Raw genomic sequence first — 72,089 nt, forward strand, 5'->3', positions numbered from 1 at the left:
CAGTGTCAGTTTGGCCGGCGGTCATAGGTTCTATCCAATAACATGATGCGAGACTGGAGTAAAATACATCCACTTTATTAAAGAAGGAGCATGACAACACCACAAACACTAACCTCAACTAAACAAAATGGCTTCCTTTTATACTCTACCTTTTCAGGTGAGCATTCGGGAATAGCCCAAGTGTGGGGGTTAAACTAATCAAAATGAAAACATAACCCTCCACACACACAAACATACAATAACATTTAAGCACATCACAAACATATACATATTTCCAACACTTACTATAAACAAACCAATTATATAAGCTACTCCCATTACTATATAAATTAAAACCCACTTTAACCATACTCCCTAACCTGGCACACTGGTTTGCTCCAAGAGCTCTTAAACAGGTGATTGAGCCACTTCAATCTTTTGCTCCACATCCTGCACGAAGCGACCAGGACAGGTGAGTACCTTTATAAGTTCTCATTTCACACACCTTTAGGTTATTGACAAATGATTAACTGCAAGCAGCTCTAACTTTGGCTCTTCTTTGACACAGGTAGGATGGCCAGTCCCACTGTCTCTTCACCGTTACAAGCTGTCAACTTAATTGTATGTCAAAACCTAATAAAAGAATTCATAAGAACTAATGAGTTTTTCTTTATTATACTAATTTAAATTCCCAATCCATCGATTAAATACTAACAATGTAAACAAGGTAATGGAACCTCTGGTCTCCATTACATTTCCTCCCCTTCTCCTTAAACTACTGTACTTCAATCTTCATACATACGTGAAAGACAGTCTGCAACACAGTTAGATTTCCTGGACGATACTGCACTGTGAAATCATAAGGTTGCAATGACAGATACCATCTTGCAACACGCATGTTGGTCTCCTTCATCTTGTGCAGCCACTGAAGGGCACGGTGGTCTGTCTCCAGGGTGAAATGTCTGCCTAGAAGATAGTACCTCAGTGACTCCACTGCCCACTTCATAGCAAGACACTCCTTTTCCACAGTGGAGTATCTAGACTCTCTGTCCTGAAGCTTTCTGCTGAGGAAAACCACTGGGCGCCTCACTCCCTCCACCTCCTGCAGCAGCACGGCTCCTATGCCTACTCCAGAAGCATCTGCCTGCAGTGTGAAAGGCTGAGTGAAATCCGGGCTGTGTAGAACAGAATCACTTGTGATGGCTGACTTAAGGTCAATGAAAGCTCTGTCACAGTCTTTTGTCCACTTGACCTTATTCGGTGCCGACGCTTTTGTCAAATCCGTGAGAGGTGCTGCCCTCTCTGCAAAGTGGGGATGAATTTACTGTACCAGCCCACTAAGCCTATAAAGGCCCGCACTTTCTTCTTTGTTGTAGGGACTGGATATGCATGGATTGCCTCCATTTTCCCCACCTGAGGCTTCACCTGTCCATGTCCAACCACATATCCAAGGTACTCCACCTGCGGCTGTGCGATCTTACACTTGTGAGGATTGATAGTAAGACCAGCAGATTTGATTAGCTTTAGAACACGTTGCAGGTGAGCCACATGCTGCTCCCAGGTCTGACTAAATATCACAACATCATCTAGGTATGCTGCAGCAAAGTCCGACACATCCCTCAAGACTTGGTCCATCAGCCGCTGAAATGTTGCTGGTGCCCCTTGGAGACCAAACGGCATCACCCTGAACTGAAACAACCCAAACGGGGTTTTGAAGGCCGTCAGTTCCTTTGCTTCTGGAGCTAGGGCCACCTGCCAGTAGCCCTTGCTCAGGTCAAGAGTGGTAATGAACTTACTTCTCCCACCCTTTCCAAGAGCTCATCAATGCGAGGCATTGGATAGGGGTCAAACTTTGAGACAGAGTTGAGATATCTCAAGTCAATGCAAAACCTCAATGTTCCATCCTTTTTCGGGACCAGAACAATTGGGCTGCACCATTCACTCGCTGATGTTTCAATTATCCCAAGTGACAACATTAGGTCGATTTCTTTCTTCAGCTGTGGCACCAGGCGTTCAGGAATCCTATAGAATTTTCTACGGGGTGGAGCATTATCCCTCAGGTGGACTTTATGTTGTACCAGTTTTGTAAAACCAGGTTTTTCCTGGAACAAATTTGGATCCAGAAGAGCCCTTAAATCTCCCTGCTGGGAGGGCTTAAGATGGGTCAGTGACACTAAACTTGGCCCTGATTTGCCTGTGGGAAAAAACTGTTCTCCCTCCTCTTCATCCTTGACTGCCCGAACAAGACAGTGCTGTTTTACCTGCTCCATGGACTGCATTGGCTGCTGCTGCTGCTGCTGCGTGGTGGGCTGCTGCTGCTGCTGCTGCGTGGTGGGCTGCTGCTGCTGCGTGGTGGGCTGCTGCGTGGTGGGCTGCTGCTGCTGCATGAATTCCTTTAACAGGTTAATATGGAAGACCTGATGTTTCTTCCTCCTGTCAGGCATGTACAGCTCATAGTTAACATTGCTGAGACGTTTTGTAATTTTGTAAGGGCCTTGCCACCTGGTTAGCAGTTTACTGTCTGTCGTAGGAAGCAACAGCAACACCTGCTGTCCTGGTTGAAACGTCCTTTCCCTGGCCTTCTTATCATACCAGGTTTTCTGCTTGTTTTGAGCCATTTTCATGTTTTGCTGTGCCAGCATTGACATTTGTTCTAGTCTCTCTCTCATTTTCAGCACATAAGCTATTACATTATCTCCATCAGGCTCTGGATTCTCCCATTGTTCTTTCAGCAGGTCGAGTGGACCTCTCACCTGACGGCCATAAAGCAGTTCAAATGGTGAAAATCCTGTAGAGGCCTGTGGCACTTCGCGATAGGCAAACAACAAATAAGGCAGCCACTGATCCCAATCTGAGCCAGTCTCTGTTACAAATTTGCGCAGCATGTTCTTTAGTGTCTGGTTAAAACGCTCCACCAGTCCATCTGACTGGGGGTGGTAAGGGGTGGTTTTAATACCTTTTATGCCAAGTAATCTATATACCTGCTGTAGAAATTTAGACTGGAAATTTGTGCCACAGTCTGTCAGAACCTCTTTAGCTATACCAACTCTAGAAAACAACTGTAGGAGACAATTGGCAACCTGTCTCGCTTTCACTGATCTTAGGGGAAAAGCTTCAGGATAACGAGTGGCATAATCACAAATGACCAAGATGTAACGATTACCTGATGAACTTCTCTCAAGGGGCCCCACTACATCCATTCCTATTCTCTCAAAAGGTGTTTCTATGACAGGCAATGGCTGAAGATGGGCACGGGCCACTCCTTTATTTAGGGTGAGCTGACATATCTGACACGACTTACAAAACTGCTGTAGTTCAGTGTATGCCAGGCCACACAAAACGGCTTGCAATCCTATGTAGAGATTTGTGAAAACCAAGATGTCCTGCCCATGGTACAGAATGACCAAGTTCCATGACTTTGTGTCTTAGTGCCTGTGGTAATGCTATGGCTTCAGTCTTGCCTTTACACTCATAAAGGACACCATTTCTCAGCACATAGGTTGCATCTGCCAACACATCTACTTTCCCTTGCACCTGTCCATCAACCTCAGACACCTTATGAAACCAGGATTTTAATGATGGATCTGCCTGCTGAAGTGAAGAGATATCTGGTGGGATATCAAGTTCCAGAGGAAGGCTGGGGCTTTGATCTACACCCTCTAACCTGGATGAACCCCTAAATTTGTCTCTTCGTCTTTGCGCTCGAGATTTAGATGGTTTCGCTGGGCTTACTTCTAATTCTTCATCATAGAAAGGTAGCTCTTTCAACGGGTCATTTGCACTCTGAGCTCTTGTGATGATCAAACTGGGGATTGCACTTTCTGGCTGGGCCTGCAGGATAATGTCTTGCTTCTGTAAGTTGTGGTCCTGATCTACATGAACTGTATGCAAATGTCCCGAACTTCATTAGACACCAAATCTAGCAGTGTAGGTATATCTAAGCCCAATATCACTGCATATGGTAGTCTGGGTGCTAAAGCCACTGGCAGGAGAAATGTTTGGCCACCTACAGTCAAATACACCTCAGCCATGGGATAATCCTTCTCATCACCATGCACACAGCTTATTTTAGTCTTTGTGTCACTCCATAGCTCTCTTGGTACTAGACTAGCCAGAACCACTGACTGAAAGCTCCCTGTATCTAAGAGTGCTTCTTCACGCTGACCATTAACAAGCACAGGTGCTGTTCTTACTGCTTCATGATCCGGACCTGGCAATGTGGGTCTGGGGCTGAACACAAAAGGGATGGCCTACTTTCTGTTGTTGCTGGGCAGGTATACTGAGTGTGGCCTATCTGGTTACAGTGATAACATCTAACATCTGATTTTGAACCTGAATGTGACTTTTTAGTGTTACTTTTACCAGAAACAAAATGTCTACTTGCAGGATAACTTCTACTCTGGCCTATACCACCACCTTACACCCCATCAGACTTACTTTGTCCAGTCACGAAGCTGTCCCGGCCAAAGGTGATTCCTCTCGATCCTGTTCTGGCAGAGATGAAGATTTCCGCTAGCTGTGAAGCCTCCTCTGCAGATTTGGGGCACGTTCCTGATCCACACCTCCAGATCTGGGTGGACCATCCTCAGAAACTGCTCCAAGATCATCAATTCAGAAATGTCTTTCACTGTAGATTTTTCAGGTTTCGCCCCATTTGTAAACGTGTCTTTTAATCGCACATAAAGTTCTCTTGGAGTTTCACCGGGTGAATATCCAGGGCTCGAAACCTTCTGTATGTGTCAGCAGTTATTTCATATTTAGCAAGAATGGCATCTTTTACTTTATCATAGACTTCCGAATCACCAATGTCCATTAGCACATAAGCACTCGTGCTTTACCTGTGAGCAGAGGTACAAGTCGAACAGCCCATTCTTCTCGAGGCCAACGGCAGACTTGAGCCATTCTCTCAAAAGTAGTGAGAAAATGCTCAATATCATCATCTGGAGTAAGTGGCAACAACTTGGGATCCCTCTGGTGAAATGGTTCCTGTCTTGGCAGAGACCACATCTGCTGACCAGTCAGACTAGGCTCCTCATCAGGTTCACCTCCTCCTCGATTTGGTTGTCCTCTTGTTCCTGCTGCTGTTCTGTCATTTCTTTCACTTGAACTTGAATTTGCTGAAACTGGTGTTGCATACTTTTCCATCTTTGTTCTTGTCGGGCTGATTCTTTGTCCATTCTCTGGTCTCTTGTTGCTTGAGACTGCATCAATGATTTCACCAGAGCTGTCAGTTCATCCAGTCTATCGCCAGGTTTAGCTCCTGCTTTAGCCACTGGATCGGCTGTAGCACCTTCACCATCCTCTGCCATTTCATTACAGTCGTTCTTCTTTCCACTTCTCGTCATCATATTTACCTCATTCATTAGAGGCAGCACTCCTGACACCACTTGTCAGTTTGGCCGGCGGTCATAGGTTCTATCCAATAACATGATGCGAGACTGGAGTAAAATACATCCACTTTATTAAAGAAGGAGCATGACAACACCACAAACACTAACCTCAACTAAACAAAATGGCTTCCTTTTATACTCTACCTTTTCAGGTGAGCATTCGGGAATAGCCCAAGTGTGGGGTTAAACTAATCAAAATGAAAACATAACCCTCCACACACACAAACATACAATAACATTTAAGCACATCACAAACATATACATATTTCCAACACTTACTATAAACAAACCAATTATATAAGCTACTCCCATTACTATATAAATTAAAACCCACTTTAACCATACTCCCTAACCTGGCACACTGGTTTGCTCCAAGAGCTCTTAAACAGGTGATTGAGCCACTTCAATCTTTTGCTCCACATCCTGCACGAAGCGACCAGGACAGGTGAGTACCTTTATAAGTTCTCATTTCACACACCTTTAGGTTATTGACAAATGATTAACTGCAAGCAGCTCTAACTTTGGCTCTTCTTTGACACAGGTAGGATGGCCAGTCCCACTGTCTCTTCACCGTTACAAGCTGTCAACTTAATTGTATGTCAAAACCTAATAAAAGAATTCATAAGAACTAATGAGTTTTTCTTTATTATACTAATTTAAATTCCCAATCCATCGATTAAATACTAACAATGCAAACAAGGTAATGGAACCTCTGGTCTCCATTACAGACAGAATCACTGAGTGCATATAAAAGACAGACTTGGCCATTGGTTTGTGAATTAGACATCCCAAGTGTGAAACCAAGGGACACTCATATGTATGTGGTACCTAACTGTCAATCACAAGGAACGTGCACTGCTTAACACATCCTGTTTCAGCATCCTTATAGATACTAAGGGAAACTCAAGTCCACAGGATAAAAACAATGTTATAACCAATAGGATTTGAAACTAGAATTTAATGCCAGAAATGTATTTCATACCGAAATCATACATACAGAAATTTAACATTGCAGCATGGACAACAGGTGACATGAATTTCTCGATGAACTTATACTTTTGTAATCACAGGAGTGTCCCATAGAAAGGATGTAAGTTTAAGGCACATTCTTATTTCTTCATTTTTCAACTCAGAAGGTGTGGCCATTTGTTTTATGCAGTCTCTCGTCTAAACACATCTCTTTATAGGCACACACTCTATAACTGACTGGGAAATGATCTACAAATATTTCCTTTATGCCAGCTCTCTGTTTATTTTAGTAATGGATATTGGCATTAAGACTTACACTCCACCTTTGTTTTTGGTACCACAGATCCTGAAGCCAGAATGGAGACCTTTATGTTGACATAATAAAATGCCTTAATAAAACAATTTAAGAGCTGATAACTGAGAAACAGCTGAGCATTGTTATTATCTTGGTTATGTTTTATGACTTTACAGCTTCAGTTCAGTCACTCCTTGACAGACTGTACCTGACACAGCAAGCAGCTGTTTTAGCAAAATGACCCTAATAACCACTGAGGAAAAAAAGCTATTAGAAAAGGTGGTGAGCATAGTGGATCATTTTTCACCTTAAGAGGAAGATATTTCTTTGTTTCATAGCTGGAGAGCAGAGCACATAGAGTGAAAAGTGGAGTTGTACTTGGTGGGTGGTTACTAACGCAAGTACAAATTAAGAGCTGCTCTTTGTCTGTTAACTTTGTAAAGCACCTTAAGAAAGTAAAGCTCTATTTTTACTTTACAGTCATTCATTGTGATTCAGACCAGTGTGAGGGTTTTACCTTTCAGATATTTTTCTTTACTGTGGCTGTGATGATTTGTTAAAATCTTCACATCGAGTATTTAATCCTGGTATCACAATTTGGTTCTTCTGGCTCGTAGAATCACATAAAAACACCTCTGTGGAGGTCAGTGTAGTTGCTTACAGGTTGCTGAGTCAGTTCCAAACAGATGGGTCATAAAGTAAATCCTGTTCTCTGGTTAGTCTGTGCAGCTGTTCACTGGGGTGAACTAGTGTCACCCGGTAGGAGAGATAAGAGTTTTGCAACATATTCTCACTGAAATGCATGTAATGCCCACAGCCTTTTAATACATGAAATGAACAATACACAGGTGTAGACAATCAGGCAGACACAGGAAGCAATAAAGAGAAAAACACACTGCAGTGGCATTCTGTCAGGGCAAGCAAAGCAGCACTGAAATCTAGAAAAAGGCATCAATTCGAATGTACAAAAGGGAAAGTGCATTGAGGCAACTGTTATTGTATTTTGGCAATACATATATATTAAAATTCAATCGAAAGTGACCGTTCTCCTTTTATCTCTAACAGCATTCAGACACTTCTCTCCTGCCCATTTGCATCCAAGCTTTACATTGCTGCCATTTTTGGCTGCAGTGGGCTTTTGTGTCTGGAAGCAGGATTAACTGAACCTAATTACAATCATTCTGAAAGTCTATGTGAGGCCAGTGTGAAATCTTGTCTGTGTCATATTAAAATTGGCCTGAGCTTATTATGCTCAGAACTGTTTCTGTTTATTTTTAGCCAGGCTACTGTTAGCCTCTGTGCTATAACTGAGACTTGGCCAGAAAAATGTCCATTTGGTTATAAGTGTCTTCATTCAAGCTGCGGTGGTCCTCATTGGTTCAGCTACCACTGCATAGGCATGTGTCTGCTGTTTGGACGTAAGATTTCACTTAAAAGATGAGCACATTGCCAATTCCGAGTCAGTTGAGATGCTTGCAAACACTCATGTTGATACAAGGTGTGGCCGGCGCTGTGTAAATGATACACAAATGTCAAACATCACTTAGGAAATGCAGGACAATGATGGAGTTGAAAATTGATGCACCTGCTTTCCAGTATCAAAGAAAAGCAGAGAAAAAATTAAAGAACGAATTATTCCAAAAGTGCTAAAAACATAATTTAGTCCAAATCAAAAGAGAGTTTAATTCTTCATGGAAGATAATGTAAATGCACTGTCAGTACAAGTAAACCTGAGCTACTGGTCACACTCCCAGAGGTAGAAATGTTGGATGATGGTGGCCTTCAGCTGGTGGTGCTGAGCCCTGTGGCTTCCAAGAGCCCCTGGAGCTTCAGGGAGGAGAAATGAAAGTATTTTTTTTCTATTACAGAATATGCATAGAATATTTGAAAAAAACACTTTTTTAATGTACTTAATAGGGATGGGTATCGTTTAGGTTTTATCCGATACCGGTGCCAAACCGGTACTTTTGAAACGGTGCTGGTGCTTAAACGGTGGTCAAACCGGTGCTTAAAGAATGGAGAACACAAAATTGGTCCAAAAACCTCTCATGTTTAGCTGTTTTTTTGTAAAAAGATAACAATGTTTGCCTTTTCTGCAGCTATAGGGCATATATGGTATCACTCTTGGCTGGAAGCAGTGCTTAAATAATGGAAAAAACACAAACTTTGTCCAAAAACCTCTCATGTTTAACTGTTTCCCACTTTTTCTTTGGTCATTTTAGCCTTTTTGGCCAGGGTAAAGGGAGTATCTGCCATCAAACAAGAAGACAGCCGCATGTAACTACGACGGTGTTTGCTAGTTCACCTTACATGCATTAATGTAATAATGTGGTTAGCGTACTCAACGTTAATTACACACGAACAACATGAAGCTACTCACGCAGAGAAGAACGGCTGCTGCTGCCATCATCATCCGTCATCATTTCTGCTACGCTGACAGGGCTAGGGGCCAGGACTCTACTCTTCGGGTTTTTGGGAGATGTTGCTAACTCCGGGTCCGATAACAGGCACTACACCCGCAGTAGATGTGCACGGTGTGAGGTCTCGCAGCAAGCTATCAAACACGGCGCATTTCTCGGCTTTAAAAAAAACGCTATGCATTGCCAGGTGTTTCATCACACTTGAGGTGTTACCTCCTTTGACAGTATCACAGTATCAGCTTAAAGCACTTGTTGCAGGCTGCTGAGTTTGCATCTTTTGCTGTGAAGTACAGCCAGACTTTTGACCGCTTTGCCTTGGGCATTTTTAATCTGTAGCTCTGCTCTAAAAGAACGTACGTACCTGGCCCCGCCTACTATCCTCGGAAACGTAAAATGATTGGCTAGAATTGGCTCAGGAAAAAAAAAGCACCGAAATAAAGCACCGAAATGTGCGCTGCTTTTCGGTTTGGTTACTACCGGACACCGGTACCCATCCCTAGTACTTAAAGAGTATCCTGTCATGATCTGGGTGGGTACCTGCAGGCCTCCAACGGCGGCTCCTCCTCCTTTAGGCGGAGATCGGTTGCTCCTCCCTGGCTGACCACCTGTGGGCAATTATTCCGGCAGCATATTAGACCTGCGCTCTCAACCGTTCATCGCCTGAGTATCTGCTATCCCATGTTAGTCTAGTGGAGAGTGATTGCTTGTCCTAAACCCGTGTGACGACTTACCTGTTTTTCTTGTTCTCAGAGGTAGCTTCTGGAGTGGAGGTCTCGCCTCCCTCATTCCCGCTTTCCTGGACCTGGGCCACCAGCTGCTGAAACGACGTTGCCAACTGGTCCACTACTCGCTTGCCTGCCTCCCCACGTCACGACCGCATCTGGGCCTTATGTTTACTTGTGGGTGGAAATAAATCCTTTGTTCACTTACCGTCTCGCTTCCGGTTTGGTTTCTGCACTTGTGTCCATCTCAGTTACTTAGTGCCGCTGGGCCGTGACAGTATACTCAGGCCAGTTTATGGACACAGCAGACCCAACCCGTGTAGCGATAAGTAAGCAGGGGGCTATCATCGGTAGTCACGAACAGACGCTGCAGTATCTATTAGCCCAAGTACACACGCTCACAGACGAGCAGGTTAAGATGCAGTCCGACATTCAATCCCTTCAACCCTCAGCGGAGTCAGACTCCGCCGCCGGTAGCTCGGCTCAGCCCGCGCCGATGGTGCCCGCGCCTCAGCCTGTGGCAGATTCCGAGCCCCAGCGAGCACACCTGTTCCGCGACGCAGCCTCCCCGGAGCCGGAGGCGTACGCAGGTGACCCGGGGTCCTGTAGCGGTTTTCTTCTGCAGTGCGAGCTGGCGTTCGGGCGTTCACCCCGCTCTTTCGTTTCTGACACGGTTCGGGTTTCGTATATAATAGGTAAACTGCACGATCGAGCCCTGAATTGGGCCGAGGCCTATCTGAGCGCACACCCGTTGCCGTCTTGTAGCTATGATGCCTTTCTTGGCGAGTTCAAGAGGACCTTCGCTCATCCCATCTCGGTGGGCAGTGCGGTTTGGTGGCTGTTAAATCTCCGTCAGGGCCGCCGTAGCATCGCGGATTATTTGATTGACTTCCGCACTGCCGCAGCGGCAGTCGGCTGGCCTGATAAGGCCCTTCAGGGAGTCTATTTGCAGTCGTTGAACGAGGACATGAAGGATCAGCTAGCGTCCCGAGATGAACTGGTCACTTTCGAGGAGTTAGCCTCGCTCACGCTTCGCGTTGACAACAGACTGCGGGAGCGGGAGCGTGAGAGGAACTCCATTACCCGTCGGCCAGTGCGGCGTGCGTCCCCGGTTTTCATTCCCCCGTCACCGCTTCCGGTTCTGCCGTCGGCCACAGTCGCTGTGGAGAGGGCTGAATCGGAACCAGAAACCATGCAGCTCGGGCGATCCCGGTTGTCCCCGCAAGAGAGGGAGAGGCGTCATCGCTCATGCTCGTGTTTCTATTGTGGCTCTGCTGAGCATTTTATTTCCACCTGTCCCGAGAAGGGAAAAGGGGACGCCCGCCAGTAGGTCCGGGGATACGGGTGGGCGGTACCAATATTGATTCCAAGCCCTGTTTTTTGTTGCCGGTTACGCTCTTGCTCGGTACCGCGACCCACACGTCACAGGCATTAGTCGATTCGGGCGCTGAGCAGAGCCTCATCGATAAGGAGTTAGCCAAGCAGCTGAATATTCCCCTTTTTGAGTTGGAGTCTAGCATCCCAGTTAAAGCACTAGATAACCAAGTTTTCTCTCACATCACTCACCGCACCGCACCCATTACTATAGTCACCTCAGGTAACCATAGGGAGAGACTCCCCTTCTCGACATTCCAATCCCCCAGCGCCCCCATTATCCTTGGTTTCACCTGGCTAAAACTACATAACCCTCATCTGGACTGGGCAGGGCAGAAAATTATGAGTTGGAGCCCATTTTGCCATGCCAATTGTCTTGTCTCAGCCCCGCAGTCTGCCATTATCGAGCCCGCACGTTACGAAAGCACCAACATAGACCTTTCTGTTGTGCCTTTGGCATACCACGACTTAAGGGAGGTTTTTAACAAAGACAAAGCTCAATCACTACCCCCGCACAGACCCTACGACTGTGCCATAGACTTGTTACCGGGCTCCACCCTGCCCTCAAGCCGCCTCTACAACCTGACACGCCCTGAGAAGACAGCCATGGAAAAGTACATAAGGGATTCTCTGGCTGCGGGCATCGTCAGACCCTCCTCTTCTCCTGTGGGGGCCGGATTTTTCTTTGTCGGTAAGAAGGACGGCTCACTTCGTCCCTGTATTGATTTTAGGAGGCTAAATGACATAACAATAAAGAACAAATACCCCTTACCGCTGATTAGTTCCGCCTCTGAGCCGCTCCATGGCGCCACCATTTTCACGAAATTAGATCTCAGGAATGCATACCACCTCGTCAGAATCAGGGAGGGCGATGAGTGGAAGACCGCTTTCAACACTCACTTGGGGCACTTTGAATATCTAGTGATGCCCTTCGGTCTCACAAACGCTCCAGCGGTTTTCCAAAATCTAGTGAATGATGTTCTGCGAGATTTCCTAGACCGTTTTATCTTCGTTTATCTCGACAACATCCTGATTTTCTCCAAAGACCTGGAGGAACACCAAACGCATGTCCGGGCTGTGTTGCAGCGGTTGCTGGAGAATAAACTGTACGTCAAAGCGGAGAAATGCAAATTCCACTCCCCTTCCGTCTCATTCCTGGGCTACATCCTCGAGGGGGGGCAGGTAAAGACAGACCCGGCAAAAATAAAGGCAGTCGTGCAATGGCCCATTCCAACGTCCCAGAAGCTCCTGCAGCGCTTCTTGGGCTTCGCAAACTTTTACCGCCGCTTCGTCAGAAACTATAGCCAAATAGCAGCACCGCTGACCCGACTAACGTCCCCAAAGCTCCCTTTCGTTTGGAGCCAGGAAGCCGGAGCTGCTTTTACCAAGTTAAAGATGCTGTTTACCTCGGCGCCGGTTTTAATCCACCCCGACCCCGAGAAGCCGTTTGTGGTTGAGGTGGATGCGTCTGACGTCGGGGTAGGGGCGGTGTTGTCACAGCGCTCTGGCACGGCGTCCAAACTTCACCCGTGCGCCTTTTTTTCCCGTCGCTTATCGCCCACTGAGAGGAATTATGACGTGGGGGATAGGGAACTGCTGGCCGTGAAACTGGCCTTAGAGGAGTGGCGGCACTATCTCAAGGGGGCGGAGCACCCGTTCATAGTGTGGACTGATCACAAAAACTTGATTTACCTTCGCACGGCCAAAAGACTGAATTCACGCCAAGCTCGCTGGTCCATGTTTTTCAGTTGGTTTAACTTCTCGATCTCTTACCGCCCAGGGTCCCGCAACGTGAAACCGGACGCCCTTTCCCGGCAATTTGACACCGCAGGGGAGTCGCCCGACACACCCACCATCCTCCCTGCCGGCGTCAAGGTGGGGTCCCTCACGTGGGAGGTGGAGGAGGACATCCGCCGGGTACTGGAAACCGAGCCGGACCCCGGCACGGGGCCTCCAAACCGTCGCTTTGTCCCAAGAGCAGCCCGCTCCAAAGTGATCGACTGGGTCCACAAGGGGCGGTTTTCCTGCCATCCAGGAGGCGCGCGGACGAGTGCGCTCATCAAAAGGTATTTCTGGTGGGGGTCAATTGATAAAGATGTCAAAGAGTATGTGGCCGCCTGCTCCATTTGTGCTAGGAGTAAATCCAACACACAGCGCCCGGCTGGGTGGTTGCAGCCTCTCTGTGTTCCACGGCGCCCCTGGTCGCATATCTCTTTGGATTTTGTTACTGGTCTACCGGTTTCTTCTGGCAAGACCACCATCCTCACTGTGATCGACAGGTTTTCCAAGGCAGCTCACTTCATTGCTCTTGATAAACTCCCCACATCCACTGAGACTGCTAATCTGCTAGTTGAACATGTTTTTAGGTTGCATGGGATACCCACGGAGATCGTCTCTGACAGAGGACCGCAGTTCACATCGCAGGTCTGGAGGGCGTTCTGTACAGCCTTGGGAGCAAAACCGTGTTTGAGCTCAGGACACCATCCGCAGACTAACGGTCAAACAGAACGTCTCAACCAGGAATTGGAGGCCACTCTCCGCTGCGTCACTGCCTCCAACCCAGCTTCCTGGTCTTCGTTATTGCCATGGGCGGAGTACGCTCACAATTCCCTCACTTCGTCAGGGACAGGTCTCTCGCCCTTTGAGGCCTCACTCGGCTACCAGCCACCCCTTTTTCCAGAGCGGGAGACTGAGCTTGAGGTGCCCTCCATCCAGCATCATCTCCAACGCTGCCGACGGGTGTGGACGCGCACCTGCCGGGCCTTGTGCCAGTCTGCCGCCCGCCAGCGCCACTACGCGGACTGCCGTCGCAGGGCAGCCCCTACGTACGTCCAGGGACAGAAGGTGTGGCTTTCGGCGAGGGACGTTCCCCTCAGGACGGACTCCCGCAAGCTGGCCCCGTGTTACATCGGTCCTTTTGAAGTGGAACGAATGATTGGCCGCTCCGCAGTCAGGCTGAGGTTGCCCTCCTCGTTACGGATCCACCCAACCTTCCACGTCTCCCAAGTCAAGCCGGTTGTTGTGAGTCCACTGTGCCCGGCCGCCGGGACCCCACCGCCCGCCCGGCTCATCGACGGGCATCCCGCCTTCACGGTCCGCCGCCTCCTGGACGTTTGCCGGCGGGGGAGGGGCAGGCAGTTCCTGGTCGACTGGGAGGGGTATGGGCCGGAGGAGCGGTCCTGGGTTCCCCGGTCCCAGATTCTTGACCCCGCCTTGCTTTCGGACTTCTACAGGGGCCGGCGCGGGCTTGGGAGGGGCCGGTCGCTGGGTGGCGACCCTTGAGGGGGGGGGGTGGTGTCATGATCTGGGTGGGTACCTGCAGGCCTCCAACGGCGGCTCCTCCTCCTTTAGGCGGAGATCGGTTGCTCCTCCCTGGCTGACCACCTGTGGGCAATTATTCCGGCAGCATATTAGACCTGCGCTCTCAACCGTTCATCGCCTGAGTATCTGCTATCCCATGTTAGTCTAGTGGAGAGTGATTGCTTGTCCTAAACCCATGTGACGACTTACCTGTTTTTCTTGTTCTCAGAGGTAGCTTCTGGAGTGGAGGTCTCGCCTCCCTCATTCCCGCTTTCCTGGACCTGGGCCACCAGCTGCTGAAACGACGTTGCCAACTGGTCCACTACTTGCTTGCCTGCCTCCCCACGTCACGACCGCATCTGGGCCTTCCGCCCTATCCGACCCCTCCACCTGTAACCAATGCCCCGGCCACTTCCAAGTCCAGTTTCCACCTCCCCACTGCCTCTGTAATTCAGCTACATCCTAGGGTTGTCTAGGTCACTCTTAGTTACCTTAGGTTTTTTCTGCGCGCCACTAGTGTGGTGGCGTCGTTTTGCTTTCGCTTATGTTTACTTGTGGGTGGAAATAAATCCTTTGTTCACTTACCGTCTCGCTTCCGGTTTGGTTTCTGCACTTGTGTCCATCTCAGTTACTTAGTGCCGCTGGGCCGTGACATATCCTCTGTGATCATTTAATGTTAAATAGACTGATTTGTAAAATAGCGCTTCTCTACTCTCCAGGAACACTCAAAGCACTTCACACAAGCACTTCCTTCTATGTTTTTAATTGCTCACTAACTACCATTCACACACATTCAAATGCCAATGGATGCATCGGAGAGCAACTGGGGGTTAGTATCTTGCCCAAGTATACTGGGCATGCAGACTGGGGGAGTCAGGGATCGAACCACTAACCGTCCAATCAGTAGAATACGTGTTCTACCTCCTGAGTGACAGCCACCCCAGTAATGCAGTTTTTCTTCTGGAATGACATTGTTTGACCGCTGGTTGAAGGGTCCGCTTTGCTAGGGGCTGGTGGCATCTCCATGAGCATCCAGACAGACTGTGTGCTGCAGATTTCATCTACATCAGCCAGATGCACACAGACCAACTCAGGCAAGCTCTGCCGTTATTTTTGTTTTAGTTATTCTTCTTGCGTTGTTGCTTTCATTGGACAGTGGCGATGGACAGGAAAGCAGGAAGACACACTGCAAAGAGCCGCAGGTCAGACTTGAACCCAGGCCGCTGCTTTTGGGGCATGCTCACTCACTGAGCTAAACCTGCACCCTTCTGCCATTGTTATTAAATATGAGTGAGTAATTGGCTGAGGGTGAGGGGTTCAAATGTAAGTGCCTTAAAGCAACTGTTGTGCACTACAGAAAAATTAAGAACCCTATTAGAAAAATTGTGAATGACACCACAGGATATGTAATGACTGAAAAATGATAAGAATAGACCCGGTCTGTTCTGTATCAAACAGTTTGCTTAATAAAGGAATAATAACCTAAAATACTGTAAAATATGTTATGACAACAACATATAATAAAATCCACCAGAGGTGGATGCTGTCAACCTCAATTTTAACTGTAGTAGTATTATTCTGAGGGAAAATATCAAAACTTGTATTTTTTAGTTAGTAATGACAACACTGATGTTTCACTGGTCATAAAATCAAATGAAGAGCTTTGTAAATTTACTGATAACTAATGTTGGGAAGGATACTTTTAAAATGCTTTTACTTTTTTTACTTTTACTTTTAAAATGTATTCCACTACAGATTACAGAACACATGCCCCAAAATGTAGTTTGTAATGTATTCCCTTAAGTTGCTCAATGTGAGTAATGTATTCTGAATACTTTGGATTACTTAATATATTGTCATGCTTTTTACAACTACATGAATGTAGCAATTACATCCTACAAATTCTTGTTGGTTTTTCTCAACCAATTGGCTGTTAAGCCCAAATCTCCCTGAATATACGATATATTTACTGTAGAGGAGCAAAGACCTATGTTAACACATGATAAGATATTAGCTTGGTGGCGAGAAGACTTCAGTAATAGTAATAAATTACACAGCAATAGTACATCAAAGATACTGAAGGGGCACATAACCCAGGTAGTTAACACAACTAAAGGTAGTTGATTGATTGATTGATTGATTGATTGATCATACTTTATTCATCCCAAGGGAATTTGGATTAAGGCTGCCAGCCGTGCCAGCGTCGTCTTACCCTTCCGACCATACATAACACAAACATCACATGGGGAAGACAGGTCAGAGAGGTATAACATGGAAAAGCACAACATGAGGAAAGATAAGGAGAAAAAATAACTCCCCCAGACTGAGCTCCAACAGGAGATCAGTTTGAGAACAGAAAAAAACACCTCTGCACATAGCACATGAAAAAAACTCTAATACACCAAAGAAACACATGACAAGCAACAGGGGTGGGTAAAGGGTGAGAGACAGCCAATGTAGACAGTACATCCGGGCCTGCAGCATAAGCGCTGGTCTCCATGATCCACCGTCAGCATCGGAAGGGAATAAGCGTCGAAGGCGCTTGGAGGGGGAGGGGGGATGAGTGTACATCTGCATGTGTATATGCAGTAGGCTAACATTAGCTTTTAAAAAAGAAATTACTTCCAGATGTTTCTTTAGGCTGAGTCTTTTGATGCTGAGAGCAGCTTGGATGCTGGCAAACGGAGTTTGCATTGCATGCTCAGGATTTGCCCATCCCTTTTTCTTTATATATGAAGTGGTGTTTGAATTTCCAAGTAAGAAATGTCTGTGAATGTCCTCAGTCATCCAAGTGATCGTAGTCTAAGGAGCTTGGAAAGAAAAGCATCTGGACTTTTTAAGTTTGATTGATTGATTGATTGAATCTTTATTTTGAACATGTTGAAAAAGTACAACAACACAGAATTAAAAAGAGAAAAATAAACAAAGCAAAACAAAAGGAAAATGAGTAACCACAACTACAAATAACTTTTATGTTCAAAAAGGAGCAGGAAGAAGCATAAGCTTATTTAATCCCACCCCTTTTCCACTATCTATAACAGCGCCTTCAGGTCCGGAAACAGGGAAAGCTACAACAGGGCTAGAGCTAACCTGAAAAAAGGCATAAGGAAGGCCAAGGCGGACTATAGGAAGAAGATCGAGAACCACCTGGAGAGTAAGAACAGCAGGTTGGTGTGGCAGGGTGTCCAGCAGCTGACAAACTACAAGTCCAAATCAGGTGCGGCTGCAGGCGACCCAGCATTGGCAGAGGAGCTGAACATCTTCTTCACACGCTTTGAGGTCACTGCACCCTATGCCTTAGAGGAACAGCCACACCACACAGCCCACAGTAGCAGTACCATCATCACTCTGGGAGAGCATGAAGTGAGGCGCACCCTGCGGGCCGTTAACCCGAGGAAATCAGCCGGCCCAGATGGCATACCAGGACGTGTGCTGAGAGACTGTGCAGATCAGCTTGCCTATATTCTCACCAGGATCTTCAACCAATCCCTTGAACAGTCAAATGTCCCACCTTGCCTTAAGACCTCCACCATAATACCTTTGCCTAAGAAACCTCATATCTCTAGCCTAAATGACTATAGACCAGTGGCACTAACCCCGGTGGTGATGAAGTGTTTTGAGAAACTCGTGCGCCATCACATCATAACAGCCCTACCTTGCAACCTTGACACACACCAGTTTGCCTACAGAGCAAACCGATCGACAGAGGACGCCATAGCAACAGCACTCAATGCAGCTTTAACACATCTGGAGAAGCAAGGAAACTATGTGCGTATGCTCTTTGTGGATTATAGTTCTGCATTTAACACCATTCTCCCATACAAACTGGATGCTAAGCTAAAAGACTTGGGGCTTCCCCACAGCACCTGTAAGTGGATTAATAGCTTCCTCACCGACCGCAGACAGAGAGTGAGAGTGGGATGTCACACATCTCCAGCCCTAAATTTAAGCACTGGGTCGCCACAGGGCTGCGTGCTTAGTCCACTGCTCTACTCGCTTTACACACATGACTGTATCCCCGCCCACCAGAACAACACCATCGTAAAGTTCGCAGATGACACTACTGTGGTGGGGCTTATATCTGGGGGAGATGAGTCTGCCTACAGAGATGAGGTGGAGCGGCTGTCTTCATGGTGTAAGGATAATAACCTTCTCTTAAACACGAAAAAGACTAAAGAACTCATAATCGACTACAGAAGACGTAAGACAGAAATCCAACCATTAATCATCAACGACGACTGTGTGGAGAGGGTGGCAGACTTCCGCTTCTTGGGAGTCAGCATAGAGGGAAACTTATCATGGAGTGTGAACACCTCTGAGCTACTGAAAAAGACACAACAGAGACTGTACTTTCTGAGAGTACTCAGAAAGAACAACATCACACAGAGACTGTTGGTGTCTTTTTACAGAGCCTCCATTGAAAGCATACTAACGTACTGCATAGGCATCTGGTACGCTAGCTGCACAGTGGCTCAGAAGAAAGCACTACAGGGAGTAATCAACGCTGCCCAAAGAACAATCGGCTGCCCTCTCCTCAAACTGGAAGATCTACACAGTTCTCGCTGCCTCAAAAGAGCTCATAACATTATAAAAGACATTTCACACCCTGGACACTCCATGTTCAAACTGTTGCCTTCGGGTAAACGGTATAGAACAATATACACAAGGACTAACAGACTCAAACACAGTTTCTACCCAATTGCAATATCCTGTCTCAATGCTACCAAGAGTAGATGACGTTCACTGCCCCTGCTGTCATTTATTTATGCCCTGCTGTTGGAATGTTTGATTGTTGAGTGATATATCAACTAGGACGTATGTCGAGTGACTGTATGTGGCATTAGGCCTGGATTGCTTGGGTGCATTTACCGTATGAGAAGATTGTATTTTATTTTATTCTCTATAGTATTTACAACATAGTTTTTAAGTATTTATTTTTGTGAATGTTGCACTGATCAGAGACATCTCTCAATTTCATTGTACTTGTGACAATGACAATAAAGAATATTCTATTCTATTCTATCTAGTAATCTAGTGTATTTTTTTTTTATTTATTTATTAATTTTATATATATATAATGTTAAGGTTCAAAAGTTGGAGAAAAGGAGTACGGAGGGCTCACCAGCAAATAACAACTCTGGTCCAGAAGATGTGATCAAAGCAAAGATTTATTGATTACACGCGTGGAGTCCGACGCTGGGCAAAGTCAGCGATCGAACTGAACTTACAATAATTAGACAAAGGTTTTATATGGGTAAGACAACAAAGCCCCCTCTTTTGCAAAACAGACAAAGTACAGCTTACGTCAACCTAAACCACAAAATGTTCCGTTAACTTTTACCATAGTTTTAAGAACATTACGTCTCATCTCCATCCCGGTGTCGCACCATGAACGCATTCTTATCTCCCAGAACATCAGGTGCACTTCCTGTAACCATCTGACAATATGCCGGCACAATTTGCAATTGCAGCAAAAACACATCTTAACTTCTTACCTACTAAAGTGAATCTACTATGGTGTGTACGTGTGTGTGTGAGTGTGTGGGTGTCTGCTGTGTATGCCATGTATGTGTCACGACCTCTCCTGCATCCTGGCTCACCTCACACCTCTCGTCCTAGCCAGACATAAGGCCTGCGCTCATACACAGCTGAACTATGTGTGACTTCTAGACTAAATGTCACACTCAAATGATGATACTCAAACCATGAAGGAAACTTACTTACAATGAACATAAATGAAACTTAAAACTTACTTCAAAGGATATAAGTGATAAATGATACAAACTTAAATCTTAGCTCTAAAGGATATAAGTAATAAGAGATTGCCAAGAGTTTCTGACCCTCACTTGACCAGGAGCCACAGCTCTTTAATAAGCTCAAATGCAATCATGTATAAAAGATTAAAATCATTTTCATAACAAAGGTTCTTTCTTCTCAGATCTGCCAATATGTTTGCTCGTCTCCATTACAGTTTAATCATTGAAAATTACACTGATCAGCATACTATGTGGAAGTTACAGATTACATAATGGCAAAAGCATTCTGTCAGACCCCTCATTCCCCCTTTTGACCTCTGGCTGACCAGAGGTCACCATACTTTCAGGTGCGTCACTCCTCGTCCCACACAGTGACTTCCATATCCATCAAAGGCATCATGGGCATGTGAGCTTCTGTTCCCGAGTCCACCGCCTTCGTAATCACCTTTTCTAACAGAGCTCGGGCACAAGGAATGAGACAACAGCCACAGGTCACCAAAATGCCCACCAACACAGCTAATGAAAGCATAATTGACAGTACAAACCCTTTCCACTGTCCGAATACCGAGGTCATCCAGCCCTCCAGCGGATTCTCAATTCCCGAATGTTCGTGCATGGTCTTAGAGAGCGTTTTCAGCCCCTCTAAGGCTCGGGTGACTAACCCATCTGGAGCCGTGTTATTTGGAATAAAAGTACAGCACTGATTACCGAACATAGCACATACACCGCCTTGTTCTGCTAACAGCATGTCTAGAGCCATTCTATTCTGCACCCCCATCAACGATGTCGGACCCAATTGCTCCACTAGCCCTTCCATCCCATCTCGGGTAAGGTTAGAGAGTCCCAGCAGATTATAGTGAACATAATTAATTCTATCCACATTCTTGTTTGGGGTCACTGGAAAGAGAGCAGCGATTATTGGAATATTTTCAAACCCGGCTGCTATTTGATCCGCAAGCTTATACTCATTTGGAACTCCCCTGGGCACTCCTATTGAGTCTATCCAGGTCGGCGAGTCCATCCTAGGATCATAAGCATGTGTTCCCTCAGCCCCTCTCCTTACCAGAACGTGTCTCTTGCGCCTAGCTGTCAGTGTGCGTGTGTCGTGCTTTGGGAATGCCTTCACCCGGTTTCCTATTAGCATAAGTGGCGCACCTAGCCTCACCATTGCGCACGTCCCCACGCTTCCCAGAGGAACACGAGCCAAAAGAGTTTTGTGTCCGCAGTAATAATAAAGCCCACTTCTAGCCCAGGTCCCAATTAACGTGTTTGCATCACTTACATTGTTAGTGGTCCTCCCCGTTTTGGTAACCGAACACCAACTTGGGTCAATTTCTCCCACCTTATATTTCACGTGATCTGTGGAGAACTTAAAACATGTATAATTATCTTTTTTCAGCATAAATGGTCCTGCCTTCGTCTGTTTATCGGTCGGGGGAAATAAACTGGACAAAACCGTGCAGTTTCCAGTGCTCACCGCTTCTCTAGTCAGTTGCAGCATACAGTCATAGCCCCACTGATCCTCTGGATGTAGTGGTGCAGGTTCTGTGAACAAACGTGGTCTAGCCGACACACAAGCCACACAATTTGACACTTGCTGTTCCTCAGCATTTAATGCCATCCAGTCCAGCCACAGGTTGCTGTCACTGAACCCGGTGGCACGTTCTATCAAATCCTTCGGTTTTAACCTCGTATAATCTACCATCAGGACTCGCCTGGCTTTTGGTTCCCGTTCCTCTGGTGCTGCGGTGGACAACTCGTTTCCTACTAGCTTGGGTTTTGGGTCGACAAGGTTTATTCTAATTACCCCTGTTGGATCTGTTCCCAACATATCTACCCCGATTACCAGGTAAAACACACCTCCCAGACTTTCTGACCTAGGGAGAGCGTTCCAGGGACCCAGGGAAAGGGTGATGGGGTTCTGAGAAGTGGAAAAATCCCTCTGAATTGCTATCCCTTTTAACCCCTCAGGCACTTGCGGCTGCCACCCCACTCCGGTCCATCCTACCACATTCCCCCAACCAGGAATACACCACTGCCCTGCGGTATAAGACCCCAGCACAGCGTGACTTCCCCGTCCGGAGTGAGGGCTCCCTCCCCGCGTGCATATGTCAGGGTGACTACAAATCCACACATCATATCCCCTCCAGCTGCTGTTTACCCCTTCGCAATCTATCACTTCACATAAGTCAAACGTATACGCACTTGTGGACCCTTTAAAGTAGTCCAACTCTAGCCCCTTATATCTGCTGAGACACCCATCCTTTGTAACCGAGATTTCATGCTTTGTTCTCACCCTCGGCCCCATTTTGGTGAACGATCCCTCTTGTGGTGCTGGAGTGGGCTGGCCTCCGGGTCCGGACAGTTCGCTTGGGTTTTTCTGCAAAGTATAAACGAGCAAACATACGGCCATAATTAATATCATCACAGACATCAAACTCACTATAACAAGTAATATTTTAATTTGTGCCCTCTCTTCATGAGGGTCTGATTCATGGCGTGGCATTTTCAACGTGTATTTAATGATTAAAATAAAAGAATGCCAAGCGTGATTTTCCTGTGTCTCTTTGCTGCTTGCTTTTTCTCGTTTTCAGCTACCCTTCTCCAGCCACTCAGTTTGTGGTTGCTCCTTTCTGCAGGCGCGGCGACCTCCTCCTCAGCGGTTCTTCTTTCTTTGGCCTTTCGGGTAGACTTCCGATCGGCCCGCTGCACGGGGGAGAGGATTTATTTTGCCTCTTAGATTCATTGCCCCCCGTGTCCGGCGGAGCCGGGTCCTCGTCCACTAGGCTCTCGTCTGCTGCCGCACACTGCGTCCAATGGAACCAGGTGTCGCCTTTTCCTTTCAGCTGGACCGCTGTAGCCGTCCGGGCTGTCACCTCGTATGGACCGGTCCACCGGGGTTCCTTCCACTTGCGTTTGATGACCTTTAGCCACACCACCTTGGCGTCAGGGACCTCTCCTTTCTCTCTGGGGTTCTCACACGTCACCTGTTTTGTGAAACTGGACACAAGGGCTTTCAACTCGTTAAAATATTCAGCATGAGACCTGTTCCTTTTCTGGGGCTGCTCCGCCGAGACCACTGTCCAAGGGGCTGGAAACTGTCTCCCGGTCAGCAGCTCATACGGGGTAAAGCCTGTTGACTGATTCACAGAACATCGTATGGTCATCAAAGCAATGGGGAGTGCAGCTACCCAATTTAACCCTGTTTGTGCGCATATTTTAGCTATCTTATTTTTTAAGTTCAGATTCATTCTTTCTACTTTTCCTTGAGACTGGGGATGATACACTGTCCCAAATTTATGCTGCACTCCCAACATTCTCTCTACTTCTTGCAGATCCTGGTTTTTAAAGTGTGTGCCATTATCTGATCTAATCCTTCGGGGAAACCCGTGTCGCGGAATGTAATGGTTAATCAAACACTTTATTACACTCTTCGCATCTTCCTTCCGGGTTGGCCAAGCCTCTGGCCAGCTGGTCAAGGCATCAACACACACCAACAAATACCTCACACCACCGGGGCCTGTCTCAATCATGTCAGTGAAATCAATAACAATCTCCTCTCCCGGTCTCTCAGGCATCAGAAACTTACCCGGGTCTGGTTTCACTGCTGGTTTGGGATTGTGTGCTCCACAGATTAGACATGTTCTGGCCTTCTCCTGTACCATGTTCCTTAACTCCGGGTGCCACCACCGACACAAGTTTTTCTCCATTTGTTTTATACCCACGTGGCCCAGTCCGTGAGCTTCACTTACCTTTTGCTTTGCCATTTTGGTCGTTAGGACTGGACGCCCGTCCGGGCTCCTCCACAGACCTTCCTCCTGCCAGGCTCCTTTAGCCTGCCACACCCCCTTTTCCTCTGGGGCTGCTTCCTTCTGAGCCTGTCTGACCTCCTCCAAGGTGTTGGTGCTCACCTCCTCTTCTGCCGTTACCTGCACCATTTGTCTCTGTCCTTTGTAACCTGCGGCCTTTTTTGCAGCTTCATCAGCTGTCTGGTTTCCTCTTGCCACCGGGTTATCTCCCTGTGAATGTCCTTTGCATTTTACAATACTCACCTCATCTGGATCCTCTAGGGCCTTCTCCAGTTCCTCCATCTCCTTTTTGTGGCAGATCGGTGCGTTGGTCGCGGTTCTGTATCCAGCTCTCTTCCACTGAGCTAGTTCCACCTGTGCGGCTCCAAACGCATATGCTGAGTCCGTGTAAATGTTCACTTTCAGGTTCTTGGCCAACCGCAGAGCTCGGATCAGGGCTATCACTTCAGCTCTCTGGGCTGACTGCTGTCCCTCAATCCTTCCTGCCTCTATTACCTGGTACTCCTGTCCTACTCTGCGAACTACAGCATACCCTGCTTTAAGTCCTTCTTCATCTCTGTGGCAGCATCCATCTGTGAACCACTCCTCTGCTCCTGCTATGGGTTCCGCTTTTAGATCCTCTCTGACTTTCTCTTCAACCTGGGCTCTCTTCACACAATCATGTGGTTCCCCTGACCCCATTAAATCTGCCATGTTAATCCCTTCATGTGTGAATGTCAGATTAGGTGCATCTAGAACTTTGCTCAACCTCTGTTGTTTCAGTAGGGTCATTGTGAACGCCTGTGAGTTCACATAAGCCACTACACTGTGTGTGGTGAGCACTTTCAGTGGGTGTTCCCTTACTATGTGTGCTGTTTTCTGGATGATTTTTGCGACCCCTGCTGCGTGTCGTGTGCATGTTGGGTGTCTTGCTTCTATTGGGCCCAGTTTTATGCTGACATACATGAGCACATCTCTACTCCCCCCTTTTTTCTGAAACAATACACCATTTACAATGTCATTTGTTTCAGAAACATCCAGGTAGAATGGTTCATCGTAATTTGGTGTGGCCAAGTCAGTGGCTCTCGACAAATCCTGCTTCAACGAAATGAACGCGGACTCTGTGGCCGGCGTCCAAGACAACTCAGCCTTCAGGTTTCGAGCGCCGACTTTCTTAATCAGGTCCCTTAAAGGGGCGGTTTTACCTGCGTAGTTCGGAATGAACTGTCTGCTGTAACCTGTCAAACCTAGAAAAGAAAGCAATTCTTTCACAGTTCGCGGTTTGGGATGTGTGAGAATTTGGTCTCTGTGTGTGTTCATTAACCCCACGGATTTGTGTGCAATCACCCGGCCCAGAAAAGTTACCTCCGGTCGGACCAGCTGCAGTTTTTCCTTACTGACCTTGAAGCCGCATTCTGCCAGTCGGTTCAACACTGCGAGCGAGGCTGCCGTACAAGCCGCCATGGAAGGAGCTGCAATTAGGAGGTCATCAACATACTGGATTAGTGTGCAGCCCTCAGGCAGTTGACATGGTGACAGGGCTTCTTTCAGCATCTGATTGAAAATGCCTGGTGACAGTGCAAAGCCCTGTGGCAACCGTGTGTATCTGAACTGTCTGCCTCTGTATGTAAATGAAAAAATGTCTCTGAGTGACTCGTGCAGTGGAAGACAAAAGAAGGCATTAGCCAAATCAATGCACGTGAACCATTTCTGGTCCCATGTAATTGCAGTAAGAGCTGTGTATGGGTTAGGCACAGGTACAGTTTCAGTGCGTAGTATGGCATTAATAGCTCTCAAATCATGTGCCATTCTGTATTTCCCCGTGCCCTGCTTCTCAACTGGTAAAATAGGTGTGTTCCAGTATGAGTGTGATGGTTCTAACACCCCTACCTGCAACAGCCCTTCAATGGTTTCTGCAATACCTGCGTCAGCCTCCGGTTTGTGCCTGTACTGTGGTTTATTGATGGGTGCATCCGATTTCAGCTCAAAAAGAACAGGCGAACAGGAAGCCAAACCCACATCCGTTGGCCCTCTGGACCACAATGTGTCAGGCAGTTTGGGGAGTTCAGCCACCGCGTCTGGATGATCTGTTTTCTCCCTGCCATGTATTCTGGAAATTTCTTTATGTTCTAAAATCACAGCATCGTTAGACCAACAAAGTATACGATAGATTTTACATTTAGGAGCATACCAAACATTTGGAATTTGCGTACCTTGCCACCAAGAGTTGTCCAGCGCCCGCTTGACCATTGGCCCTAGTTCTCGTGCCTCATGACCAACATGGACCGCCAACGTAATGTGAGGGGCTGAATCCTCTCCCACATTGTACCAGGGCAATTGTTCATCCGTTAATTTGACAGCCACAAGCGACACCTTCTGGTCCAATGTAAATATTGTGTGTTTTACATTCCAAGTTTCTCCTCTAGATCACTCTCAAATTGCTCCCTATAGGTGTCGCTTCTTCCTTATCATAAAAAAGGGTGACGTGGTAAGGATCTCTAGGCTCAGAGTAGACGGCCAAGCTCATTATCCAGGGTCTCCATTGCTGGTATGTTCTCAGAATGCCTTCCTCCACCACCCGTCCCCAGTATATGTCTGCTGTGGACTGCTCAGAGTCTCTGACCAGATATTGAGTCTTTGAAGGCGATCCCAGGCACGGGAATTCTTTTCCTCCTGGCAGAGTGACCGTCAGGCCGTCTGCCGAACACATAATAGTTGCTCCCAGTTTCACAAGCAGATCCCTGCCCATGAGATTTACAGGCACCTGTGGTGACACCACATATTGGTGTTTCAAAGTCTGTTTTCCCAGCTGCGTCAAAGCTGGATCAGTCAGCGGCAGAGTCATCGGAATCCCGGAAAAACCCACAACACTAACTGTGCTAGTTGAGAGCGTTGCACAGTCAGGTGTGTCTCTCAATGTAGAATAGGTTGCTCCAGTGTCCACCAGGAAGGGTAGTTCTGTACCTTCCACGGTCATCGACAGCATGGGTTCTGCCGCACCCACACTGTTCGGTCTCTCCGGGCGACGTCAGTATTGCTCCCCGTCCCAGCCCCAGTCAGCGACTAGATACTGGGCGACAGGCGCTGCACTGGGATTCGGAGCTTGGTGCGCCCCCCTGTACGCAGCTCCTCCTCTGATGTTTCCACGTGCCTGGGGTTGGTAGCCCCGTCCCACATAGTTACGGGTCGCCTCAGGGCACCTTTTAGCCCAGTGCCCCTCCGCTCCACATATGAAGCAGCAGTTCCAACTGTCGTTGTTACGTGGAAACCCCGAATTCCGAGCTCTCAGTCCACTCCTGCCGGATCCACCACGCCCCCTTTGCGATCCACCGATCCCCCAATTCCCAGCGGGTCTACGTTGCCCTGGTGCATTGGCGGGCCAGCGGTCATCAGGATAGAGATTCGGATCCAAATCCGGCCAGTCAGGCACCGGGTCAGCCCCGGGCCTTGCCACCATTATTTTTTTGCTTTGTTCTTTCAATTCCTTTTTCTTACTGTCAATTTTGTCGTGAGCTTCCCCCAACTGTAACCTAATAAGTTGAGCCTGTGCTTCCTCGAGCTCCTTCTTTTGCTTATTCACCAGATCCTGTTCCAGCTGGACCCGATGCGCCACGTGCCTCTCCCACTGCACAGAGTCTGCTACTGCAAAGTCTGGATTCTTCTCTAAGTCTGCTGTGACCTGTTTTGGCAGCCCCGCTAGCACGGCCAAACGAAACCACGCCCTACTTTCGCCCTCTTTACCCGGATGTATGCCTGTTTCGGTTAGCCACTGCTCCTTAGCCTTGGCTAAAAACTCCCCTGGTGTATCTTTAGGGTCCCAAATTATTTTAGGTATCGTGCCGGTGTTGCGTGTTGGATACTTTTCGCGAACGGCATTAGACAGGGCACTTTGGACCTCACAGAGAGGTAGGTCATTAGCATACGTAGTGGTACGTGCTAGCCCCTCTACATCAGCTAATCCACCCCCAAGGAGACAGCGTCCAGCCACAGCGCGGAAATCACCGATAGCAAGTTCCTCTCCTTCGGTCAGTGTGGTCAGTTTCCTCAGCCAACTAGCCCCTCCTTCTGTAATGGGTGGAAGTTGTTTAACCAATGCTTCCAAATCTCTGACTTTATATGCTCTATACACTGGTTCACCACATGGACCAGACATCAGAGGCATATTCAGTTGTCCGTCCTGTACTCCTCTGTCAAAAATCACTTTTCTATTTTTCACCACCTGTGTCTTTCCCTTTGACTGCCCAAACATTGATCTTCTCCGACCTGCAGTGACCTGCTTCTGTTTTCCACCTTCATCCTTTTTTACTTCGCGGTTTCTCAGCATTATGCTTGGCCCTGGGTCTGACTCAACTTCTCCCTCTTCGGCTGCTTCCTCTTCATCGCCTTCCTCCTCTTCATCACTCCAGGAGACCTCGTCCTCTATTTTGTCCTTTGACCCGTCCTTAAGTATTTTCCGCTTCACGATTTCCAATGCTCTGAACACTTTCAACAATGCCTCAGGCTCCTCATACATACGACCATGCACTTCTCCTTCCCAGCGTTCCCGGTCGGGCGTTTTTTCTGCTCCACCCGATCTCCTCATCTGGGCCTGTCCTTCCTTCTGCGGACCTGGCGATCCCTTGTGCTTGGGCCGGGCTCCCAGCTCCGTTGTGGGTGTGCGTCCCCTCTGCCTCTCTATCCTGCCTTGGCTGTTCTAGCAGGTGTTCCTCGGACGGCGTCAGCTCATCACTCATGATCCCCCTTTGTGGCGAGGTTGGGCCTTCATCTGCAGCTGAGGCCTCCAGTCTCCCACCTTTGCTAAAGGGCTGACGCCCCCCTGCTCTTACTTCTTCCTCCTGACTCCCTATGTGTCCACCAGTGTAGTCAACATTCACCACCCCCCCCAGGACTGTTCCTGTTTGTCCTTCAGGCCCACGAACCTGTCCTCCATCCAAGGTCATCACTGGCATGACATAGGGTGGGGCACTTGGCATTAAAGTGGCCCATGGGTATATTTTGGGTGTGGAATGTCTACCAGTTTCCTCTGTTTTTGTGGTCAAGTCCCTCATCTGATCCTCCAACTTCTTATTTTCCTCTTTCAGTTGTTTTACTGAGGCCATTATACTCACCATGTCCCCTGCTCTGGCCGTGTCATCCTCCTTCATCCAAGATTTTGCGGCATTCCACAAAAACAGCCACTTAGAGCACTTGTCATGCACTTCTCTAAGATCTTTCATTGCTGCTTTGGTCTTTCTATTCACTGAGTGACCCGCAGACTCCTCTTCCAGTTGCTTCAGTTGTCCTTCACATCTTTTTCCTTCAGTTTGGAACACCAAGCTCAGAGCTATTTCATCACTCAGTTTCTTTTGTTGAGATGTGATGAGCTTACTTACCTCAAGCTCCATAACCTGACATTCTTTTTCAGCCGCTTTTAATGCCCCAGCATTAGCCAGTCGAACAGCTTTCTTCAGCTGTTCAAGCTGAGCCTTCAAGGGCTTATACCCTTTTATTTCACCAGAGGTCGCCCTGTCACCCATTCTGCCACACACTCACTTACCTCCTCCAGTGACGTTTCTGGCTCCTCCTCCTGAGTTACTCTGTTGTACTTCCCTTTCGGTTTCCACAACCCGTCTCACCACTCTGACAGCCACTTCCTCGTCTTCTCCTGCTTGGCGACACACAGAGTTTAACCCAACTTGACATAAGCCATCCGTGACTTGGCCACCCGTTCATCACAACACACTTCATTTGTTCTGACCCGGGTTCCACCTTAACACACCCTCATGCAAACATGTTAAAATCGGAACCCGTCTCCGCCGCTTCTACCAGGGAGAAAAGAAACGCCGCCGCGTTAGATGGCACCCACCCCGGGTCATCTTCATTCTCCGCCAATTCCACTAATCCCGTAAACAATAGAAAACATTTATTTACATACTCATCCAAATCATCTAACTCAACTTCTGCGCATATGGACAAATCATACGGGGCGTCCTCCGTTTCTCCATGGCAAACACAGTTAACTTCAAAGACACCTTCCACAAGTGAAATCTCCACTTTACAGAACGCCTCCAACAACATTTCGGTTATTTTCCAGCTGATTGTCCCCTATGTAAACCTCAAGTCCAGATTAACACTCCTCAATTATAAACCTCCCTATTTCAACCAACCCGTTTTTTTTTTGTTTTTTTTTACTTTACTGCTAAATTAACACCAACTCCCCTCTATTGTATAATTCTTTACTCCTAATAAGTCCACTTTATTGCGTGCTCATTTTACTGCAATCTTATAAAACTCAATCCTGTAATTTTATATCTGTTAATCTGTCACGCTTATTAGTGGCTCATGATTGCTTAAGGCTTATGTCTGAACTTGACCACCGAGCCGGAGCATCATTCGATCCTAACAGGACGACCACTCCATTTTCTCTGCGTCAAGACAGCTCATTCGTCTTTAACAGTTCTCTACTGATATGTCAGCATGCTACAGCTCGACATTATTATATGGCCATGTGCTTAACAAACTCAAATCATCCGATTAAATTTTGTGTACTTTATCTTATCTCCACAATTTAATCCCAAAAGTTCATCAATTTTTATAATCAGTCCTATAACCACAGCATAGGCCGCAGTGAGTTATACCTAAATGCACCACGTCTCATTATGCACAGTAAAATTTGACCGGGTTTCTCAGAGGTGCTTATTTGTTTATTTAAGCCTCAGGTAAAAACACAAGAAAACTCAAACGTCAATATCCCCAGTTATGTATTGCCTAAATTAAAACAGCTTCAACTTCCAAACATCCAGCTTTGCATCACAACAACAATATTCCAAACCCAGCTCATCAATTACCTCATCGCAGCAATAAAACAAAGCCCCATGAATATCCCCATAACAAACAAAACAACGTAATATTTACAGTCAGTTAACAATATGTGTAAATCATGCTTATGACCTCAAAAACACTTTAAACCAAAACAGGAATCCTTGTGCGTTTCACAGCAGCCAGCTCATTTGCATATACTCGCAGCTTCACCGTCCGTCACCCGGTCCACTGGTACTCTATGTCAAAGGGACTAAAGGCACGTTCGCAGAACAAGGAAAACGCACTGGCAGCTTCACGTGGGTCCCTTTCATGTCTCTCAATGTATTTTTCCAAGCACCGGAATATCAGGAAACTACGAAACAGAAAGCTAAATAACTCTGACCGTCTTATTTCTGCAGACACTGTAAAACCATACTGGTTCTCCAGCGTTTCAGCCCAACAAATGCATGTCATATAAATAACACTCCCTGTACGTGAATATTCAATTTGACAAGATCCAGAAACAAACATCCCTCTTATCTAAGAAAAATCAAATCACAGTTCATATATTCTATCTCAAAACTCAGCAAAACAGTCATACACTCATGTCAAAAATTAAAACTTTACTCACAAAATTGTAATAAACAAAACCAGCGTCTTAAATACAGGCATTCAGCAATACATAACAGTTTCTATAGAATCCCCAAAACTCTAGGGATTTCGCAGCCACGTTCTTTATTAAACAGCTGTTAAAACCCCTTTGTGCACTCACAGTAGCAGCCACTTCATTTACATAAACACAGGTTATCTAAAAATAACTCACAGACCTGCAGCATTCTCTCACTCAGTCAGACTCATCACGCACTCACACACTTAAACGGTGACCCTTAAACTCGGTCACTGATCACACATTCACCGCAATTAATTCAAACTCTATTTATCCTCTCGTAATAAGCAAAACCAACCTCTTAGTTACAGGCATTTAGCAAAATTTTCAAACAATAGTTACAAAGCTCGAAACCGAAAGCAACAATCACTATGCGCATCACCGCTCCTCATTTACATGAACACACCATCTAAAAATAGAAGTCAGCAGGCACTGCACTGCTGATGCAGAGACTCCCTTCACCCGAGGATTTCTTATTTTATATTACACAGACGTCTTATAATTACAACTGCACAGATTTTAGGCCTCTTAGCTCCTACAAATTTTGATAACTTTACCATAACGGCTCCAACCGATAAAGTCCCTGACTTTTTTGCGACCAATTCACCAGACCAGACTCGAACTGGTCTGTCCAGATTTCTAGCCCTAACTTAATTTACAGGTAGCCAAAAAAGCGCAAAATAGGGGACTTGAACCCCTAGCAATTTTGAAGATTCCCAAGTTCTTCCCGGCTTGTCGTGCCGTACTATCCCTACTCACCGGTAGGTCAAGGGTCAGCGTCCTGCCCAGGCGCAAGCGTTACCAAGGAGAAAAATGCGCTTCTTAACAGACGCCGCTGTCGTTTTAGAAAAATTTAGAATAATTTGAACCAACCATCTATACTCCCAAACAGGAGTAAGAATCAGGCAGACCTATCCTTGTGGACATAGGGGCTCCAACCCACAAAATGACCAAATTCCCTATAACACTAAATTAGCAGCTCCAACTGCTTTAATTCTCTCAGCGGCTCCAACCGCTTTTAACTCTCTCAGTACTGTACTTTATCACTTTCATTATCCGTATTTCAATTTCCATTCTCATGAGATTTTCACCAAATCAAAACAGAGATTCACCAGTAATTTCAGTGAGTAGACTTTAATTTTTTTGTCATATCCAATTTGACACCTTTTGGAAATTCAGTTCAACAGGTAGTGTCTTACCTTTTTAATTCGCCGGCGAATGTCCCCTCACTTCCACCACTGATTACCGTCTGTCCGCCCGACCACCTCGGACCCTGTCCAGCGCCTCCACTGGTCTTTTCCTTCTCCAACCACCGGAACGAGCCCCCAAATGTTAAGGTTCAAAAATTGGAGAAAAGGAGTACGGAGGGCTCACCAGCAAATAACAACTCTGGTCCAGAAGATGTGATCAAAGCAAAGATTTATTGATTACACGCGTGGAGTCCGACACTGGGCAAAGTCAGCGATCGAACTGAACTTACAATAATTAGACAAAGGTTTTATATGGGTAAGACAACAAAGCCCCCTCTTTTGCAAAACAGACAAAGTACAGCTTACGTCAACCTAAACCACAAAATGTTCCGTTAACTTTTACCATAGTTTTAAGAACATTACGTCTCATCTCCATCCCGGTGTCGCACCATGAACGCATTCTTATCTCCCAGAACATCAGGTGCACTTCCTGTAACCATCTGACAATATGCCGGCACAATTTACAATTGCAGCAAAAACACATCTTAACTTCTTACCTACTAAAGTGAATCTACTATGGTGTGTACGTGTGTGTGTGAGTGTGTGGGTGTCTGCTGTGTATGCCATGTATGTGTCACGACCTCTCCTGCACCCTGGCTCACCTCACACCTCTCGTCCTAGCCAGACATAAGGCCTGCGCTCATACACAGCTGAACTATGTGTGACTTCTAGACTAAATGTCACACTCAAATGATGCTACTCAAACCATGAAGGAAACTTACTTAAACTGAACATAAATGAAACTTAAAACTTACTTCAAAGGATATAAGTGATAAATGATACAAACTTAAATCTTAGCTCTAAAGGATATAAGTAATAAGAGATAAAAATAACTCTAGGCATATGTCATGTAAGCAGGTGTGTTGCGATTCCTTTCAGAGCTCCTGTCCTCCTCACCGTGTATTGGCTGATCATTAACGCCTGCCAAGAGTTTCTGACCCTCACTTGACCAGGAGCCACAGCTCTTTAATAAGCTCAAATGCAATCATGTATAAAAGATTAAAATCATTTTCATAACAAAGGTTCTTTCTTCTCAGATCTGCCAATATGTTTGCTCGTCTCCATTACAGTTTAATCATTGAAAATTACACTGATCAGCATACTATGTGGAAGTTACAGATTACATAATGGCAAAAGCATTCTGTCAGACCCCTCAATATATAAAAACCAAACACCCAGCTCGCCCCTGCGGGCGGTTTATCCTTCAAGGTCGGCTACTCTACCAGAGGCCTGGGAGCTTGAGGGTCCTGCGCAGTATCTTAGCTGTTCCCAGGACTGCGCTCTTCTGGACAGAGACCTCTGATGTTGTTCCGGGGATCTGCTGGAGCCACTCGCCTAGCTTGGGAGTCACCGCACCTAGTGCTCCGATTACCACGGTGACCATGGTGACCACCGTTGCCTTCACCCTCCACATCCTCTCGAGCTCTTCTCTGAGCCCTTGGTATTTCTCCAGCTTCTCGTGTTCCTTCTTTCTGATGTTGCTGTCATTGGGAATGCCCTGCCTGCTAGCATCTTGCACCCTGCTGTTATGTGCTGGATTGTCTCAGGGGCATCTTTACACAGCCTGCACCTGGGGTCTTGCCTGGTGTGATAGACCCCAGCCTCTATGGATCTTGTACTCAGAGCTTGTTCTTGTGCTGCCATGATGAGTGCCTCTGTGCTGTCTTTCAGTCCAGCTTTGTCCAGCCACTGGTAGGATTTCTGGATATCAGCCACCTCCTCTATCTGCCGGTGGTACATACCGTGCAGGGGCCTGTCCTTCCATGATGGTTCCTCGTCTCCCCCCTCTTTCTTGGGTTTCTGCTGCCTGAGGTATTCACTGAGCACTCGGTCAGTTGGGGCCATCTTCCCAGTGTATTCTTGGACGATCGTTGTCTCATCCTGGACTGTGGTGCTGACACTCACCAGTCCCCGGCCCCCTTCCTTCCGCTTAGCGTACAGCCTCAGGGTGCTGGACTTCAGGTGAAACCCTCCATGCATGGTAAGGAGCTTTCTTGTCTTGATGTCAGTGGCTTCTAGCTCCTCCTTTGGCCAACTTATTATACCAGCTGGGTACCTGATCACGGGCAGGGCGTAGGTGTTGATAGCCCGGATCTTGTTCTTACCGTTCAGCTGACTCCTCAGGACTTGCCTGACCCTCTGCAGGTACTTGGTGGTTGCAGCTTTCCTAGCTGCCTCTTCATGGTTCCCATTCGCCTGCGGGATCCCCAGGTACTTGTAACTGTCCTCTATGTCTGCAATGTTGTCTTCTGGTAGCTCGATCCCCTACCTTCCCTCTCTTTGTTATCATCAGACTACACTTCTCCAGCCCGAATGACATCCCGATGTCACTGCTGTATATCCTGGTAGTGTGGATCAGTGAATCGATGTCTCATTCACTCTTGGCATACAGCTTGATGTCATCCATGTACAGGAGGTGGCTGACAACTGCTCCGCTCCGTAGTCGGTATCCGTAGCCAGTCTTGTTAATGATCTCACTGAGGGGGTTAAGGCCTATGCAGAACAGCAGTGGGGACAGAGCATCTCCTTGGTAGATCCCACACTTGATGGTGACTTGTGCTATGGGCTTGGAGTTGGCCTCTAGTGTTGTAGGCCACATCCCCATTGAGTTCCTGATGAAGGCTCTTAGGGTCATGTTGATCTTGTATAGTTCTAGGCATTGCAGGATCCAGCTGTGGGGCATTGAGTCATAGGCCTTCTTGCAATCAATCCAGGCAGTGCACAGGTTGGTCAGTCTGGTCTTGCAGTCTCGGCTGACTGTTCTGTCTACCAGTAGCTGGTGTTTTGCGCCTCTGGTATTGTTGCCCATCCCTTTCTGTGCCCCACTCATGTATTGACCCATGTGCCTGTTCATCTTAGCCGATATGATGCCTGACAGGAGCTTCCATGTAGTACTGAGGCAGGTTATTGGTCGGTAGTTGTATGGGACCGCTCCCTTCTTGGGGTCCTTGGGGATCAGGACTGTCTGGCCTTCGGTTAGCCATTCTGGGTGTCTCTCGTCAACTAGCAGCTTATTCAGCCAGTAGGCATGAACCATATCAGGGCCTGGTGCTGTCCAACTCTTCATACTGGAGACCCTTTCTTGGATATCTGCCACTGTGATGATTACTGGACCCTGTTCAGGGAGGTCGCTGTGGTCTGCCCTCAGATCCACTGAGCATTGTTGTTATGGGTTGCGTCCTTCTCCCATATGCTCTTCCAGTATTGTTCTGTCTCCAGCCTTGGTGGTGCTGTTCTCATATTGTTCCCCTGCCACTGAGAGTACACCTTGGCTGTTCTTTGGAGAACAGCTGGTTTATAAAAAAAAACCACCCAGCACGCCCCTGCGGGCGGTTTATCTTTCAAGCTCGGGTCCTCTACCAGAGGCCTGGGAGCTTGAGGGTCCTGCGCAGTATCTTAGCTGTTCCCAGGACTGCGCTCTTCTGGACAGAGATCTCCGATGTTGTTCCCGGGATCTCCTGGAGCCACTCGCCTAGCTTGGGAGTCACCGCACCTAGTGCTCCGATTACCACGGGGACCACCGTTACCTTCACCCTCCACATCCTCTCGAGCTCTTCTCTGAGCCCTTGGTATTTCTCCAGCTTCTCGTGTTCCTTCTTCCTGATATTGCTGTCATTCGGAACCGCTACATCGATCACTACAGCCGTCTTCTTCTGTTTGTCTACCACCACTATGTCCGGTTGGTTAGCCACCACCATTTACATATATATATGGAGAGAGAGAGAGAGGATAGGATGTGGAGGGTGAAGGTAACGGTGGTCCCCGTGGTAATCGGAGCACTAGGTGCGGTGACTCCCAAGCTAGGCGAGTGGCTCCAGCAGATCCCGGGAACAACATCGGAGATCTCTGTCCAGAAGTGCGCAGTCCTGGGAACAGCTAAGATACTGCGCAGGACCCTCAAGCTCCCAGGCCTCTGGTAGAGGACCCGAGCTTGAAGGATAAACTGCCCGCAGGGGCGAGCTGGGTGTTAGATATAGATATAGATATGTTTCTATCTATCCATACATATGTATATACACATACACGGATATATACACATTTTCAATAACCCCAGTAACACCTCAAAGGATACACAACCTACAGATATATATACCCATACCAACATACCCGTGCACCCGCACAGACATGAAAATATTGGACAAGAACACCCTATCAAATCTCTACCTCCGCCCTGTACCCTGCAAAGACCATATCCTTAAACCGCTTTTTAAACTGTGCCATGCTCGGACATTGCTTCATATCTTTACTTAGTCTGTTCCACAGCTTCACTCCACACACAGAGATGCAAAAACTTTTTAAAGTTGTACGGATACAAGGATGTTTTAAATTTAATTCCCCCCTCAAATTGTATCCCCGTTCCCTTTTAGAAAACAGTTTTAGAATATTGTCAGGAAGCAGGTTATTTATTGCGTTATACATAATTTGTGCAGTGAGAAAATGAACCAGATCTGTGAATTTTAAAATATTTGATTTTAAGAATAGTGGATTTGTATGATCTCTGTAACCAGTTTTATGGATTATCCTTATGGCCCTTTTTTGTAATATAAAGATTGATGATAGTGAACATTTGTAAGTATTGCCCCAAACCTCTACACAGTAATGCAAAAACGGTGCAATCAGGGAACAATAGAGAATGTGGAGTGATTTGTGGTCCTGAATGTGTTTTACTTTACTCAAAATCGAAACACTTCTTGAAATTTTTGTTATGTATATGATTTATATGAGACTTCCAGTTTAATTTATCATCTATAATCACACCAAGAAACTTATGTTCAAGTACTCTTTCAATTTCCACACCATCTATATGAATCTGCACTTGTGCATTTCTAAGGGAATTCCCAAATAAGATTATTTTAGTTTTACTTAGTTTGTTCCTGTTAAACCATTTTTTAATTTTGCACATTTCTGAAGTAATTGTATCCAGCAGCTCCTTTAGATTCCCCCCAGAACAAAAAATATTCCTACAATTCCTTCTATGACCTTCTTGACAATTTTCATGTCAATATCATTACAATCAGTAGATGTTTTATATTTACAGATGTGTACAGTGTCAATTATTTCTGTTTCCTCCACTGCTGTGAGGAACATTGAGTTAGGGTTCCTATCAATCAGGCATTCACTACAGTCTACTGATGGCAGTGACTCAGGAATTTGTTCTGCCAGATTTGGTCCAATATTTACAAAATAATGATTAAAGCTGTTGACCACATCAGCAGTGTTTTCCATAATATTGCCATTGCCAATAAAATATTGAGGATAACTTTGTTGTCCAGAATTATTTTTAATGATACTGTTTAAAACATCCCATATTCCCTTCATATTATGTTTATTGTTGTTCAGTGTTTTACTATAATACTCCTTTCTACATACACGTATATTATTGGTCAACTTATTTTTGTATTTTTTATATTTATTTTCAGCATCTTTCGTTCTTTGTTTTAGGAATTCCCTATAGAGTGTATTTTTCTTTTTACATCCATTTTGTAAACCCTTAGTGATCCATAGTCTATCTGAATATTTGTGCTTTCTATTGTGTTTTATTGTTGGACAGTTTTCATCGTACAATTCCATGAATATTATTAAAAATATGCCATATGCAATATCAATATCAGTTTCTTTGTACACATTGTCCCAGTCCTGATTTAATAGATCGTTCTTAAGTGCATTCATAGTTTCTTCTGTCCTTACACGTCTGTATCTCAGTTGTTCTTCATGCTGATTTCTCTTATAATTAGTGTCATAAACTGCAGAAACTGGTAGGTGATCACTGATGTCATTAATTAATAATCCACTCACAATGTTGTTTTCCATGTTGTTAGTGAAAATATGGTCAAGTAAGGTGGCACAATGTGGTGTAATTCTGCTAGGCCTGGTTATTTTAGGATGTAAACTCAAACTGTACGTAGTGTTTAGAAATTCGTCGGTCATTTTATGCTTTTTCGGATTCAACAGGTCAATATTAAAATCACCACAGATAAACATAACTTTTTGATTTGTTTTAGAGAATATTTCTTCTATGAAGTCATTAAATACTTAAATACTAGAGCCAGGTGTTCTATATATACAGCTAATTATTACATTTTCCTCCTTTTCCTTATAAATTTCAATTGTTATATATTCTAATAAATTATCAATCACAGTTGTCATACTTTCCACCACCTTGTAATTTAGGTTTTCATCCACATACACAGCTACTCCCCCTCCACTTTTGTTCCTTCTATTTACAAAATTCACATCATATCCCTTCAGTCTAAAGTCCAGTCCTTTCTCAGCATTGATCCATGTTTCAGAAATGGCAATAATTCCAAATGGATTTGTCAACTCATTTACATATTCCTTTATATTGTTGAAGTTGGCATACAGACTTCCATCCATCCATCCATCCATCCATCCATCTTCTTCCGCTTTATCTGGGGCCGGGTCGCGGGGGCAGCAGCCTAAGCAGAGAAGCCCAGACCTCCCTCTCCCCAGCCACCTCCTCCAGCTTATCCGGGGGAACACCAAGGCGTTCCCAGGCCAGCCGAGAGATATAATCTCTCCAGCGTATCCTGGGTCTGCCCCGGGGCTTCCTCCCGGTGGGACATGCCTGGAACACCTCATCCAGGAGGCATCCTTGTCAGTTGCCCGAACCACCTCAGCTGGCTCCTTTCGATGTGGAGGAGCAGCGGCTCTACTCTGAGCCCCTCCCGGATGGCTGAACTTCTCACCCTATCTCTAAGGGAGAGGCCAGCCACCCTTCGGAGGAAGCTCATTTCCGCCGCTTGTAGCCGCGATCTCGTTCTTTCGGTCACTACCCACAGCTCGTGGCCATAGGTGAGGGTAGGGACGTAGATCGACCGGTAAATTGAAAGCTTCGCTTTTACACTCAGCTCTCTCTTCACCACGACGGACCGATGCAGCATCCGCATCACTGCGGCCGCAGCACCAATCCGTCTGTCAATCTCCGGCTCCCTTCTGCCATCACTCGCAAACAAGACCCCGAGATACTTGAACTCCTCCACTTGGGGCAGGAACTCATCCCCGACCCGGAGTGGGCTCTCCACCCTTTTCCGGCTGAGAACCATGGCCTCAGATTTGGAGGTGCTGATCCTCATTCCCGCTGCTTCACACTCGGCTGCGAACCATTCCAGTGCGAGCTGGAGGCCATCACTCGATGAAGCCAACAGAACCACATCATCCGTGAAAAGCAGAGACGAGATTCTGAGGCCACCGAAGTGAAAGCCCTTTGCCACTTGGCTCCACCTAGAAATCCTGTCCATAAAAATTATGAACAAAATCGGTGACAAAGGGCAGCCGTGGCGGAGCCCATCACCCACTGGGAACGAGTCCGACTTATTGTCGGCAATGCGAACCAAGCTCCTGCAATGGCTGTACAGGGATCGAATGGCCCGTAGCAATGGGCCAGACAGCCCATACTCCCGCAGCACCTCCCACAGGACACCCTGAGGGACACGGTCGAATGCCCTCTCCAAGTCCACAAAACACATGTAGACTGGTTGGGCAAACTCCCATGCACCCTCAAGTATCCTTGAGAGGATAAAGAACTGGTCCAGTGTTCCGCGATCAGGACGAAAACCGCATTGTTCCTCCTGTATCTGAGGTTCGACTAGCGGATGAACTCTCCTTTCCAGCACCCTGGCATAGACTTTCCCAGGGAGGCTGAGGAGTGTGATCCCCCTGTAGTTGGAACACACCCTCCGGTCCCCCTTTTTAAAGATGGGGACAACCACCCCGGTCTGCCAGTCCAGGGGTACTGCCCCTGATTTCCACGCAACATTGTAGAGGTGTGTCAACCAGGACAGCCCTACAACGTCCAGAGCTTTCAGGAACTCGGGGCGGACCTCATCCCCTGGTGTGGATGAGGTCTGCCCCGAGTTGTTTAACTGCCTCAGCGAGTTGCTTAACTGCCTCAGCGAGTTGCTTAACTGCCTCAGTGACCTCGCCCCCGGAAATTGGCGGGTCATCCCCAGGGTCATCCCCAGGCTCTGCTTCCTCCTCGGAAGACGTGTCAGTGGGATTAAGGAGGTCCTCGAAGTATTCCTTCCACCGCCCAACAATTTTCTCAGTTGAAGTCAGCAGCGCTCCGCCAGCACTATACACAGTGCAGGTAGAGCACCTCTTTTCCCCTCCTGAGATGCCAGTCTTTTTCCATGGGCTATCCGAACTCCTCCCACACCCGAGTTTTTGCTTCAGCCACTGCCCGAGCCGCATTCCACTTACCCTGTCAGTACCTATCAGCTGCCTCCAAAGTCCCACAGGCTAACCAAGCCCGATAGGACTCCTTCTTCAGCCTGGTGGCTCCCTTCACCTCTGGTGTCCACCATTTGGATCGGGGATTACCACCACAACAGGCACCAACCACCTTGCGGCCACAGCTCAATGCAGCAGCTTCGGCAATGGAGATGCTGAACATGGTCCATTCGGACTCAGTGTCCCCAGTCTCCCTCGGAATGCTGTTGAAGCTCTGCCGGAGGTGAGCGTTGAAGATCTCGTGGACTGGGGCCTCTGCTAGGCGTTGCCAGCACACCCTCACTACGCGTTTAGGTGCACCGGGTCTGTCCAATGTCCTCCCCCGCCACCTGATCTAACTCACCACCAGGTGGTGATCAGTTGACAGCTCAGCCCCTCTCTTTACCCGAGTGTCCAGAACATATGGTCGCAGGTCTGGTGATACAATTACAAAATTGATCATCGACCTGCGGCCTAGAGCGTCCTGGTGCCACGTGCACATATGGACACTCTTATGTTCGAAGAAGGTGTTCGTTAACTGTGATTTGCACAGAAGTCCAATAACAAAACACCGCTTGGGTTCAGGTCAGGGAGGCCGTTCCTCCCAATCACGCCCCTCCAGGTCTTGCTGTCGTTACCCACGTGAGCATTGAGGTCTCCCAGTAGGACAACAGAGTCTCCAGGTGGAGCACCTTCCACCACCCCACCCAGGGACTCTAAGAAGGGGGTACTCTGAACTGCCACTCGGCGCATAAGCGCAGACGACGGTCAGGACCCGTACCCTGACCCGTAGGTGCAGGGACCTCTCATCCACCGGGAAGAACCCCAACATACCGGCAGCAAGCCGAGGGGATATTAGAATACCCACCCCAGCTCGCTGCCTCTCAGCAGGGGCAACTCCAGACTGAGACAGAGTCCAGCCCCTCTCCAGGAGACTGGTTCCAGAGCCCAAGCCATGCGTAGAGGTGAGCCCGACTATATCTATATCTAAACAAACTAAAAACCAGCAATAAACAACTTAAACATAAAAAAAAATCACAAAGAAAGAACAATACAGTATCCACATCTGAATCAAAGAGTAAAACAAAGAGTAAAACAAGAGTGAAATGTGGATTATTAAATATTAGGTCTCTCTCCTTCAAGTCTCTGTTAGTACATGACTTAATAATTGATCACCAAATTGATTTTCTCTGCCTTACAGAAACCTGGTTACAACAGGATGATTATGTTAGTTTAAATGAATCAGTACCCCTGAGTCAGTCTAACTACCAGAAATCTCGAAGCACAGTGTGGCAGATATTTTTCACACCAGCCTTTTAATTAACGAAAGACCAAGACAGACTTTTAATTAGTTTGAAAGCCTGATGCTTAACCTCGTTCACCCCAGCTGTAAAACTCAGAAACCAGTCTTACTTGTTATCATATATCGTCCACCTGGGCCTTACACAGAGTTTCTCTCTGATTTCTCAGACTTTTTATCTGATTTAGTGCTCAGCTCAGATAAAATAATTATTGTGGGTGATTTTAACATCCATGTAGATGCTAAAAATGACAGCCTCAACATGGCATTTAATCTGTTATTAGACTCAATTGGCTTCTCTCAAAATGTAAAAGAACCCACCCACCACTTTAACCACACTCTAGATCTTGTTTTAACATATGGCATAGAAACTGAACATTTAACAGTGTTTCCTGAAAACCCTCTGCTGTCTGATCATTTCCTGATAACATTTACATTTACAATAATTGATTACACAGCAGTGGAGAGTAGACTTTATCACAGTAGATGTCTTTCTGAAAGTGCTGTAACTAAGTTTAAGAATATAATCCACCCACTGTTATCATCTTCAATGCCCTGTACCAACATAGAGCAGAGCAGCTATCTGAACGCTACTCCAACAGAGGTCGATTATCTTGTTAATAATTTTATCTCCTCACTACGTACGACTCTGGATACTGTAGCTCCTGTGAAAACTAAGGCCTCAATTCAGAAGTATCTGACTCCGTGGTATAATTCTCAAACACGTAGCCTAAAGCAGATAACTCGTAAGCTGGAGAGGAAATGGCGTGTCACAAATTTAGAGGATCATCATTTAGCCTGGAGAAATAGTTTGCTGCTTTATAAGAAAGCCCTCTGCAAAGCCAGAACATCTTACTATTCGTCACTGATTGAAGAAAATAAGAACAACCCCAGGTTTCTCTTCAGCACTGTAGCCAGGCTGACAAACAGTCAGAGCTCTACTGAGCCAACAATCCCTTTAACGTTAACTAGTAATGACTTCATGAACTTCTTCACAAATAAAATTTTTATCATTAGAGAAAAAATTACCAATAATCATCCCACAGATGTAATATTATCTACAGCTCCTTTTAGTACCATTGATATTCATTTAGACTCCTTTTCTCCAATATCCGTTGGGCTAAAAGAAATTGAGGCGATCCTTGAGGGGAGTCCACACCTTCGCCAGCTCTCTGGGTTTTCGGACTTAATTCATGATCTGAGCCAAGCCAGGGAGGCAATACAGGCTCTGGAGATAGCTGACCTTATCTGCTCCTGGGTTTGTACGCTGCTGCAGGACTTCAGAGCAGCTGGCTGGGGTGAGTGTGAGAGGGACACTTTTTCTGCTCCTCGTGAGACTGAAATCACAAAGATAGCTTTTCCTGAAACTGTAGTGAAGTTAAATGACTGTTTTTGTTCTGCTCCTTCCGAGCTCGGAGTTACAAACCTGAGTCTGTCAACTGAAGGACTGTGTATTCTGAGGCTGTTTCTCTGGATTGTGGATTTAAAAGATCGTTTTTGTGCTCCTTCCGAGCTTGGAAATTCAAAAACTGTTTCACCTGGGCCGTTGTCTTCTGTTAACCTCTGCTCGGAGGGTATAAACAATGTTTCGTCTGAGCTGTTCATTTCAAAGACTGTGTTGCTACTAAACTGGCGTCTCTAGAGCCTAAGACCCGCCCCAGGGCTTCCCCAGAGGCTGAGCTTCTCAGCACACTCTTGTTGTGGAAGTTTTCCATTTAATAAAGCCTGCAGACAAACGGTGAGTGGTAGCTAACATCCTTTAATCAAAAAAAGGAAACCCAAGCTTAGTGACAGAATGCTTCGCTGGGGCAGATGATTGGCAGAGTTTCTAACTGAGCCCAGCATGGCCCTTGGTTAAATACCTTCTACAGGAACAAAAGCAGTAAATAGCTGTTTCACATCTTAAGGTTCACACTCCCTTGCTACCTCAGACAAAAGCCTCTTCCTTTGGAGTTGTCTGCTTCTCCCAACTTCCTTTCCAGACCCCCACCATCTGTCTAACTGCCCGAGTGTGAGAGACATTGAGACATGCTAAAATTCAGTGGCACAAAGGCATTATACAATAAAATAATGTGAATAAAATGTAAATAAAAGAAATTCTTCTACAATACTCTGGACCTGCTGCTGACTGCACCCAGCAACAACAACTTACAATAATTGCTAAAATGTAGCGAAAGAAACCATAATAGACAAAATAAACCCTTTCCATTACCCCAACACGAATGTCATGCATTCTTCCAATTGTGTTCTTCAATATTCATGTAATATTGTGGCATAATTACTTCTATCCGCAACAAAAAATCAAACAAATAAGTCAAGCTCTAAAACAACACCTCGCGTCTACGCCGGGCTGTGAACTGTCCTACCTTACTTCCTGACACCCTCTTTTCACCCCGCATGATAGTTTAAACCCGCTTCTGACTTCCCTCACTGCTCACTGTAAAATCCAAACAGATATAATTAGTTTTTCCCAGTCAAAGGTCCTAGATTATTTTGTCAATCTGTGGAAACAGTCTCTATAGAGTTAACCCGTTTCCTCTTTAAAAATTACTCCTGGTTTCTAACCACACAACTTTCAGTTGCCTTTAAAAATCATACAAACTATTACTAGAGCTAATCCTCCCATTACTTTTCATTACTTTGTGCTCACACTAGAACCTCTGTCTAATGAGCTTTTGACCTTTTTACAATTTAAAAAACTAATCTTCTGGGACGGGCGATTCTCTAGGACAGGGGTCGGCAACCCGCGGCTCCGGAGCTGCATGCGGCTCTTTAGTCTTTATTTTGTGGCTCCGATTGGTTTGGGAAAATAAATTAGAAGTATTTAGCTGAAGTGTATTTTATTTGTGTTTAGTTCTTTTTTTTAACTTGTAGTTCTAAATTGGAATATTATTGTGATTTTGAAATATAAAAATAAAATTACATCTTATTATTTTTTTCATTGCTCAAAATAAGCGTCATACTTGCTGAAGCCGGTATACCCGCCGAAACGCCGTGCATTTATCGAGACTTTTGACCCCAGGTAGGCCAATTATGGATCTTCGGATCCACATTATATCGGCAGCTGTTCTCCACCGTGAACTATGTTAAAAACAAACACCGTTCACACCTCACAGATGCCAGCTTACAGTAATGGTAAATGGACTGATTCTTATATAGCACTTTTCTACTCTGCCGGAGTACTCAAAGCGCTCTATACAAAATGCCACATCCACCCAATCTCACAAGCACTTTATCTGTAATTAGTGCTTTTTCTAAACTACATTCACACTCCGATGGATGCATCGGAGAGCAACTTGGGGTTAGTATCTTGCCCAAGGATACTTGACATGCAGACTGGAGGAACCCACGATCGAACCACCAACCTTCCGATCAGTAGGTGACCTGCGCTACCTCCTGAGCTACAGCCACCCCATCTTTACACAGTCCTGCGTAAAGATGAAAGCCCCGATTTGCAGACGCTGTGCGCCGAGGTTCGGGACCATAAATCTTATTGTAAACATATCACGGCAGACCCGACGATGTTTGCATGAACACGCTTTTCAGCATCTCTTTATTGACCACTTTTCACACACGGTTGCTGTACGCATACAGCCGGCTGTAGCGTCTCAGCTCACAGCCCGACAACACAACAGCATAGAGAGCACAGACGTTAAGGCGGTGAGGCGTGATTGCGGGTGCCGCTCAGGTGCGTCTGACTCGCATGCAGCGGCACTGCAGAACACGCCCCGCCACACACATTAACCAGGTAAAATACATATTTAGGCAGAATTTTGCAAATATCTATTTTTCATTTTTCAGCAGCATAGAGCTTTTTTCCAATTACTTTTTAAAAGTCAGGTCAAGGCTCCAACAGCCCAAAGGCGATATAAGGGTGGCGGCTCATAACAGTTTTTGTTTGCTACATGGATCATTTTAGTTCAGCTGGGTGTCTTTGCTTTTGTTATATTTCTTTAAGAGTTCAAAATGTGTTATTTACATAAATAAAATGTAATTTTCTCTGTAACACTTCATGGATTACATAAGCAACACACCTTAGTTTCTCTGTGGATTCTTTTAAAAAGCAGTTAAAAACTTTTCTGTTCAAACAAGCCTTTTGTTGATCTACGTATTTTATATTCTTTACATTATTTACATTTGATCTTTTACATTGTGTATAATGTCTATTGATTGTATTGTTTATTTTAATATTTGTGTACAGCGCTTTGTGACTGCCTGTCTGTGAAAAGCGCTTAATAAATAAACTTTACTTACTTACTTTAGATGTTCACACAAAGCATAAAGGTAAAAAAAAACAATATTTACAGTGTTATCTTCATTTTAGATTTCAAAAAGTATTTGCGGCTCCCAGTGTTTTCTTTTCCGTGGAAACTGGGTCCAAGTGACTCTTTGGGTGTGAAAAGGTTGCTGACCCCTGAACTAGGATCTATGCTTCTCTTGGGTCACATCCGTGTCCCCCTTTTTTGGCCAGAGCCGTTCGGTCTGATGCTTCCTGGATTCTCGCCAACCCCTTCGTGGTTTTGCTGTGGTTCTGGAATCTGCTCCTTCCTCTGTAAAGGACAGAAAAGGAAAACACCTCTGTCTGCGCAGACTCAATAATCTAATATGGTTATCCATTGTTCTTGTATTTAATCAAAGTTGGTTCAGAATATCATGTTTGGGACTCTCTAATCTAGAGGATTAGTCTAATTATTATTTATGTGTGTAAGCGTGTTTGCATTTACCCCTCAGCACTCTAAGTCCTTCACGACTGCAATGTGTGTATGTAAATTATAATTATAACCGCTTATTTTAGTAGAAGGAATCAAAAAGAAATCAAGCATTTTCAATCTTAGCATCTTCCCTTACACAAAAGCATATGCTTCATTCAGCCTGCTGTCGCACAGTTTCCCCTTCAGTATGGTACTGACACAAAAGCACACAAAAAAGTCATACACTGATCATGGAATCCATTCTTTCAAATTAAACCTAAAATTCCCCCTTTGACACATTTTTATGTGTCACACAAAATGAAAAGGCTTCACCACATCTAGGAGATTAAAAGAAAAAGGTTACTCATATTATTTCTCAGAAAACCTCAGAAATTCTCCTCTCGAGTATATTTGCTCCAGGCCTGCAAACCTATGTTAAGAAATGAAATCAGTTTAATTATCATGTTAAGTCTGTTAAACTCCAGGCTCCGCCCAAAGCCTGCATCCGCAGAACTGCCTAGAAACAAAACCTGTGTGTTAACATGAACTTCACATTTGAAACTTAGTTTTCCCCACTGTCCTTTCCTCACTCATCACAGCAAGGGAATTTATGTCTTTATTCAGCCATGAATCCAGCTCACCTGATTCATCACTTAGCCCAACTGGCACTGCATATTCTTCCCTTAATAGCTTTTATTTCCTGCATGTTTCAGTCAACCACTCGCCCAGAGAATCTTCAATCCAATATTAGTTATATTCCTCCCTCAAACATTTGCAATTACCCTCCTTTTGCGTGAAAACTGGTTGTGTGGTCAAATGTGTGCTATAAAACGCAAAAGCTTAGGACAGAACAGTTATCTGTCATGTGCCTCATCCAAAATTTACATACGTTTTGATTTCATGTTGATCCTCTGAATGTAATGGTACATTTTAATTTGAATTTATCAAAGCTACACAAAATAGGTTTTATATTTTTTTACTTTCCTCTTGTTTTTCTGCAGTACCACGTCCTATCTCATGCCCCTACTGGTTGTGCTCTTTTTTTTTTTCTTTTTTCTTTTTTTTTTTACTATTTTAAAGGAAAAAAACCTCGCTCCCTTGGACCAGTCTTCGTTATTCCATACCTGTATTTTGAATGTGACCAATCTCCCATTCCCCTATGTAATTCATAAATATTGTTTGGTTTTGGCTATTTTCCTCTATAACATTTAATTGACTTCTACAGTGACCTGCTATGGTTAATAGTGACATATTCCAGTCATAAGTGATATCAAAAGTTTTCTCCACTTTAGCATTTGGCATTTTCCCAACAGCATAATGTGATACCTTAATCAAAAGCCAATAAGACAGAATTTTCTTAATACAAACATCAATAACTCAAAATTAGCAGCCAAAGGGTTCAGTCTGCAGTTCCACACTCTCATGTGAAACTCCAGTCTCCCCCTCTGGTCTCTCTTATTCTCCTGCTCCTGCAAAAAACAAAACAAAAGAAAGCATCCACCCTTTTTCTTACCGGCGTGGTGCATTGTTTGTCAACATTTACTAATCCTAACCTTGGTCCAGTCTTTGTCTCAGTATCCAATCAGTCAAAACTTTAGTCCACATCGTCAGTCCATCACAGTCCAGTCACACATTCATTCACACGCATTCACACTAGATACTGCTGATAGTGGAGTCTCACGTACAAATGATCAGATTCTCCACTCTCAACAATATGAGCTTTTTCTTCTTTTTTTTTTGAAAAAAGAAAAAGAGTTCTTCATGATTTTGGACTGGATTGACTCGCTGCAATCCTTTTAGACAGGGACTCAGACTCTGATCGGGTCCCCACAGGCAGCCTTCTCCTCAGCCCATTGTAATCTGGAAAAGCTCACCTTATATTTGCTCTCAAGGAAATGTTTTACAGTGCTGTTAATTCAATCTTGCAGGCCTGCTTAGAACAAAAATGAGAAAAAGAGAGCTGATTATTAAATCATCAAGACACAAAACATCATCACTATAAGGGTGACACCTGACAGGTTTTCTCTAAATGCACTCTTAGAAAAATAATGGGCCCAGTTCTGGACATGTCCATGTATAGAAAAACTCTCTCTGTTCAAAGAAGAAAACAACCCAAACCTAACTGGCAGAATTAACCTATCACTAAAACAAAAACCCCAAAAGTATGCCAGATTAATCACAGGAAAGTTTTGCTCACTAGTGTAACAATATGTTGTGGGAATTAGAACTTCAGGGGCCACAAAGGTTTTGCCCTACTCCTGGCTTAACTAATTACATGGTCTGAAATCAGACTTAAAAATCACTACCTCTGTTCATTTTCCCCACATCATATTTTAGTGGTTGCCCTCAAGTACTCCAGCGTCCTGGACAAATCTGGGGTCCACTGACATAGTTTCACCTGCTAAATACACAGAAAATTTTGTTAGCAGCCGCACAGTTCACACAACACAAATATTCCCCATTAAGCACTTCCTAAACACTTCATGACAATGTATCATCACTAGATTATAAATTTCTTCTCCAGGTCTGCACTACTGCACACATTTTAATCACAGACCCAACCACTTTATTTAATTATCCTGTACCATGCTATCATATATTTTACCAAGCAATTCTTCTCACACAGTCATAGGTATGTTTCTCTCAGTGCAAGCTTCACTCATACATTCAAACAACAGGAACTCAGTTTTTTTTTTTTTTTCTCCACGCATTCAACCCTCTCTTTTAATCTATTCACTTGTGAAACCAAATCATCTTTCCCTAATCTAAGAACACTCAACTAATTTGCATATAGAGTCATATATATAACAAGTTGCCATGACAACAGAAATGCATATTCAAAACATTACCACAATTTTTTTCCCTACAGTAATCACTTCTTTTGCTCAATCAGCACAAGACCTCTTCCAATTTACTATTTTGATATTAAATTTATTATCTGATCACCGGTTGGTAACACCCCTATATTTTCCTTTTCACAAAAGCCCACCTGTTGCCCTGCAACTTCTTGAGTTATTCCTCAGCAATGGATAACCTCAGCATCTGATAGCAAGTGTCTGTTAAATCTACACTATTTAGCATTTATGTAATGTATAAACATTCATGAGTGTAAGCTGGTCTTCATTGCATGTATGGGTTTGTGTTCAGATTAATGCATTAATGCATTTGCGCTGAGCTGTGGATTCAAACTGTCTCCCCCAGCTCCTGATTCTCTCCAAAAACAATTTCACATGTTTCTACTGGTGTATGTATGTTTTCTATTCATTTATATAATTATTGGTTTATTTATTTCTTTTTTAAATTTTATTTGTTTACCTTTCTGTTGCGATGCTCTGGACCCTTTCTCAACCTCCACAAGTCCGCCAGCCTCAATTTTCAACCCAATTTTCATATGCTCTCACCTTAACAAGACCAGCCTTCACCTTTCCCCTGTCCTCTCTCCTCTTCTCACAGTTGCCTGTGTGCGCTCCCGATCTCCAGCAAACACAGGCCCAAATCAGCTGTTTCTTCTTCTCTGTTCATTCTCTTCTTCTTTTCAGTCTCTTATTTTGCTGCTTGACTTTGCATGGCAAATATGAAACTCAGACAGTCCCACCAAGTCAGTCCACACAATGATGTCACTAGTACACTTCCCAGCTTGTGATCAGAGCGCATGTTCCATCAACTATGGTATTCGTATATGCTTCTGGACCTTTCAGAGTTTTAGGTCATTGTTGCTGTCTGTTTTCTGCTGTTGATTCTTGAAGTCGACTTTGTTGCTCTCGAGCTGCCTTTTGTCTTCAGGAAGAAATTGACCGTCCTTTAAGCTTCTTCTCAGGATAAGGACAGGATGAGAGGTGAAGAAATTTTCAGCCAAAACCTGGCCTGTTTGTCGTCCCAATTATGTTAATCTATCATTTTGCCGCTGTACTCATGTAGGAGGTTGAGCCAAGTCCATGGGCACCTGTATTAACACACTAAGACATTTATTTAATATCATTATCATCACTAGTTATTAACACATTCATTCTCTGATTCTTCTACCTACATTTTAAAACGTCTCTCTCTCACTTGTTGCACACACATCACTCAGTTTCCTTTTAGACTGCATGCAGACATTTTCACTTCAAGTCACAGACACACACACACACAGCGGTTTTCACACACACACTCTTCATTTCACTGGCTTTCATCAGTTTCTACAGCCTAATCGAACTCTTGTTTTATGTTCACACTCTATATACTGTACCCTCTGTAATTTTACTCACTTTTAATATAAGAAGAATGCACCCTGAGCCACGCACACAAACTGAACAGCGTCATACAGTTATATACTCAGCACTTTACACTTGCAGCAATACACAATAAGCAGAGTACATACAGACACAAACACCGTGATCCCTACGGGGGTTTTCTGGCGTCCAATGCCCGGTCCAACCCTTATGCCCCCGTCGTTAATTTAAGACGGGTTTACTTTAACCAGAAATACACCTACGAGCCTCACTGGGGACTAGAACCACCAGTTTCAATCAATGCCCGTTTAACCACAAATACCTTTAAGAGCATCACTGGGGACTGAAACCACCAGCTTTAACCAATGCCCTCTTAACCACAGATAAATTTAAAAGCATCACTGGGGACTTGAACTGCCAGTTTTATCAACGCCCGGGTCCAACCCTGTCGTCCAAACTGTCCCCCCAAAGTCTAACTTCTGCTGTCCAATCAGCACGAACCTTCCGTCCCTGACGAAAAAAGTGGTTGCTGTCCACTGGTAATTAACGGGGGCCAAATCCCGAGGCTACGTACCTGGCTACCGGTCCAACCGGGCCCAGTCCCGCGTCCAGGAATGGGTGGCTTGCCAAAGCTGACCTTCGCGCTCTTAAGAGTCCAACTCTCGTACAGAATCAAATTGGTAACTTTAAGACCATCCAACGGCCGATGTCCAATGCCTGCTGGCCTATTGTAAAATTTATTATACTTCCACGGCAACACGTGAAGACAACCTTTGCACAGACACTTAAAATAACTTTGCACCAAACTTAAACATCAACCTGCAGTTTTTAACAAAAATCTCGTTCTAATGTTTCAACACTACTGAGCCAATTTTCACAGTGAAGATCGTTAAGTCAGCGAACAGATCATTTAGAATTCATCCAATATGCACACTTTGCTTTAACAGGGGGGTGCCTACCTCTAAATTCTATAGGACCGGTCCTCTGTTCGCCTCATTTCACGATCCCACCTTGGGCCAAATTTGTCCTCTCAGCCGTAAAAGAATCCCGGGTTTTCGGCACCAAGTATTAAATCTGGTTCTTTGTATTCTTTTACTGACAGAGAAAAACCCGACTCAGTTGTCAATTTATAATTATTTATTTAATCATCTTCTAAAAGAGAGAGACATGCACAGCCCAAAGCCAGTTGCAGATCATAGCATTAGAAGCCAACAATGTGTATCATATATGTGTTATTTTGGTCCTTTACACGTCGCACATAGTTTCGATTAAAAACAACTCCTTCTGGCCTGACTTGATGTGTGTGTGTGTGTGTTACATAGTTCCGCTTTTTCTGTCTGGTTTCCTGTTCTTAATATATTGCCTCTGCAGCTCTGCATTTCCTGTATTTTTAGTCTGGCTGAGCACTTGGTTTATGAGTCAAAGTTGGCCTTGCTTTATACAGACATTTATTATCAAAGTACATAAAACAATATAATCAGAAAATAAGCACTAAGAATATATATATGTATTCTTCAACAGTATTCAGAGCCATCATATCACTGCATGCCACATGCTCCCCAGAAAAGACAATAAAACAAAGGCAGCAATTATTCTTCGGTTTGTGAGTCGCAAAACAAAGATTGAGTTACTGAAACACCAGTGTGTATTTAAATGAACATTTAACCAAAAAGACTGCTGAAATTGCAAGACAGGCACGCAGCCTGAGAAAACAAAATAAGATACAAGCAACGTGGACGCGGAACTGCAAAGTAATGATAAGACTGAATGGCACTCCCGAAGAAGCGAAAGTTGTGATGATAAGAAAACTCAAAGACTTAGAGCAATATAAATAATCAGGAATCTGCTATGGAATCTATTGGAAAAGTGACGATTGGATAATGAACAATGGGTGTGGAAAGTGTTTCTGGCCTTACGGCTCAAAAAAACAACAACAAAAACAAAAACACATAAATGACAAGTTTGGACACAGATTATAGGTTTCCATTCAGAGATATTGAAGAGGAAGACTCTGATTATGAAAAGGACTGTCAAGTTGGTTATTTTGCCACACACGCTGAGAAAACGAACTTCAAAACGTTTAACTATGCAGAGCACAACATGCATGACCCTGAAAGTAACATTGACCCAGTCTACAATAACAACAATAATACTTGTGAGTACTATACAGACGACCAATTCAATATGAATACTAAAATGGCAAATGCATTGTCGGTCATACATTTCAATAGTAGAAGCCTGTATAAAAAAATTTCTAAAATTACAGAATGTTTAAGTAAGTTAAAAAAGTTTAATATAATTGCAATATCAGAAACCTGGCTCAATAATGAGAAAGTTAGTAAAATGGGACTGGAAGGATACCAATTATTTACAATGAACAGGGTGAATAAAAAAGGAGGCGGTGTTGCTTTATATGTAGATAAAGTTTTGAAATGTAGTCTGATTGAATGTATGTCAAGCACCATAGATAACGTATTGGAATGTGTTACTATTGAAATCCATGTTGAAAAAGCTAGCAATATAATTATAAGTTGCATCTATAGGACACCAGGATCATGCCTTGACACATTCAATGAAAATCTTGCTGCTATGTTTAGCAACCTAAATGATAAAAAAGTACAAATAATTTGTGGTGATTTTAATATAGATTTGCTAAACCCAAATGGACATCAGAAAACAACAAATTTCATCAATACAATGTATAGTAACTGCCTTTTCATTCCAGAGTCAAGAAATAATAACGACCTAAATAAACATATTACTCAGAATTTTTCCTCCATGTTTATTGGTGCTGTAATTCATAGAGAAATAATTAACATTGTGAAAACATTTAAAAATAAAAAGTCCACTGACTGTTTTGGTATTGACATGATATTAATTAAAAGTATTATAGAATATATAGTGCAACCTTTTGCATACATTTGTAATCTGTCCTTTCGAACTGGTATGTTTCCCTCAAAAATGAAAATACCAAAAGTTATTCCAATCCATAAAAACGGAGACAGATGTCTATTTACCAATTGCAGACCAACATCACTACTCCCGCAGTTCTCAAAAATTTTAGAAAAGTTATTGGTTAATAGACTTGATAAATATATAGAGAAGCATAATCTCCTAAGGGATGACCAATATGGCTTTAGAGCGAAAAGGTCCACTTCGATGGCAGTGACTGAACTTGTAGAAGGGATATCTACTGAAATACATAATAAGGAATATACAGTTGGTGTTTTTATAGACTTGAAAAAAGCGTTTGATACAATTGATCATTCTATATTAATGAATAAACTAGAGAGATATGGTATAAGAGGGATAGCATACAAGTGGATGAAAAGTTACCTGGATGACAGATATCAATATTTCGAAATCAATAATGTAAAATCTAATCAGTTGAAGGTAACTTGTGGTGTTCGTCAGGGCTCTGTGCTGGGCCCTAAATTATTCATATTATATATAAATGACATATGTAGTGTTTCCAAACTGTTAAAATGTGTATTGTTTGCTGATTATACCACTCTGTATTGTTCAGGTAAAAACCTAGAACAGCTTCTGACTACAGTGGAAAAGGAGTTTACCAACTGGTTTGATATAAATAAGTTATCGTTAAATATAAACAAAACAAAATGTATTATTTTTGGTACTAGACAAATGAAAAATGTATCTATAATCAGGGTTAATGGAATTGAAATTGAAAGAGTGTACGAAAATAAACTTCTTGGAGTGATAATTGATGATAAGCTGAGCTGGAAGTCTCATATAAACCATGTGAAAACAAAAATGTCAAAAACCATTGCTATTCTCTACAAAACAAAGCATGTCCCGAACAAGAAATCATTATACACACTTTATTGTTCTCTGTTGCTTCCATATATGACTTATTGTCTAGAGATATGGGGTAATGCATATAAAACAAATACTCTTCCTATTTTCAAGTTACAAAAAAGAGCTATAAGAATTATAAATCAATCAAAGTATATACAACCAACTAACATTTTGTTTATTAATCTGAATACCCTGAAATTTTATGATTTAGTTGAATATAAAGTGGCACAGATAATGTATAAACCACAAAATAACTTGCTTTGCCGCAGTACTCAGAAGCTGTTTGAAGTCAGAGAGAGTCAATATGACTTAAGGGGAACAGATTTCTTTAAAAAAAACAAGATAAGGACAAACATAAAGCAGAGATGTGTTTCTGTTAGAGGAGTTAACTTGTGGAATAGTAATGACAGTGATTTAAAAAGGTGTAGTTCATTTTTCTTGTTTAAAAACATGTTTAAAAATAGAGTGTTAGAAAAATATATAAATCAAGAATGAAAAGAGCAAAAATAATAATACTGAAACTCTTGGTTGTTTTGCTTTGATTATTTTAATGAAATTTAATTTAATGTAGTTACTCATCTGAGGTGGAAAGTTTTTTTGTTTGTTTGTTTTGTTTTTTGTTTGTTTGTTTGTTTGCTGTGTTTTGTTTTATTCTTTGCTTCAAGCATATGTACATGAGATGCATGCTAAAAGATCTTTTGTTAAAGGGGTTGGCGTAATAAGCATATGCTTCAGCCAATACCTTTTGATTAGCCTTGTCTCATGCTTTCTTGCTTTGTGGTAATCTTTATTCAAGCCTACTGCAGACATGAGCGAGACAGATAAATATGAAGGCATGCCGGCTCAGATGTTGCCCGGATCAACAAGGTCCGCGTCAGGTGTTGAGGAACCAGGGCACCCTGACGACAAGTGGGCTACTGGAACAAGAAGGCATCGGTGGGCAAGAGACAAAAATAGGGCTTTGTTGGAATGCTACTATGCAAGTAACCCTGCCAGAAGGGGTTACATGAATAGGATGAGGGACCTATGGATTCTTCGATACCCAACATCCACAATGACAGCAAAACAACTAGTAGCTCAGTGTTCCAACATTCGAACGAAGGGACTGCTCTCACAGCTAGAGATTGACGAGCTACAACATAAATGCTATGGCAAGGTGGAGCCAGGACGACAGGTCAGGGGGGAGATATCATCGCCCCCACCCGAGCTTGGGTACCAAACTCCAAGTGCAATAGGAGAAGGATCGTTGAGTGCGAGAGGAACTGACCTGAAAGATAGGATCATGGCCAAGCTTGAAACCTGGATCCTTCGTAACTGGTTACCAAGACTACGTGAAGTACCCTCAGAAGGTCTGCTAGATGATGTGAATGCAGCACTACGGACGATACCTACAGCCACGATTACCGAGACTAACAAGCTGATCTACAATACGGCAGCAGTGGTCAGTGAGATGCTTGGCTACAAGTTGAACAGCCACAAGGAGCAGTACCCTCCCTGGAGAAGGAGGCTAGAGGCTAAGATCAAGATAGCACGGAGGGAGGTTAGCCAACTATCGGAGTTACAGAAAGGTGTGATGAAGAAGGTGCCTAAGAAGTACAGGAAGCTGTCCATACCTGAGGCCTTGGAAACTGCCAAGCAACGACTCACAGCCTTGGCCAGTCACTTGAAGAGGTACATCAGAGAGATAGAAGGCAGGAGAATAAACCAGCTGTTCTCCACAGAACCAGCCAAGGTGTACTCTCAGTGGCAGGGCGACAATATGAGAACAGCACCACCAAGGCTGGAGACAGAACAATACTGGAAGAGCATATGGGAGAAGGACGCAACCCATAACAGCAATGCTCAGTGGATCTGAGGGCAGACCACAGCGACCTCCCTGAACAGCGTCCAGTAATCATCACAGTGGCAGATATCCAAGAAAGGGTCTCCAGTATGAAGAGTTGGACAGCACCAGGCCCTGATATGGTTCATGCCTACTGGCTGAATAAGCTGCTAGTTGACGAGAGACACCCAGAATGGCTAACCGAAGGCCAGACAGTCCTGATCCCCAAGGACCCCAAGAAGGGACCGGTCCCATCCAACTACCAGCCAATAACCTGCCTCAGTACTACAAGGAAGCTCCTGTCAGGCATCATAGAAGCTAAGATGAACAGGCACATGGGTCAATACATGAGTGGGGCACAGAAAGGGATGGGCAAGAACACCAGAGGCGCAAAACACCAGCTACTGGTAGACAGAACAGTCAGCCGAGACTGCAAGACCAGACTGACCAACCTGTGCACTGCCTGGATTGATTGCAAGAAGGCCTATGACTCAATGCCCCACAGCTGGATCCTGCAATGCCTAGAACTATACAAGATCAACATGACCCTAAGAGCCTTCATCAGGAACTCAATGGGGATGTGGCGTACAACACTAGAGGCCAACTCCAAGCCCACAGCACAAGTCACCATCAAGTGCGGGATCTACCAAGGAGATGCTCTGTCCCCACTGCTGTTCTGCATAGGCCTTAACCCCCTCAGTGCGATCATTGACAAGACTGGCTACGGATACCGACTAGGGAATGGAACAGTTTTCAGCCACCTCCTGTACATGGATGACATCAAGCTGTATGCCAAGAGTGAACGAGACATCGATTCACTGATCCACACAACCAGGATATACAGCAATGACATCGGGATGTCATTCGGGCTGGAGAAGTGTAGTCGGATGACAACAAAGAGAGGGAAGGTAGTCAGAACTGAGGGGATCGAACTACCAGAAGGCAACATTGCAGACATAGAGGACAGTTACAAGTACTTGGGCATCCCACAGGCAAATGGGAACCATGAAGAGGCCGCTAGGAAAGCTGCAACCACCAATTACCTGCAGAGGGTCAGGCAAGTCCTGATCAGTCAGCTGAATGGTAAGAACAAGATCCAGGCTATCAACACCTACCCGTGATCAGGTACCCTGCTGGGATAATAAGTTGGCCAAAGGAGGAGATAGAAGCCACTGACATAAAGACAAGAAAGCTCCTGACCAATGCATGGAGGGTTTCACCTGAAGTCCAGCACCCTGAGGCTGTATGCTTAGCGGAAGGAAGGAGGCCGGGGACTGGTGAGTGTCAGCACCACAGTCCAGGGTGAGACAAGAAACATCCACGAATACATCACGAAGATGGCCCCAACTGACAGCGTGCTCAGTGAATACCTCAAGCAGCAGAAACCCAAGAAAGAGGAGGGAGACGAGGAACCATCATGGAATCACAGGCCCCTGCACGGTATGTACCACCGGCAGATAGCGGAGGTGGCTGATATCCAGAAATCCTCCCAGTGGCTGGACAAAGCTGGACTGAAAGACAGCACAGAGGCACAAATTGTGGCAGCAGAAGAACAAGCTCTGAGCACAAGATCCATAGAGGCTGGGGTCTATCACACCAGGCAAGACCCCAGGTGCAGGCTGTGTAAAGATGCCCCTGAGACAATCCAGCACATAGCTGCAGGGTGCAAGATGCTAGCAGGCAGGGCATAGATGGAATGCCAGAACCAAGTGCCTGGCATAGTGTACAGGAACATCTGTGCTGAGTATAACCTGGAAGTCCCGAGGTCAAAATGGGAGACGCCCCCAAGGGTGGTGGAGAATGACCGAGCTAAGATCCTGTGGGACTTCCAGAAACAGACGGACAAAATGGTGGTGGCTAACCAACCGGACATAGTGGTGGTAGACAAACAGAAGAAGACGGCCGTAGTGATCGATGTAGAGGCTCCGAATTCAATTCAATTCAATTCAATTTCATTTATATAGCGTGAAATCACAACAACAGTCGCCTCAAGACGCTTTATATTGTACAGTAGATTGTACAATAATAGATACAGAGAAAAACCCAAGACTCATATGACCCCCTATGAGCAAGGACTTTGGTGACAGTGGGAAGGAAAAACTCCCTTTTAACAGGAAGAAACCTCTGGCAGAACCAGGCTCAGGCAGGGGCGGGGCCATCTGCTGTGATTGGTTGGGGTGAGAGAAGGAAAACAGGATGAAAGACATGCTGTGGAAGAGAGACAGAAGCTGTGTCCAAATTCATGGGCTGCATCCTCCTGAGGACCCAGCCTTCGCGGTCTACGTGGGCCGGATCCTCAGAAGGTCGGGTAGGCCGGAAGTAAACGGCTGGGGAAATTGGACGGTCTAGCCTTCAGATTAGCGTCACCGCTGTCTTGGTGGAGTTTAATAAACTCGGCCGTCTGCTCCTTGCTATCTAAAATATAACAGGACACTGGCGTAAATTCTCGACCATCTCACACTTCTGTTTAATCAGTTTTCTGTTTGACGTTTATTCAGCTGTGTAAAAACCAAGGAGGAACTCACCCGGGGGATTAATAAAGTTTTATTTTATCTAATCTAATAACTTTAATCTCAGCCAAACCGATTTACTCATGAACAAATAAAACACTGAAAAAAAGACAAACAATAACATTTTTAGGTTATCTAAGTGACTTATATATTACGTTTAACCTGAGTAGCAAAAGTTCACGGTGATCTGAAAATGATGTGCCGGGAGTCGTGCCATTCTCGGCGGCTTCAGTGACCCTCAAGCTCTCGGCTAGCTATCGAGCTGGTGAGCAACAGATGTCTCCGAAAACGTCCAAGCACTTTTAGAAATATGCGATATCTTGATAAACCGAGCAGATATTCGAAGTTTACACACCCAAATTCTCGCCTGAAAATATGTTAAAAGTTTATTTTGTGACCCAGAAAGATTAATAAGAGTAATTTTAAAACTTAGTAGCGGCCGCCATTGCCGGAAACTGTAGTTTGGCTGGGCCGCGCTATGAATTCTGGGATATGGTGGGCCACGAAGGACACACCCGACCCATCCGAATGCAGCCGACAAAGGAGGACGCATTTGTCGGCTGCATTCGGAGGAGTCTACGAATTTGGACAGCCTTCGGCGCGTCGCTGTGACATAATCGGTCTATAAATGCGTCCTCAGGAGGATGCAGCCCATGAATTTGGACACAGCTAGAGATTAATAACAGGTATGAGTCAATGCAGAGAGGTCTATTAACACATAGTGAGTGAGAAAGGTGACTGGAAAGGAAAAACTCAATGCATCATGGGAATCCCACGGCAGCCTACGTCTACCGCAACACAACTAAGGGAGGATTCAGGGTCACCTGGTCCAGCCCTAACTATATGCTTTAGCAAAAAGGAAATTTTTAAGCCTAATCTTAAAAGTAGAGATAGTGTCTGTCTCCTGAATCCAAACTGGAAGCTGGTTCCACAGAAGAGGGGCCTGAAAACTGAAGGCTCTGCCTCCCATTCTACTTTTAAATACTCTAGGAACAACAAGTAAGCCTGCAGTGCGAGAGCGAAGTGCTCTAATGGGGTGATATGGTACTACAAGGTCATTAAGATAAGATGGGGCCTGATTATTTAAGACCTTGTATGTGAGGAGCAGGATTTTGAATTCAATTCTGGATTTAACAGGAAGCCAATGAAGGGAAGCCAAAACAGGAGAAATCTGCTCTCTCTTTCTAGTCCCTGTCAGGACTCTTGCTGCAGCATTTTGGATTAACTGAAAGCTTTTAAGGGAGTTTTTAGGACATCCTGAAAATAATGAATTACAGTAGTCCAGCCTGGAAGTAATAAATGCATGAACTGTTTTTCAGCATAACTCTGAGACAGGATATTTCTAATTTTAGAGATGTTGCACAAATGGAAGAAAGCAGTAGTGATGTGTCGGTTGCGAACGAAACGGCTCTTTAAGCCAGCTCTTTGAAGTGAACGACGCGAGCCGTGTTTTTTTTTTTCTTTCTCTCACCCTCTCTCTCGCACTTTTTTTTCTGCTTCACTCCGCACGCGAGCCTTGTGCTTGCGCTGGGAAAAGGGGGTTGAGGGGCAGTAGTTACACTCACAGTAGCACAGGAACAGAGCCAGAGGGAAAGAGAGAGAAAGAGAGCCAGGGACAACGTCACATTAGAAAGGTATAGTAATCATCCACAACTATTTTTAGTTGCAGATGATAAAGGATTCAGAAAGTTTATTCATGCAGGGCCTATATGACAGAGAATGTGCATCTTCTTTTTGTTTTGCATATTTTAATTTATATTTAATTGTGTTGTGGTTTGCAGTGTTTTGTGTTGTTTCACTTTAAATTTGTTTAAAAGGAAAAAGCTGAAAATTTAAATAGTTAAAAGTTGAAATGTAAATAGTTGGTTTTTGTATTATATGATTTATTTATTACATTTTATGTGGAGTGAATAAATAAAAGTATATTTACAGTGGCCCCTAGAGACAAAGCACCTACAAACTCTGAACCATGTACAAACTCCAAAACACATACAAAACACAACGGAAGTGCTCCAGGATGCTAGGGGCAGTGTTGAGCTTTTGTTATCTAGTGGCTACACAAGCCAGGAATTACCAACGACCAGATTTGGTGTGTGGTAGTAACAGGTAAATGAACATTTTTTTAAATTATTTGAATATATATGAGTACTTGTGTATAAATACACAAACAATACACATATGCTTTCAATTGTGTAATTTAAGTGATCTAGGTAGCTCTGTTTTGGAACTTCAGTTAACGCTAGAAATGTGTTTTGGAGTTTGTACCTGCTTTGTCTCTAGGGGCCACTGTATATATTTACATATAAACATATATAAATAAAACCAAATTTTTTTACATTAGTAATTCTTTTTGTGCATAATTTTATATTGTTGTTAATAATAAATTAATTAAAGCAACAAATCAATCTGAAGAGTCGGTTGGAAGCCGAAAGAGCCGGCTCTTTTTAGTGAGCCGAGCCAAAAGAGCCGGTTCTCTAAAAAGAGCCTGAATTCCCATCACTAGAAAGCAGTCTTACATATTTGTTTAATATGTGCATTGAAGGATATATCTTGGTCAAAAATGACTCCAAGGTTCCTCACAGTGTTACTGGAGGCCAAGGTAATGCCATCCAGAGTAAGAATCTGGTTAGATACCATATTTCTAAGATTTTCAAGGCCGAGTACAATAACCTCAGTTTGATCTGAATTAAGAAGCAGAAAGTTAGTGGCCATCCAGGTCTTTATGTCTTTAATACATTCCTGCAGTTTAACTAATTGGTGTGTGTTACCTGGCTTCATGCACAGATAGAGCTGCGTGTCATCAGCATAGCAGTGAAAATGTATACTATGCCTTCTGATGATACTGCCTAAGGGAAGCATGTATAATGTAAACAGAATTGGTCCTAGCACTGAACCCTGTGGAACTCCATAACTGACCTTAGTGTGTGAAGAGGACTCTCCATTTACATGTACAAATTGGAGTCTATTAGATAGATATGATACAAACCACTGCAGTGCAGTACCTGTAATACCTACAGCATGTTATAATCGCTCTAATAGGATATTATGGTCAACAGTATCAAACACTGCACTGAGGTCTAGCAGGACAAGCACAGAGATGAGTCCACTGTCAGAGGCCATAAGAAGATCATTTGTAACCTTCACTAAAGCTGTTTCTGTGCTGTGATGAGCTCTGAAACCTGACTGAAACTCTTCAAATAAGCCATTCCTCTGCAGATGATCTGTTAGCTGTTTGACAACTACTCTTTCAAGGATGTTTGATATGAAAGGAAGGTTGGAGATTAGCCTATAATTAGCTAAGACTGCTGGGTCTAGAGATGCTTTTTGAGTAAAGGTTTAACTACAGCCAGCTTGAAGGCCTGTGGTACATAGCCGATTATTAGAGATAGGTTGATCATATTTAAGATTGAAGAATTAATTAATGGCAGGACTTCTTTGAGCAGTTTTGTAGGAATGGGGTCTAAAAGACACGTTGATGGTTTGGAGGAATTAATTATTGAAGTTAACTCAGAAAGATCAATTGGAGAAAAGACTCTAACTTAACATCGATGGTACTAAAAGTAGCTGTAGATAATATTACATCTGTGGGATGATTATTGGTAATTTTTCTCTAATGATTAAAATTTTATTTGTGAAGAAGTTCATGAAGTCATTACTAGTTAACGTTAAAGGGATTGTTGGCTCAGTAGAGCTCTGACTTTTTGTCAGCCTGGCTACAGTGCTGAAGAGAAACCTGGGGTTGTTCTTATTTTCTTCAATCAGTGACGAATAGTAAGATGTTCTGGCTTTGCAGAGGGCTTTCTTATAAAGCAGCAAACTATTTCTCCAGGCTAAATGATGATCCTCTAAATTTGTGACACGCCATTTCCTCTCCAGCTTACGAGTTATCTGCTTTAGGCTACGTGTTTGAGAATTATACCACGGAGTCAGGTACTTCTGATTTGAGGCCTTAGTTTTCACAGGAGCTACAGTATCCAGAGTCGTACGTAGTGAGGAGGTAAAATTATTAACAAGATAATCGACCTCTGTTGGAGTAGCGTTCAGATACCTGCTCTGCTCTATGTTGGTACAGGGCATTGAAGATGATAACAGTGGGTGGATTATATTCTTAAACTTAGTTACAGCACTTTCAGAAAGACATCTACTTTGATAAAGTCTACTCTCCACTGCTGTGTAATCAATTATTGTAAATGTAAATGTTATCAGGAAATGATCAGACAGCAGAGGGTTTTCAGGAAACACTGTTAAATGTTCAGTTTCTATGCCATATGTTAAAACAAGATCTAGAGTGTGATTAAAGTGGTGGGTGGGTTCTTTTACATTTTGAGAGAAGCCAATTGAGTCTAATAACAGATTAAATGCCATGTTGAGGCTGTCATTTTTAGCATCTACATGGATGTTAAAATCACCCACAATAATTATTTTATCTGAGCTGAGCACCATTCGATTTCCCATCAGCAAACTCGGACCCAATTGTTCTGCGAACCCCATCATGGCATCCCTGGTTAGGTTAGAGAGTCTCAGCAGATTCCAATGAACATAGTTACTTTCAAATTCTACCACTATCAGATTTACCAGCTTGTACTCATCTGGAACTCCCCTGGGCACTCCAATAGAGTCTATCCAGGTCGGAGAGTTTAACCTAGGGTCATATGCATGTGTATCCTGGGTCCCTCTTTCGGCCAAAATATGTCTCTTACCTCTGGCGGCTAAAGTAATCTGTTGTCAGAAGCAATCTCCCTTTTGGTTCCTGTTCCTTTTGAGCTACTGTTCTCGAAGTTACCATCTGATCAGTCAGAATGGTGATTAAGCTTTCTGCGAGCGGCTTAGACTTTGCATCAACTAAATTTACCCTAAGCATATCATGGGGTGATTGCAGACCCATACATCATATGCTCTCCAGCTACTACTACCTCCTGTACACTTAATGACGTCACACAAATCAAACATGAATGAGCTGGTAGACCCTTTAACATAATTCAACTCTATGCCATTATTCATGCTGAGACACTCATCACCTTTACCTGACACCTCGCGCTTTTGTCGTTTTTACCGATCCCGTTTTGGCAAGTACAGTCTCAGGAAGTGCTGGGCTGGACTGGCCTCCGTGTTCAGACAAGTGGTCCGGAGTGCCCTGCAAAATATAGACAATAAACAACACAGCCATAGTTAATATCATTGCATACAATAAACATGTAGTTGTAAGGAACATTCTAATCAGTTTTCTCATTATGTGTCTCTGATTCGTGTGTTTGCATCATGTTATATAAACTTTATATCCTGGAATGAAACTCCCCTGCTTTTGTGGAGTCCTCAACTTGTCACCGCTCCTTTCTGCTAGCGTGGCGACCTTCTGCGCTGCTCCTCTTCTCTCTTCGGCCTCCCAGGTAGACTACTGGTTGGCCCGTTGCACAGGTGAGAGGATTTATTTTGCCTCTGCTCGTTACCACCTGTGTTAGTTAAAGACGAGTTTTCCTCTGGCAGCTCTCATGTGCTGGCGCACACTGCGACCAATGATACCAGGTATCGCCTTTCCCTTTAGTTGACCTGCTATAGTTGTTCTGGCAACGACCTCGTGAGACCCTCCAGCGTGGCTCCTTCCACTGCTGGAGTTCCTCGTGGGCTCAAATTCAGTTCCTTGTTTGCAGACTATAGCATAGCCTGCTTTCGATCCTTCTTCATCACGATGACAGCAGCCATCTATGAACCAATCCTCAGCTCCAGGGATAGGTTCTGCTTGTAAATCTTCCCTAACTTTCCCTTCAACTTCTGCTTTCTTAGTACAATCATGAGGTTCTCCTGATCCCATTAAATCTGCCATATTGATTCCTTCATGTGTAAATGTCAGATTTGGAGCATCTAAAACTTTACTCAGTCTCTGTTGTGCTAATGATGTCATAGTGAACGCCTGCGAGTTCACCTATGCCACCACACTATGTGTAGTCAGAACTTTTGGTGGGTGTTCTCTCACTACATGTGCTGTTTTCTATATTGTTTTGGCAACCCCTGCTGCATGCTGTGCGCATGTAGGGTGCCTTGCTTCTGTTGGACTCCACCTTATGCTGACATACATAAGTACCTGTCTTTCTTTATTCAATCATCTTCCGGGGGTGAGAGACCTCTGCAGAGCTCAAACGCCAGTTGCAAGAGCTCTCTAACATTAGAATCATCAGCTGTGACCTATATGGTGTTATTTCGGTACTTTACACGTCACACAGGCTTGAACGTTGTTTATATGGGGAGTTCCTCTTTTTTGTGTCTATATCTATTAATATGCCTTGTGCACTAAAACTGAATGAACTCAACCTGTGAATAGAATGAATGTGATGACAAACATATTCAATGCAATATGAACCCTGTAAACAATATTACTAATAAAATAATACTGTAGAACATGTTATTAATGCATTTATCATAAGGCAGAGTATATGGCAGCAATAAAAGAATCTCTAAATCCCAACAAGAGCTAAATGTGGAAAAATGTTGCCTTTAATTTCGGCATGTTTCAGTTTACAAATGGCGCCCCATAAGGGAGCCAGTAAGTATGGGGGTCTCTGTAGAGGACCGGATGGGAGACCGGTCCTGCCCCCAGGGGCCCAAAAGGGGATAATGGAGGAAGCACATGGGTTGTGTCAGGAATAGAAATATTGTCCTGCTATTAGTTGCTGCTATTTTTATAATCATCATTAACATTTCAGTATTAATAGTGAGGTTGCATTTAGATGCATTCAGATGTTCAAATATATGGTTATAGCCTTTATTACAGGTCCAAAGAAGAACCATTTTAAATGGTTCTGTTGAATCTATAATTTAAATGTTATTAATGCTTTTATGATCTCTGTGTAGAGGGCAGAGACAGGAAAATACTCTCTGTGCTAAAATGAGACAGGTAACGAAACGCGTCTGCAGAGCATGTTTTGCAGAAGCGAAACCGAAAGCAGAAAGAGCCAAAGAGTTAGTATGCATTTATCTTTGATTTAAGCTTTTAGTAGAGGCTTTTGATCAAAACATTAATTCAGTAGAGTACACATATATAGTCTTGGTTCGGACAGACACGTAACCACACGCACACTTAGTTAGAGGAATCACTGATAGGGAAAGTTCAGTTTAAGGTCAACTAAGGTTCAGAAAAGCAGATGCAAACTCTGCACGCACAGACAGACAAATAGTGAGAGGTCATGACACGTCGCAGTACATAGCATGCACGCCCCGCACGTGGACGCACAGACACACACATACACACACACACTGTTAGGGTGTAGGTGAAAGTTGACTGATGAAGCAGTAGATGCACGATGCGAGAGCTGAGCTGGCTTACGGAAACCACCGGGAGAAGATGGAAGCCAGTGTACTTTTAATTGTGCCTTAAGTTGTCAAATAGAACATTTGTGGTTTTGAAGCTGATGTATGTGATGACGCAATGAGGGGGCGTCACTAAATATACTCTGATGCATATAAAACTGTATTTTGATGTTAGGAGGATGAGATTGTGGGGCTGTCTGCTTACAGAGTCCGCTCATTCTCCCACGCGTGTCATTTCATTAAAATCATCGTCTTTACCCTTTGGACCAGTGTGGTTACTTGCATTCCTCCTGTGTTTCCTTCCCTATATTTTTGAACCTTAACATTTGGGGGCTTCGTCCGAGGCGGGAAGTGAGACAGGACGGAGAAAGGTCCGAGGCGTCAGGCGCTCAGGCATTGGTCAGTGGTCAAAGTGAGTGACAAGCCGGCATATAACAAAAGGTAAGGCACATACCTGTTGAATTTTCCAAAATGTGCTAGATTGGACATGTCAAATTAAAGTCTACTCACTGAAAATTACTGGGGAAAGTCTGTTTTGATTTTGGTGATAATGAAAGTAATAAAGTACAGTACTGAGAAAGTTAAAAGCGGTTGGAGCCGCTGAGAGAATTAAGAACGGTTGGAGCCGTTGAGAGAATTAAAGCAGTGGGAGCTGCTAATTTAGTGTGCTAGGAATTTGGTTGTTTTGAGGGTTGGAGCCCTATGGGTCATGGACTCTATTTTGTGATGGTCATTTTGTGGGTTGGAGCCCCTATGTCCACAAGGATAGGTCTGCCTGATTCTTACTCCTGTGTGGGAGTGTAGATTGTTGGTTCAAATTATTCTAAATCTTTGTAGAACGACAGCGGCGTCTGTTAAGAAGCGCATAGCCCGGACGCTGCGATCCCTCCTCGATGCGGACGCCGCATTGTTGACCCATCGGCGAGTAGGGTTAGCTCGGTTTGGCTTGACCGTGGGGTACAGGGCATCCTGAGATAAGCCAGTGGTTGGACCACTTTACCGCTTGGAACGGTATCTCGCGCTTTTGGCTACCTGTAAATTAAGTTAGGGCTAGAAATGTGGACGGAACGGTTGGAGCTGGTCCGTGAATTGAGCAAAAAGTCTAGGACTTATCGGTTGGAGCCGTTACGTAAATTTATCAAAATTATATAGGTGTTAAGAGGCCTGAAATCTGTGCAGTTGTAATTAATAAGACGTCTGTAATATAAAATATGAGATCTATGAGTAAGATCAGTCTCTGTGTCAGTCATGCACAGCCGGAAGTGCACTGATTGTGTGTGTAAATGCAAATGAGCAGCAGTGACGCGCAGAGAGGGTGGTTTCAGTTTTCGAGAGGACTGAGCGCTTTGCTAAATGCCTGTATATAAGAGGTTGGTTTTGCTTATTATGAGAGTGTAAATACAGTGTGAATATATTAGTGTGGATGATTAGAAAATGACTGAATTTTGATAGATGTATATTTCGTGAGCCATAAATGTTGGTGTGTTTTATTTTTCAGTTATGTGTGTGTGGGGAGAAGCTGCGAGACGATGAGAGGTTTCAGTTTTCTTTTTCTTTTTTCTTTTGACTTGCTCTTTCTGATCATGGAAGGCATGTCCAAAATACTCGTATGAAAGCGTATTTTGTGTGATTTTAACTGTGTGAATGCTGTCAGTATTTGATTTGAGTGACTCTGCATGATTTGTCTGAGTGAGTGGAAAATGGCAGTTTGAGAGAGAAAAGGCAGTGTGTGAGACGATTACTGAATGACTAAAGAGGTTAGAACTTTTAAACGTCTGTATGAAATAAAGGAGTGGGAAATATATTTCTTTTGTGAGGAAAAGTAGGATGTTTTAAAGTTTGAAAGTGCTTTTAATTCAAGAAATCCATGAGAGATGTTATGACAGGTTGAGTTTATTTTTTCTGATTGAAAACACATAAGTATATATACTTGGGAAGCCCAGTTAAGAGAGTATTGGGTGACTGATGCTATAAAACTGACCTAAAGAATGGTCCTGTGCGTGGAGAAGTGTTAGTTGTTCTGATGTTTGAAAGAGCTCTATTTAAAAGTGTGTGTGAGAGGAAGGTGTGTGTGTGTGACTGATGATGTCAGGGGAGCACCCAGAGAAATAGACAGAGTTAAATTCTAAGAAGATGAAGCGGATGCATGTTTTAAGAAAAAGTAATAAAGTAATAAAATTATATTAATTACAGGTTTTAGAAAAGAGACGGACTGAGAGAAATAAATACATGAACTAACAATTACATTAATGAATTGAAAATGCACATACACAAACTGTTACATGTGAAATTATTGTTGGAAAGTTTAATAAAGAAAGCAGTTTACACTCCTTTAATTTCCAGAACCAGTGTGTCCCCTAGATCTGATAACACCCTTGCCCAGTTGGCTCCTGTAGTAGGCGGGCATGGAAGGCTGGACAGCCCATGACGGGTAAGATCCCACCTCGAAACCCTGGGACAACCTAAGGCAAGGCGCAGTCACGATTGCTCGAACCTAAGTCCCGGAGTGACCTTGGAGTCACTGGAGGAGACGGGATTTAACAGGTAAGGCCACTGGGCACAGGCGGAGGGGAAATGTCATTCACAAGGACCAGTGATGAACCAGAGAGAGAAAACACACCCTGTCAAAGGAGTTTGAAACACTGCAAAAGAAACATTTACAAGATCACAAAGATCATAAAGAAACATTTATAAGAATCACACATACAAACAGAAAATGCACTAACCTTACACAGACAAGCTCATGAAGATTAATGAACAGATAATGATTTAAAACTTGGCTAAGAACACAAACATATGTAATTAAATCAGCCTGGTAATTTCATGAGGGTTAAAATGGTGTGAATGTTGAAGAAAATACACTTAAAACACACTTGGATAAAATAGAGTTGTTGTGGAATAACTCAAACGAAGCTGTATGACAAGGGAGTGAGTTATGGAAAAAAAAACAAAACAAAAGAGGAGTGATTACTTAGGAGTGCTCTTGCACTGATTGATCAAAGTAAGTGATTAGTATAGAAAGAAAATGAAAATAATTCAATAATGTGATAAGGTTTAAACATGTATTCCTCTTGTTAAGTTGGCTGTTGAGCTGTGGGTTTATGCAAATTAGCTGGAGTGAGTGAGTGACAAAGACACTTCCTGTGTGTGTGTGTGTCGGAGGCTTTCAGTTCAAGAGAGATCGGGGACTGTTGAAGAGTATTGGGAGAAATATATAATGGTAAAGTATCAGGATATTTGATTACGGTGGTCAGGTCTGTTCAGAGGGGCAGATTTGGACAGGAAATTTATAATTTAAGGATGATATGTGGTTGAAATTGGTCTTTATCTTGTGCTGAATGAACACATGGTAAAGTGAGGAAGGGTGACATTGTGCAAACGGTCTTTGATCTTTTGACGAGGGTTTCGGTGTGTTGAACGGGTGAAATTTAAGATTGTTTCAGATTTTTGAGGCTGTTGTTTTATTCCCAGAGAGGGTGTTTAATTAAGACATGGATATGTCTGAGAGGGGCCCCAAAATTTTTTGTAGTAGTGCACTTAGAGAAGAAACCTGTCAGGTGATTTTGTTTTGTACTTTGATGAGCTAATAATCAGCTCTCTTTTTTCATTTTTGTTCTAAGCAGGCCTGGAAGAGAGTGAACGGACGGCGCTGACAAAATTACCAAGTACGAAAATCAGGTGGGCTTTACAGATTATAATTGATTACGATCAGAGACTGATTGGCGGCGAGTCTCTGTCTAAAAAATGATTGCAGCGTGTCAATCCAGTCAAAAGTATAGAGAACTATTTTTCTAAACAGGAAAACGAAATAAAACGAATGATTGAGCTCATTTTGCTGATGTGGAGCATCTGATGACGTCTTGCGAAGGCTGCAGATCAGCAAAAATATCATGTGTGAATGCATGGGAGTGAATGTGAGTGGTTGGACCAAGGGGGGAAATAAATAAAAGGTTGACAAACAGGAGAAGTGGAAGACTTAAATCTGGGGATGCTGATGTTCCTTTGAGTGAATTTCTGTTTTATTGATTTGGGTTAGACCATATTAATACATTATAAAATGCTAAAAGGGAAACATTGATGTAACTTAAGTTACCATTAACTGAGGTAACACATGATTAATAACTGTTTTGTTTAAGTTTATTTTGTGTCATGACACAGACTAGATCATAAAGGGAGAGTTGAGTATGAAATGTAAGGCACAGGTTTTGTTTTCAGGAAATTCCAAGGATCCAGACTTTGCATGGAGCAACGATTTTGAGAAGATTTGACATGATGATTAAATTGATTTTGTTCCTTAAACACAGGTTTTCAGGGCTGGAGCAAAACACCGGAGAGGAGAATTGCTGAGCTGTTCTGAGAAATGAAATGACTAACCTTTTTCCTTTTAATTTGTTAAGCTTGGGTGGAGCATGTTGAGTTTTTGCCACATGAGATGTGTCAAAAAGAGAGGGATTTAAGATTTAATTTGTTTAATTTGAAAGGGGTTTTACTAGGATTTTATAATGATTGGGGTTGTTTGATAATTTAGAGATGGTAAAACTGAGGCAGAGATTGTTAATTCTAAAGAAAGGAGTAAAATGAACCGAATTCTGTTTAGAAGATAAATTGCTGGGGTTAATAAGAAGTTGTACACCAAACTTAAAGGGGAAATTGTGGGAATAAAGGATATGCTTTGGGGGAAAATAGTGAACATTTTATGAGTAGAAAATGTGGGATTTCTTTTGATTTTAGGATAAGATGTCACAGTGACATAATGTTAGAATGTTGTTATAATGTAGGCTGACTCAAATGAATAATATTGGAGATTATATATGTAGAAATGATTTTTCATACACATTGCATTTTTGTGCCTTTGACGGAGTTGTGGCTCAGAGAGTCGTCTCTTGAGGGTCACAAACTTTTGGTTAACGTTATGATTAGCCAATCTACTGTGAGAATGACCTGAGTTTTGAAGGATTGCACACGCTTACAGACATATAGAGCTCATTAAGGCCTGACAGTATTGATTCCAGGCAAAAGGCCTGAAATCCATTTAGCATTTAACTGAATGGGAGTTTTGCTTGTAACTAAACTGAGTGACATATAACATATTGAGATAACAGATGCAGCTCTAACTTAGTCCTCTTATATAAATAGCAGTTACAGAAATACAGAAAACAGAAGCAAAGGGAGAAAGCTTATATATGTTGGTTAAGTCTGATAAAGTTTAAGTTAGAGGGAGTCATTACATTAAAAGCAGCAAAATGAAATAAAAGGATAGATTCAAACAGGTTATCACCCAGGAAATGAGAGTTCAAAATACAGTTAGAGTTCAGTTTTTAGCTATGATGAAGTTTATCTAGGAGCAATTAACTAGGTGCTTACACTTAGTGATTAAAGTGGTTGTTTTTTCTTTGATCCTTTTAGTAGAATAAGCCCTTATAATGATTTTATGATGATTTTGCTTGTGAGAGGTGACTTTAGATGAAAGGTAGGCCCTTGCAGCAGTGACAGTTTTGTGCACAGGATGTTGATG

General features: G+C 44.2%; 1 pseudogene; it reads right to left on the reverse strand.

The window, feature by feature from the left end:
* Positions 1-22,817: 22,817 nt before the first annotated feature.
* On the reverse strand, positions 22,818-26,838 carry LOC120433857 (annotated as a pseudogene).
* Positions 26,839-72,089: the final 45,251 nt, after the last annotated feature.

Source organism: Oreochromis aureus, linkage group 17 (assembly GCF_013358895.1).
Source record: "Oreochromis aureus strain Israel breed Guangdong linkage group 17, ZZ_aureus, whole genome shotgun sequence".
NCBI classification, from domain to species: domain Eukaryota; kingdom Metazoa; phylum Chordata; class Actinopteri; order Cichliformes; family Cichlidae; genus Oreochromis; species Oreochromis aureus.